Source organism: Gossypium hirsutum, chromosome A12 (genome assembly GCF_007990345.1).
Source record: "Gossypium hirsutum isolate 1008001.06 chromosome A12, Gossypium_hirsutum_v2.1, whole genome shotgun sequence".
In the NCBI taxonomy this organism is placed as follows: Eukaryota; Viridiplantae; Streptophyta; class Magnoliopsida; order Malvales; family Malvaceae; genus Gossypium; species Gossypium hirsutum.
In genome coordinates, this window is record NC_053435.1 from 83,589,787 (window position 1) to 83,661,875 (window position 72,089).

At 36.2% G+C, this 72,089-nt stretch overlaps 1 protein-coding gene and 3 non-coding genes across 5 annotated transcripts; 3 read left to right on the top strand and 1 right to left on the bottom strand.

The window, feature by feature from the left end:
• The first annotated feature begins 15,188 nt into the window (after nt 1-15,188).
• Nucleotides 15,189-23,937, top strand: LOC107922937 (protein S-acyltransferase 18). 2 transcript variants are annotated; one of them, XM_016853142.2, is made up of 8 exons: nt 15,189-15,734; nt 15,826-15,939; nt 16,039-16,368; nt 16,608-16,675; nt 16,810-16,862; nt 16,960-17,088; nt 17,833-17,997; nt 23,486-23,937. In XM_016853142.2, exons 1-6 carry the CDS (start codon nt 15,681-15,683, stop codon nt 16,998-17,000), a joined length of 660 nt encoding a protein of 219 aa, XP_016708631.1. In that variant the 5' UTR covers nt 15,189-15,680; the 3' UTR covers nt 17,001-17,088; nt 17,833-17,997; nt 23,486-23,937. The 2 variants fall into 2 exon arrangements, with proteins under 2 accessions (XP_016708631.1, XP_016708639.1); XM_016853150.2 differs by lacking the exon at nt 23,486-23,937 and adding an exon at nt 18,867-20,361 and having other exon boundaries at nt 15,400-15,734.
• Nucleotides 23,938-39,994: 16,057 nt separating this feature from the next.
• Nucleotides 39,995-40,101, top strand: LOC121211986 (small nucleolar RNA R71). Its single transcript, XR_005907199.1, has one exon. It is a non-coding gene; the product is annotated as a small nucleolar RNA R71 (small nucleolar RNA).
• Nucleotides 40,102-45,778: 5,677 nt separating this feature from the next.
• On the top strand, nt 45,779-45,885 carry LOC121211806 (small nucleolar RNA R71). The gene has a single exon (XR_005907024.1). It is a non-coding gene; the product is annotated as a small nucleolar RNA R71 (small nucleolar RNA).
• A 7,691-nt stretch (nt 45,886-53,576) lies between these two features.
• LOC121211976 (small nucleolar RNA R71) lies at nt 53,577-53,682 on the bottom strand. The gene has a single exon (XR_005907190.1). It is a non-coding gene; the product is annotated as a small nucleolar RNA R71 (small nucleolar RNA).
• Nucleotides 53,683-72,089: the final 18,407 nt, after the last annotated feature.

The following is a 72,089-nucleotide window of genomic DNA, read 5'->3' on the forward strand; positions in this document are numbered from 1 at the left end:
AATCCCAAAAAAAGACTTCAAATACATTTCTCGGTGGTTTTCAATTAACAATCGCTGAAATTTGTTTGGATCAACTCTGATGCCTTCAGCCGATACTATATGTCCCAGAAAACTCACTTTCCGAAGCCAAAATTCACATTTGCTAAATTTAGCAAACAATTATTTATCACGCGGAGTTTGCAAAACAATTCTCAAATGCTCAGCATGTTCAATTTCATCTTGAGAATATACCAGAATATCATCAATAAATACCACAACAAATCTATCCAAATACGGTCTGAAATTTCTATTCATCAAATCCATAAATACTGTAGGTGCATTAGTTAAACCAAATGACATCACAAGGAATTCATAATGTATGTACCTAGTTCTGAATGCTGTTTTTGGCACATCCTAGTCCTTCACTCGTAACTGATAATAACCAAAACGAAGATCAATATTTGAAAATACTGTGGCACCTTTCAACTGATCAAACAAATCATCTATACGGGGCAATAGATATTTATTCTTGATTGTAACTTTGTTGAGCTGTCGGTAATCAATGCATAATCTCAATGATTCGTCTTTTTTCTTAACAAACAGAACCGGTGCACCCCAAGGTGACAAACTTGGTCGAGCAAAACCCCTATCAATCAATTCTTGCAACTGTGCTTTCAATTCTTTTAACTCTGTAGGAGCCATTCTGTATGGTGCTATTGATATCGGTGTTGTTCTTGGTATAAGATCTATAGCAAATTCAACTTCTCTGACCGGCAGTAATCTAGGTAACTCCTCTAGAAACATATTAGGATATTCACAAGTTACTGGCACTGATTTAATCTTCGACTCAGACACTTTAGTATCCGGTACATAAGCAAGATAAGAACTACAACATTTTCTTACATATTTCTATACTGACATAGCTGATATCACATTAGACAGCTCATTCAATTTATCTGATTCAATATGAAGCATTTCAACATTCTGACATTTCAATACAATATGCTTTTGTTTACAATTTACCACGGCATCATGCAAAGTTAACCAATCCATACCCAATATCACATCAAATTCATCGAAAACATCAAATCAGTTAGGAAATAATAACCTCGTATCATTTACGGACAATTCTTGTAAATTTTATTAACCATCACATACTAGCCTAGAAGGTTTGATACTTTAACCACGAATTTAATGGACTCGATAGGTAAATTTTTACTAAACACTAAATTCGTGCAAATATATGAATGAGTTGAACCGAGATCAATTAAAGCAGTTACATCAGTATCAATAAGAGAGAAAGTACCAGTAATAACATCTAGTGCAGAAGCATCTTTACGTGCACAAATAACATAAGTCCTAGCTGGTGCTCATGCTTTAGATCTTATAGTGGAGTCTTTTGTCACACAACAACTACCACTTGTATTTTTGAGATCACAGACTCGTGGTTGTATTGCTCGGCCTTGAAGTTTGAATATTATCTTTTTCAAGTTTTTTCGGGCAATCTCTAAGATAGTGGTCAACAGAACCACATCTAAACTAGCACCACTCTTCATTCTACACTCACCAAAATGTAGCTTATTACAGTGCTTGCACTTGGGTTTGGTGTTTCTAACATTACTCGTACTCGCTACAGATGTAGCCTAAGATCTATGACTAGAGCGTCGGGAACCTCTATCTCTACTAGAGTATCCAACAGAAGTAGTAAAATAGTCATGATATTTCTTTGATTTCTTTGATGCTAACTGGTATTGACTTTCCTTTCAATTTTTTACTTGAAGTTCTGGCTTCAATCTCAGCTTGTCTTTTCTCTTTGTTCAGTTCTTCAGCTTTATATGCCTGATCAACCAATACAACAAGTTCTTTCAACTCAAGAATCCAGACTAATAATTTTATATCTTCGTTTAAGCCATCTTCAAACCGCTTACACATTGTAATTTCAGTTGGAATACATTCTCTAGCATATTTGCTCAATCGGACAAATTCCCGTTCATATTCAGACACTGTTATATGACCTTGTTTAAGCTCTAAGAATTCTTTACGTTTCTGATAAAAAAACTCTGGCTGATGTATTTCTTTTGGAACTTGGTTTGGAAAAATTCCCAAGTAACCCTTTCTTTTGGCACAACAGAAATTAATGTATTCCACCACTGATAAGCTGAATCTTTTAACAGAGATACTGCACATTTAAGACATTTAACCGGGGAACGAGATAACTCATTAAGAACCCTGATAGTATTTTCTAACCAGAACTCAACTCTTTTAAGACCATCTTCAGCTATAACTCGAAATTCTTTAGCACCACATTTACAAATTTTATCAACAGGAGGCTTATCAGTTTTAATAAGTTCTGTACTTTGAGGAATATCGGGAACTGGTTGAGAAACATGAGGAGATGGAGGTCGTTGCACAGCCGGGTTTGTTCGTAAAAATTTAGTAAACCATTTATTCATCATTTGGAAGAAGGCTTCTTTAGCCTTTCCTCCTTGGCCCTCAGATACGAGCCTCCTACTACTCGAAGCTGCTCTTTGCACAGAGGCTTGACCATTACTTTCAATTTCTTCTGAATTAGCTCGGTTGGATGACATTGCTATATGAAAACATGTTTAAAATGGTCAGGAGATATCACACTATCATAAGTTACATAATGGCATGTATAGCTAAACTCGTATACACTACGTTAGTCTAGGAATCGACTAAATCATAACTCTGATATCAATAAATGTAACACCCTAACCTGGATCTGTCACCGAAACAGGGTTAAAGAGTATTACCAAAATTTACAAAATAAATAAACATATATTTTGTATTATATAGCATTCATATAAGAAACCAGTCATAATCAAGCATAATGTCCCTTATGTGAGCCCTCGAGGCCCAAAATACATATTATAAATAAGTTGGGACTAAATCGGGTACTTAAAATTTTTTCGAAAAAGATTAGAATTTTTCAAATGTGTAGGGGACACACGCCTGTGTGGCTAGGTCGTGTGACTCACACGGTAAAGAGACACTCCCATGTTTCAGACTGTGTGGGTTTTTGAAATAAGGGCACACGGCCGTGTCTCAGCTCGTGTCCATACCCGTGTAACTTTCTTACTTAGGTCATACGCCCATGTGTTAGGCTGTATAGAGTATACTGACTTGCGCAATTTAAAAGATATAGGAGACACACGGCCGTGTCACCTAGCTGTGTCTCTGCCCGTGTGGACAAAAATAGGTCATTTCCAAGCCACATTTCTCACCCCATTTATCATCAACCTAATACAACACTTTAGCACAATATCAAGCCATAACAAGGCATTCAAATCAAGCTAAAACCAAGTTTTGTACATAACATATCGCCACATATATCCAAGTATTCAAACTTACCAAATTGACCAAATACACATATATGCATATATTTTACCAAATATACTATATCATACCAATCATCAATATACTAATAAATTATCCCTCATTCAACCACTTTAAGCACACATCAAACATGATAAGGCCACAAGTATATATACATCAAAATATACCAAATACAAGCCATACAAATGGCTAATCTCAATAAAATATTTGTATGGCATCATTGGTCAAATTAACCTATACATGCCATTATAACCAAAAATAGTTTACTTTATGTACAGAAAAGGTCGATGGATAGTGTGAAGTAGCTCCAACCAACTTCTGACCAACGTCCAACCAAATCGAGCTTCAAAATTACTATAAAACATAGAAAATAAAACAGAGTAAGCATTTAAGCTTAGTAAGTTCGTATAACATGGAATTTAACTTACCATTTATTCACATTTAAGGTAAGCATTCATAACATATCCAAACCAATTTGGCCAAAAGCCTGTACACATATCCTCAACATGTTAGCCATGTGAATGTCATGTAATATTCCATAAACATGGGTGAACATAATCACCAAGCAAGTTCCATATACATGTATCATCCCATTTCATGTTTCAATTTATCACGTAAGATCATTTCCATGTATTTCACATAAATTCTAGTAACAGTTCTTGTCATTCTCATATAATCTTGTAACAGAATTGTGCCCGTTGAACCGTTTAAACTATTGTTGGATACACGGGAAGTATACACAAAGTGTACAAAACTATAATCCGTCAATTCATATTCAGGAATGCTCATATGAGCATGTAAACGGAAAGCTCTTTCGATCCATATAATGGGAAGCTCATGTGAGCTGTATAACTGGAAGCTCTTGCGAGCCATTTATTGAGAAGCTCAAGAGAGCCAAATATTGAGAAACTCGTGAGAGCCAAAATCGGATGCTCATAAAAGGTAAATAACGAGAAGCTCGTGAGAGCTGTGGTGCATCTGCAACACATGCTGGACAACAACCAATCGGGTACCCTTAATGGCATGTCATTTGTATCCATCTAATTTCTAAGGTTTAACCGGGACTCGGTACTTGTCGGATATGTGATCAGTATTTTACATGGCAATTACACATTTCACACATATAACAATATTCAGTTCAAAACATACACATATACAATTTAGTTACACGAACTCACCTTAACAAGTATACGTATATTTGTAAGCTACTAATTCGATACTTTTTCTTTTCCTTGATCCAATTCCATACTAGATTTATGCGGATCTATACAAATGAATTTAACTCAATTTAATACAATTCATATTCAATTCAATCCAATACATATCTTTCGAAAAATTACTATTTTTCCCTATACATTTAATTAATTTAGTCCCTATGCTCAGAAAATGAAATTCATACAATTTAATACTTATTTTAAGCCTAATTGATTTTCATGCATATCAATAGCAACCCATATTTTTCACAAAATGCAAAATTTTCGAAAAAATTTTCATCTTTTCAATGTAGTTCCCAAATCATAATTTCATCAAAATTCTGTTTACAAAGTTGTTTATCTAACAACAACCTTTCATTTTCTACCATAAAACTTAAAAATTCAACTATAATCATCCATGGCAAAACCCTAATACTTTAATGATTTTGTAAATTAATCCCCGAGATAGCTAGATTAAGTTATTACGATCTCAAAAACATAAAAATCATTAAAAACGAGACAATAATACTCACTTAATTAAGCAAAATAAGCTTGTCTATCTTCAAGCTTTCATGGCTAGGGTTTCCATGTTTTATTTTAGGAAAGATGATGAAAATGATGAAAATTTGTTTTGTTTTATTTATTTATCATCAGTTTATCATTTACTTTCCAAAATTACCTTAATAATTTACTAAATTCCAATGATGAATAATCATCTTTATCTATTAACTCCTATAAATAGTTTATTTTCGATGTAAGGACCTCCAATTTTAAATTCCATAGCTATTTGATACCTTTAGCCACTAGAATTTAACTTTTTTACTTTATGCAATTTGGTCCTTTTTTATCAAGCTAGGCATGTAAACGGTAAAATTTCTTAACAAAATTTTCATAATATATTTCTATCATACTGTAGACCTGAAAATAATATTAAAATAAAATTTCTTCTAACCTCGAATTTGTGGTCCCAAAACTACTGTTCCGATTTCACTGAAAACGGGCTATTACAAAGTCAACTATTGACATTGCAAGCATACATTTCTAGCATAAGTTCAGTTAAACTTAGTGAGATTTCATTTTGTAATGACATTCAAATTCTCTAACTCAGGAGACAAGAGACGAAATGCAAAATTTTAAACTCCATGTGTATCGTTAGGGCACCACGGATTTCCTGGCATAACTAGTGCCTAGCATTCCTAGTACTATAGTTGTGGTGTATCAGATGGTGGATCCTTACCGCATCACCCTTACTATGTCCTTCTTACGATTTGGCACGTGTTTGAACCTTCCCTCAGGGTAAAACTATTGGGGAATGTGCCCATATTGTAGTAAACATATAATTATTTTCTATGTATTTGAATGATGAATAAATAAATTTCACATTTCACTGTTATGTCTTTTGTATTTTTGTCTTTCTTATTTTTCATGCATAGTGAAATTGTGATAAGCAAATATTAGCTCATTGATTGTCTAAGTTCAAACTAATGATAAGTGGCATTATAAGAATGTTTACATTATGAGAAAGACAACTTACTTCAGTACATAATCTCAACGAGTCCGTAATTTCATAAAAGAATCAAAGTGAACATTTTATTCAAAGATTGAAAAGGATTATTATGTCGTCTACAATTCTAATTAAAGAGATGGCTAATCTTGGCTATCAGAGTAGTTAACAGTCCCTATGCTGATAGCATAGTTTTTGGCAACAAATATTTCTTATGCATGTTAAAGAATAACCTGCAAACTACGAAGTCTTCTGTAAATATATTTTGATTCAACCATCATGATACTTTGTGGGCCATCTATGCTTATCATTAACCCTCCTATTATAATGATTTTCTTTTAAGTTTAATTAATCTCCCTTTTTAAAATTTAACATTTGCAGGATTTAATTTTTAAACTTTATATGGAAATTATTGATCAGCTTTATAAAATATGTTTATTCAAATTCTCTTTTGTTTTTCCTTCTCCTATTAGTTTTCAATGATTTCACCTAGGTAATATCTTGTTACCTTCCCTTGTTTATTTTCTTTAGTGTCGTCTGGACCTTGATTCCACATAGTGACATTGGCAATTCTTTTTTTCATCGCTGGTCATATGTGCTTCGGAACTTCGGTGAAAATCGCGAGATACTTAATCGCTGGCAGTCTAGTTGCTGTTTAACTGCTAATTTTTTGGAGAATTGGTATTATTGCTGCTGTATCAGCATCGCGTTTCAATCAAGTGTGTGACTCGATCTCATAAAAATAGCAAACGGCGCGAAGCCAAAAAATTCACTATCAACGCCATACGATCGTATGTCAGGCCGTGTGGGCCATACATGCTGGGTTATTTGAGCTGTGTGACCACATGGGTGTGTGCTAGGCTGTGTGGGCCACATGGGCTAGGCTAATTGGGTCGTGTGGGCCCATTTTCTGTAAATTTATCTAGGGCCATGTTTTGAAGTGTGTTTCGAGGTCAGTGATTTTGTAGGTTTGTTAAATGATATGTATTATGTATGTTTAAAGAAAACTGTTGTATTGATGTGATTGTGTTATTTCTTAAGGTATGTTGCCTTACAATATGGTTCTAATATGTAAATTTATGAGTAAAATTGATATGTTCTGATTAGTTTAGTATATATGGGTATTGATAAGGTATTTTTAATTCAAATTCCTATAGCATGTGAAATTGTGGGTTTTTTTTACTATAGTGATTTGTAAATATTGAAATATGTTATATTTATTTTGATAAAGCATGAAATTACATACTTACTATTCTAATTCTGTATATACGTACCATGTCACATTGCATGGGGTTGGGTTAATATGGTAAGGAGGAAATTCTGGCAGTTTAATGATCTACACTATCTAGTGGTTTAACCACATATTTGTCCTGGAAGCTTGGCTACAATTATAGTGGCCCAACCACACATATCTGTTCTAACAGCTTGGCTGCAACATGGTGGCTTGACCACATATATCTGATCTAGCAGTTTAATTGCAACTATGGTGGCAATGTCTACAATTGTCTGTTGGTGTGCTTTTGGATGGATGAGTTTTGGCAAAATCTTTTTGGTGTGTAGTGGAGTTGGGTAGGGAGTTTTCTGAAAAATCTGCATTATGTTTTTCGAAAATACTGCATTGTCGTAGCCATTCACGCACAATTTTCCATTTGAATTTGATGAACTACTCTGCAATATTTTGATCTGTTTATTATGTTATTTGTGATTCTATTTGAGTTTAGTTACACACTGAGCTTTATAGCTCACCCCTTTTCATTTCACCATTTTAGGTAATCGATAGAATTAGGGTTGAGTGGCGTCTAGGAACTCGGATTGATTTCTCGCATAAAATGATTTGTTTTGTTAATAAATGAATTTTCTAGACTTTTGGTTTTTGGACTAATTTCTCGAATTTAATTTTGGCTAAAGGTTTTTGTTACTTAGTTAAAGTTTTTCTGCATAATTTCTGTTAATTAAAAATGAATGTTGGGCTTTCAAAATCAAACAAACTAATATTTCTTTTTCCGCTGTAAAAATTTAAATTAGGCTTTACGAAAGTTAATAACGTAAGTTTTAGAATATGCACAATCGCATAATTATACGTTTTCACATGTCAAAATCATGGTTTACAAATATTAACTTTGAAATTTCTGCTGGAAAGTTTTATTAAAAATTGCAAGTTTTATGAAGTAATTGAGTTAAGTGTTTAATTTCATAACGTTCTGTTTTTAAAGTTAATAATTAATAAATTTACATAAACGTTTTAAGAATTACAAATTTTCCTATCATGAAATTGTGACTAGTTTTTATAAACTTTAATTTTTGATTTTGTAATGATACCCGTACCAAAATGTAAAATTTCAATGTATTGATGTAACCTTCCAGATTTGGTCATAACGTTGAGGCCGGATTTGAGATGTTACATCTGCAATATGTAGCATTATTCACAATGGTGGAATTCATAGCCCAAGAAATGGGTAAATGATATCCTCTCATTGGCATTACATGATAGATGAAAAGTAAACGTGACCACGAGTCGTTTGTCTTTGTGATGAATGACTATATGATAGTAATTGACTTTACATGAAAGAAGATGTAATGGTTACCATGAGATAAAATAGAATCATATTGGGAGAACATATTTATACCAAAGATATTAAGGATATCATATGAGGGTAACACACTTATGATAAAGTCATTGGACGAGCATTGATTGAGTAGCTTTCATAATGATATGTAATTGGGGAGAGTTCAGTCACAATTCTATAGTGGAATAACTTCGTGACTAAATGGGTTTATAATTAATAGGTGAAAAGTTGGAACTTAATTATAAATCATTTTTATAAATTATTCGAACCCTAATTACATATGTCCAATCAATCACTCTGCTAGCTCGTTGAAACCAAAAATGAATTGCATGTAGAATCAAATGAAAAAAAATGGACAAAATTAATAAAGTTAGAGAAATGGGTTATATTTAGAAATGAATGTGGTTTCTCACTTAGTATGTAAATGAACTGAGAATTAATTTAAGTTTTTCGAATTATTATTTAAAGAAATAATTGAAGTTCAAAAATGGAATAAAATTAATTGGTTTGATGTATTGTTGGTGCAGAAGTCCTACGTACTGTTGTTGAATAATAACATGACACATCATCATTAAATAAAATAAAAAATAATGGAAGGCTTATAAATAAATACTAGTAACTTTATTTAAACATAATTAATTATAAACAAACACTAAAATCCTAAAATCTAAACTTAAGACCCTAGGCCTTAAACCTAAGATCTTAAATCCAGTGTTATTAATATTTATTTATAATAGTTACGATTAATGTTTAATTATATTTAAATAAAATTATTAGTATTTATTTACAAATCTTCTATATTTTTGTATGTTTTATTAAGATTTTTTTAGTTTTTCATGTTTGTTTTACGTTCATGTTCGAAGTTCGTGGGTACCATGTCCAATAATATCGTCTGCAAAGTTCGAACTTGAATCTCCCTTTAATAATATCTTATCCATTATCATTGCACCCAACACTTATAAGTATACTTTTTAATTAAGATCTTAAAATTAATTTAATTAAAAAATTTATGAATAGTATATTGCTAGAGTAAGAAAGTTTGATACGTAGAAGTTTGCTTTAGTTTTGGTAAAGACCGTGCATTGTAATAAATTCTTTTGTTAATAAAAAACATAATGATAAATTTAGCTCTCAATATTTATATATATATTTTTTAATTTGGTCTCTTTTAGCTAAATTTGACTATTAATCTATCAAAAAAGAGTCAATTTGTTTTTTCCTACGAAAATGCTGACTAAAACACTATCTTTTTAATGATGTTGTCATGGCAACTCGAATAACAGTTTACATGTACTTCATACTAATGCAATACTATTTGTCTTATATGTCACATCAATAAATAATTTAAAAATTATAAAAAATTAAAAATTTCAAATTTCAAAAAAATAAAAAAAAACCATAAAAAACTCAAAAAGATTAGTATGAAGTACAAGTGAATTGCCATGTAGACTACTGTATTTAAAATTTTAATGTTTTAGTTAGTATTTCTGCTAAAAAAAGTAATTCAACCTTCTTTGAAATGTTGATGGTCAAATTTAACTTAAAAAAAAGATTAAGGCCAAATTTAACTAAAAAAATTAAATTAACAAAAGATGTAAATGTTAATGACTAAATTTATCATTATCCCTAAAAATATAACTTTTTGACCTAAAATTTATTCACCTTTTAAAAGACTATTTTTTAGAAGAAAAAAATCTATTTTAGTAAGTAATATAATTTGATTAATTAATTACATACATATTGTGCCAAATAATAATTAAAATTTACACCAAAAAATAATAATTAAAATTTATTTACGCTCAATTTTTTGTTTTATATATCTTTTCTAAGCATTTTGAACTATTCCATGTTCTGGTTTCATCCCTCCTATAATTTCTCAAGTTTATACTTAAATGTATGGGTTAATTGCATCAAATGTTGTTAAATTATGATTCATTTTTTAAATTAATCCTCATACTTCTAAATAGTCTAACCAAGTCCTCAAAGTATTGATATTATATCAATTAAGCTCTTTTGTTGGCCTTGGATATTAAATGTTAGTTTAGGGTTTAGAGTTAAATTTTAAACATATATATACTTAATGCATAGATAACTTGTATTTGACATTTAAAAAAGGGCAAATGTAAATTTTGACCCCTGGACTTGATAATTAGGTTCGCTCTAGTACATGAACTATTGGCTCCAGTTTGATACTTGAACTTGGATTTTACAACAATGTGATGATATAATACTTTAAAATTGTGTCATGTCATCACTTGAAAATTAAAAAAAATTATATTTTCATACGAAATCCAAAGTTAAGGACCAAAATAATAAGGTTGTCAAATTTAGATAGTAAAATGGTTAAAAATATATATTTATGAAAGTAAACTTAATTACCAAATTCAAAAATTAAAAATTATATTAACACTTTTTTTTATAAAAAAAATCCTAAATTTTAATGTCACGTCTATTTTTTTCAACAGTTCATAATTAAGATGCCAATAATTACTATACACATATGCTTAAAATTTTATCCATTTATTTTAACTTTGATCCGCATCAAACCTAAGCTTTAGAGACGAAGCCAACAGCTACAGGTAAGGGCCTTAACCCTCTTGACCTTATGTTTTAGTATATTTTAAAAATTTATCTCGATTAAATTAAATAAAATTTTTAAAATCATTTATATCAAACTCATATTAAATACCCAAACTAACAACTAAACTGATAAAATAATTTTAATTAATATAATAATAATATTTAAATTACTCTATTAAAATATTTTAAAATTTGCGAAACCACTTAAAATTGATTGATGTATAGACGCAACAGCCCTCCTACTGCCAACGAATTTCTGACAAGAATCGTGTCGGCTTTAAAAAATTCTCTATTCTCTGACTTCCATCTAAAACAAAGCCTAATACAAAAACCATGGTTACTCGGGGGAAGCATGTTCTTCCATGCCCACGTTTTCTTCATCAGCTTTTAACGAAACAAAGAATTGTTCCGTACTCGACAATTTAAGCCTTATGGCAGCAGCAAACAGTTGTCACCTGTGAGTGTGAAGAAGATAAGAATATTCCATCTCCATTCAACAAGTTCCAGCCATTACAAAGGAGAATGAAGCACCACATCATTGCCTATCATGTCCAAGTTCAATGAATCTCTTTTGGGTTATTAACGAATTTGACCTGAAAACATACCCAGGTTCATTTCAAGTTCAACTTTAAAAAAAAAAAAACACACACACATTCGCTTGGTTGTACCTTTGATGTGACTCCGAGATATCATCGGATTCTAGTTGATTGGGAAAAGTGCAATATCTATAATCTATATATAAGAACCCATGATTTTCAACCAGATTAACCCAACAGCCAACGCGGCTGTGGTTTTAATAGCCGGAAACTACTTTCATGTTCGGTTCCGTCCTTGAGTTCCTTCAAATTCTTCAACTATCATTTGGTTTGTTGAAGAGTTTGGAGGAACTCATGGATGCTGCCAAACTTTTCTGCTCCTTCTTTTTCACCATAGATCCTCCAACTATGGTTTAGGTTTTAAGTTAGTATTAAACTTTAGGAAATTTATGTTTTTCATCAAGGGTGATGTGAAGATGTTGTTCAGGTTCGAATTCTATACTTGATGTCATTGATAATGATTTAAGTAACCAGTTTGTTATTACATCGATAACTAGTTAACTAAATTGTAAAATGTGTTAAAAGCATCGTTATTTTAGGAGGTAAAACTAAAAATTTGATGTTGGGAGTTGACATAAAATTACGTTTATTTAGGCGCAAAGATAAAAAGTTTATATCAAAAAGAGTTTAAAAATTATTAATTCTTAGGAGGAATCAAAAAGTGTGTTTTTATTTTAATTAAGGTGATCAAGGTTTTTGTCATGATCTACTTGTGAGTAAAGATATTCAAAGCACTAGATTAAGTTTGGAATGATGTGAGCACGAGAAAACCGCGGGTTCGAAGAAGAGACTGAATTCTTGTAGAATTGTGTATAATATCCAAAAGCTCTAGAACTCTCCATAGTTATATAATATTTAATAGGATAGTTGGGAAAGTTCTAAAAGATAGATCTAGCCCATCTATTAAAATGAATTATAACCTTTGGATCAAAAGGGCTTGCTAAGTAGAGGCTTTCCTTTTTCATTTATACACTTAAGCTAACTTTTCTTGAGCAATATACTTCCACATTCTCTCCAACTCTCTCATTCTTTAAAGTGCTCTCTATGTGCTTATTTAGGCTAAGTGTGCGAAAACTTTTCTAAGCAAGAATTGAATGATGACTTTGGCTTGTTGTCATAGGAACCAGCTTAAGGCCGCACATGACCAGAACTTTAGTCTCGACCCATGACACTTGCTTGCGCCTGTAGATTCACATGCATCAATCAAGTTCTTCTATTAGCCTGGTTATTAACTTGTACATTAAATTATAGGTTAGGTCTGATATGGAGCATGTTCAAAATATGTGGATATCAAATTTGAAACACATTTATATTAACTACATGAATAACTTGTATACCTAATATGTTCAAAAACACACATTATTATTAAACTTTACGTTTTTTTCTTTAAGACTAAATCAACTTTGTCTATGTAACAAGTGTGCATGTACTTAAAATTTGATCTACATGTTTTAAATAGGACAAAGCTAGAGGGTAATCGGAGCATTTCCCCTTAGTTAAACGATAAATGATGAGTGAAAATTTGTAATGCAAATGCACATGTCGTTTAAGTAATAAAGTGATAAGAAGATATCGTTCCCAAAATGATCAAATTCTAAGCTGCTAAGTACCAACTATTCAATTTTTATCTAATCCATATCAATAAAATAAATTCTAATTACTATTAAATTAAACTAAGCTAATTAAGGAGATTTTATTAAACTAAAACAATGAAAATTTCTAAATTTCTCAATCAATTTTAAAGACTTGTAACTCTAACTTTACCTAACTCAGTTAATCAATTATCTCTTGTTCAATTGTTCAATCTATGTAATTATTATTCCAGGATTCAATGACATTGTTGGACCCTTCCGATATCTAGCTAAGTTAATCACCCTTCCCCACTAGCTATATTCCTATGCTAAGCAAGTTAGGTGAAGTCACTAAGAATAAACCTATTAGGTTGATTAGGACATCATGTATATTCTTATCCTAGCCGCAAATTAATTTATTCATTAGCACTACTGAAGTTAATCCTAATTTATTTTGTCTAGATCTAAACCTTAATTTTCTCTTCCAAGACAAATCAAGATTATCAAATTAATGCAACTTGGTGATCATGTAAGTAGATTAAATAAGCACAAACTTGAATAAATAATTAGTAAAGATCAAACAATCAAAAAGAAAATAAATTAATTAAATAAGAAATAGGATCCATCTTTATTCCAAGAAAATAGAGTTTGATTCATATTGAGTTGAGAAAACCACACAAAAAGAGATTCAAAACAAACTTGCATAAAAAAGTAAAAAGAAATAATCTAGAGAAAAAATAGTTGAAGAATTTATGTTGAGCGCTTCAGATCTCTTTTTTCTTCTTGTCTTTGCAAGTTTGAAGTTACTCTTATGAAAGAGTTGTTCTTTCCTACTCTTTTCCTCCTTTTTTTCCTCTTAACTCTCATCACCCTTATTTTTAGGGTTTTAATCGTGCCACTCCACCGAACGCAAAAATTGCAGTAGAGCAAAACACTCACTGTCAAATTCTAAATTAGAGAGCATGCTCCACCACACTGAATCAAATCCAGTGGAGCGAAAGACTTCTCTTCACTACTTTTTACTATATGCTCCTAGTCTTCCATTCTTCATCTAAGACCTATAATGGGAAAAAGGAAAATAACCAATAAATCTAAACTAAATCTAAAAATGATAAAAGGAATGAACAAAATTTAAATAAAATCTAATTAATCCAATAAAAACTATAAAATGCAATAAAAACTAATCTAAATGCTATAATTACCTCCTAAGATACTATGGAAACTAAATTAAAAGAACTCTAAATATGCAAGTTATCAAGAAACTACACTATTCACATACAATCCTATTCATGTTTGCTTGGCACTTTCTATGTTTGTTTTACAATCCATGTTTGAGGTTTGTGTATACAACCCTATTCACATACAACCTTACATTGTCAATAACCAAGAGGAAACTCATTGAAATGATTTCCCTTATCAATAAATAATCCTACAACTTTGCTCAGAGGAGTTAGCTTACTGATAACATTAAGAAAGAGAGGTCCAATTCTAACCAACAAACACACACAAGTGGGGTTTACTTAGATGAGATTGCATGTTCACACAATATAAATTGCATACATAGCTTATATCAAACTACGTTGTTTCTTACAAGCATTAGAATCAATTAAATAATTATAGATTTAATTATTTTAATTAACAACACAAATATTCTAAGCAACTAAATTTTGAACCTAATTTTCAATAAAACTGAATATTTATAATTACATAAAACACATGCAAATGCTAAATAAAAGAACAAAAACAATAAAAATTACAATAAGCTAAAAACTCTACAAAAGTAAAAGTTGTTTCTAACCCTCTAAAAAATCCTATTTATGAAGTCTATTTTACCTAAAAAAGGGTTACAATAATAGCTAGGACTTTAAGCCTTGAAAAAGGTTGAAAATAGCCTCAAATTTGGAGTCAAAACGGCACGGAAAGCCTTCACGTGAAAGCTTTGGTGTTACGGCCTAGAGGAATCGAACCGGGGTGCCAAGTCCATTCGCGTCGAGGGACTAAATTTTAACCAAAAAGAAATTATGATGATGGCGGTGATGAATTTACAGCCGTTAGATGATGGGCCAGATTTTACATCCACAATCGCCATTCAAATTTCAAATCGCCTTTCCAAAAATCGAACGTTTGAGGGGATTCAAGAGCCAACATATATTCACTAAAGCAAAACAAAAGGAAATTTCATAGTTTCAACTTTGAAACCATATACCATGGATTTTGGCATTGTTTCATAAGTAGCTTGAATTTATTTAAGTTACTTTAATACCCCAAAAAAATCTGCTGTTGTTTTAGTTTTGTATTCAAAAAATTGAAAAACAAAATAAAGTTTTAAGAGCATGATGAGGATCATGAGACGCCATGGTTGGCAGCGACCTCTCCATCCTTTACAGGTAAATAAAAGTTAAAAACCCGTCTTTTGCTTTGGAACTCTTTACGGTTTTTTTTTGGCTGAAATCAAAATTGTTGGGTTTTTTTTTTCAGATGGTGGGAATGGCAGTCTTTAGTTTCCTAGTTGTGGCATTTTATACATTTTTAGGGCTTTTGCTTGGGAACAGAATAGCTGAAATCACTACCACAACGGTCTTTTCCTTTGTGGTAATGATCTTCACAAACCAAAAATGTGAACCCCTTTTTTGTGTTTTCTTATTGCTAACTTTCAATGGGGTTGATTTGTTTTTTTTTTTTCATTTACAGGCATTCTCAGTTATATTCCTGTTTGTTAGGTGTACTGCTATTGATCCTACTGATAAAACCAGCTTTAAGAAGAAGATAAAAGGGAAATCTAAAGGGATTTTGAAGCCAAATTATGGATTCATATTGACCCAGATTGTTGTAAGGTTTTTTAGGAGGCTGGAGAAGAAGATTCTAAGGACTTTTATAAGGAGGAAGTATTTGGATCCATGGAAAACCAATTTCCAAATGGAACCATTGTTACCATTTCCCCTTGTCATGAAAAATGATGCAGTTTCACCTGATGTTAAAGAGGATGATAATATCTCTTATTGTTCTCTATGTGATTTTGAGGTTTGCACTCTTTTTCTAGCTTTCCAAACAAAAACAAAATCACTACTTGCATTTATCATTTACACTAATGAGGCTTTGTCTCTATGGCAAGATTGAGGCCCTAGAGACTTTGAGATTTGAGTCTCACCTTATGTAAATGCATGGGTTCTTTTAGTTATAATTAGTTATTTAGTTTAGTGCTTATAATGATTGATTGCATCGGAAAAAAACCTTTTACATTCTTCTATGCTTTATCTTAGGTGAAAAACATAGCAAGCATTGTAGGACTTGCAACTAGTGTGTTGAAGGTTTTGATCATCATTTCAGGGTAAGAACCAATTTTGGTCTGTCAGTTTTTGTTTCCTTTTTAAGTTTTTAGTGTAATTTTAGAACCAATTTATGTTTATTGATATAGATTTGCTTGTTTTTATGTTATATATCGGTGGTTGAACAATTGTGTAGGCAAAAGAAACTATACACCAGTCATTCTTCTAACGATTTTTGTCTTGCTAATGGTAAGTGGCTTTTCTATGTCCTTCAAATGCTCCAAAAAGGCTTCAAATTCTAAGTTTATTATGGTGTCCTAACAATTAATTGTTACTGTTACAATAGCTGATTCTAGAAGGAGGCACTGCAATTGCTATATTTATTAGGTGCTTTGTGGACAAGAAGGGAATAGAGCAAGAACTGGAGAAAAGGCTTTACATAAAGTTCCCTAAAGAATTTCTTGCCACTATAACAGTAAATATTATTATCTCTTTTCCACATTGGAAAATCTCTCTTATTGGAGTTCATTTTGAATGCAAAAAATCTGGTTTGGGTTTGTCTCAACTCTTGTAAAAGTTATAGGTTTTGTTGGCTTTGTTTACTGTTTATGGATCAACTGCAATGGGACAACTTTTCTTCTTTCATGTAGTTCTGATAAGAAAGGTAAGTAAAATAAGGAAGGGGTAGGGGTTATCCAGGGATCAAATTCGAGATTGGTGTCAATTGAAGACTTGATATCAAATCTTTTTTGTTAGTTCACCTGTGTTCAATCGATGCTTCCTTCTTTGATTAGTTTCTAACACATAATGTAGTAGACTAAAATAAGATTCCCCATCACATTCTTCAACATCTCCATTGTAAGTTTTGCACATGAAATGAGGTAATTTCCATGTGGTCAGTTTGCAGTATAGAGTTTTGGTGGGAGATAATCATTATATGACCACTCCATTGAAATATCTTTGCATCATATGGCTATTTTAACACTTACAATATGAAGTTGTGAAATTAAGGAAATTTTGTCTCTATTTCATGGTGTACCACATTGGTAATTATAACAAGTATGAGCATGTCACATCACCATGCCCTATGATCTCAAATCCTCATTCTTTTAGCCTGTGCTAGGAAATTTGACCATTTGGTTCCTTGTTAATTTGTGCTCTCAATTTCATATTTTGTTGTACAATTGCTCTCAATTGAATGTGTTGATTCTTGTTACAGGGAATGGGAACATATGATTATATATTGGCAATGAAAGAAAAGAACCAATTTACAGTGGACCTTTTCTACGACTCCGATGTCTCGTCGGACGACAGCTCTGATTTTGATTCACCCGAAAAAGCAACATTCTTGTCGAGGTTCATATGCAAAGGACTGAGAACTCAGGTATATACAAGATATCCAAAACTTGATTTTATCCAAAGAATTTCAGCAGTGTCATCATCTTACAGGGCATGGTACCAAAAAAAAGCCCATTTTCGAAATTATTTACGGAAATGGGCTTCTCCAAAAAATAATCACTAGAATGGACTGAAAACATTAAAATGTACTACGTGAATGCGTTTTTAGGGGAAACCGCAGGAAAGCGTGTTGATAAAGACGTGTTTTTTTTCGTGTCAGCAAAAGGGCGCTAATGTGGACGCACCTTAGGAAAAAGTATTAACGGGGATGTAATTTTTCCCTGTGTTTGATTAGGTTTTTGGGTTATTTTCAAATTAGGGATTAGGTTTAGGGTTTACGGTTTGTTTATTATTTTTATAACACCTCGAAATTTGGAGTTAGAAGTTTTGAGGTTTGTAGTTAGGGTCAGTGAGTAGGTTAAACAGTTGAGTTAGTTTTTGCATTTTAAAGTCAGAATGAATCTGCTGGTTCAATAGTAGTGTGTGTTTAAGAGGAATTAATTTTATTCTAGTTTTGTTTTTAAGTTTTAAATACTTATTTATTTTGATTTTATTTTTAATTTGAAAGGGGAGGTTATCCTAAAATCTTTCTCACTTTCTTACTCTTTCATTTTCTTCTGTTTTCCCTAGTTTTTAGTTTTTTGCTTGTTTTCTCTTTGCATCTTCAGTTTTTGCATTTTTTTTTCTTTTTTTGTTATTGTCCGGTGGTCAAAAGTTGATTGCTTTTGTGTGTTTCGTTTAATCGAATATGAATCAATTAGGTTGTGTTTATTGGGGTTAATGACAGATTTGTTTCCATTTCTTTTATGTCGATTAATTTAAGTTCTTATAGTTTGGTTATATGTGAAATTGAAGGTTCAGAACAGTCTTGTGGAGGCAAATCGGTCAATTCTTGGTGCTTGTGATCCCATTTTAAGGTGTTTTTTTGAACTATTAGTGATTAAGGGTTGTGTTGCTATCGCAAAATCATAACTTACAGCCTATTTCGTTGTGGCTTCGTGACTACACGGATGACCACACGGGAGTGTGCCACACATAGGCGGTCCACTCGGCTGTGTAATGCTGTGAAATTAGGGTTTTTGACGTTTTTCAGTGCCATATTTGGGGATATTTTTTATTTTTACACTGGCATGTGTGTAAGAGTTTTCCACACGGTCGTTTCCACTCTGCTCCTTAATTTTGTTACATTTTACACTTTTGCACAATGAGTTACACAACTACTCACATGGCCATGTAACTCGTTACATGGGTGTGTGCCTCTTTCACACTGGCGTGTGCCTTTGTTACATGGCCATGTCGACCTTTACACAACCTAGACCCTCCTACACGACCGGGGCACACGACCGTGCAACCCTATTTGCAAATTTTTGTGTTGTGTTATAAACTAACTCGTTTTATGTTTCTGTGTAATTTGACACTCGGTTAAGCTTTGGTAGTTGTGTTTTGGTCTTTGTTTTAGCTTAGACTCGTGTGTGTATTTGTAATTATAGAATTAATTTAATGGCGCCTGATAAGCGTTAATGTGATGTGATTTATAGAATTGAGACAATACTTAATAATGGAATACAAGTTAATTTGAGACTGAGTCTGGGCAACTGAATATGTGTAGTCTTATTCTGTATGATTGCCTGCATGTAGTTTGCATTTTGCAGATGCATTAAATTTTGGGATTTGGTAATGAAGAGAAGGAAGATTGATTTAGCAGTTTAACTGCAAATTTTTTATATAACGGTTTACCGCACTATGCTATATGTATACCAGCTCAGTTGTATAATTTTGCTCAAGTGGCTTAGTTCCACATTTGTAGTGTGTAGGGCAGATATGCCCTATTAAGGTCCTATGTGGTGTGTAAGGTGGTTGGGTCTAACATGGCCCTATTATAGTGTGCAGGGTGATCGGAGTGGTGTTTGGCTGGATGGGTGAGATTTTTAATCTGTTGCATTCATTTCACATTTAGGTATATAAGTTTGTTTGTATGGTTGTGGGGTTAATTGCGAAATAATTTGAATAGTCTAACGTGTCTTATGTGACTGGTGAGTTTGTGATGCAACTCCTCTACAAGTATACTCAAAGTAGAAATCTAAGGCACGTGGAAAAAATATGGAAGAAGCCAGATTTAGTCAGTTAGCCCAAATCATGGAACCACCTTGGATACACTAATTTGAAAATTAGAAACCACTTTGGCTGTATATTATGTTCTTTTATTTAAGCTTGTAAGTTGAGGTTATTACCTGAGATTGTTAGTATAAATAACTTAGGAAACTCTTTAGTAGGATAGGAGTTTTTTTTTATTGAAAAGTATTATTTGGGAGAGTGGTTCATCTCGAATCGGACTAATCCTACAAGTAAATTTTTAGTTTTTTTTTATTTTCTATTTTATCATTCTAGTATTTCTCTTTATCTCCTTGCTCCTATCATATTTGGTTCTGTTTCCGGGAAATAAAGATGGTAGTCACCACCTAAAGTACTTGTAATCCTTCCAATAAAACACAAGAAAATTGTTAGTATCATCCAATCAAACTTCTGACCCTATAGCCACTCAATTAGCTGCCATGGTATCCAAATTGGAAGTCGCGAAAACACTTAAAGTAGAGGTAGTAGCCTTAAAAATTCAATCCCAAACTTATCAACATTCTGCTTCCAATACAATCAACCCTCGAGACAAAGAAAGACGAAAAAGAAACCAGAAAAGCCGTGAGAACAACGCAACAACTAGCTTTTAGATAATGATGATGCTGCTCAACCCTAGTGGAAAAGAAATCCAGTACCCCGTCCCCATACAAAAATTAAATTTCCCAATTTTGATGGTGGCGACCCACTAGGTGGATTCTCAAAGCGAAAAAATATTTTTGCTATTATCAAACTCTAAAAAGAGCTTAAAGTAGACATAACAATAATGTACCTTGAAGGTGATGCTCTTGATTTATTTTCATGGCTTAACTCTGAACAAGACATCCTTTATTGGGATTAGTTGGTCTGGGCATTACATGAAAATTAAGGGCCAGCAGAATTTCAAAATCTTGATGAGTATCTTTGAAACATCACGTAGACTGGTACTGTCCAATAATATAGCCAAGAGATTGCAAAAAGGTTAGCTTGAGTAACAAATTGGTCTGATCATTTTCTATCATAGTTTTTCTCAATGGATTGGGAGAAGGTTTAAAGGTTGATGTGCGCATCCATAAACCATGGGCAATCTACAAAGCAATGAGTCTGGCGCTCAAATATGAGTCCAAAGTAGGCTCAACACGTGGTTCAAAAGAAACCCTTTGGTCCAATTCAAGTAAGCCTAACCCCGTTCTATGACAATCTCGTCTTCCTATCTCTTGATAAGGACAAGGTAACATACCCCAACTAGTCGCGAATACGCGCTTTAACAACCGCGGTCGAAATTGGGATATTGAGATACAAGTAAGAAGCCAAGGGGCTTTGTTTTAGATGCAACGAAAAATACGATCTTGGCCATCATTGCAAAATAGTGTTTTTCTCACTTTTAGAGGTTACCGAAGAAGATGATAAGCAAGACACTTGCCCGACTGAGGAAGTTGATAATCTTTAGCAAAATGACTTGGTAATGCTTAGTTTTCATGCCATATTGGGGAAACAAATACCACCACCATGAAGCTTAGAGGGGACATTGAGACCAAAGAAGTTTTAATTCTTATTGACAGTGGCTCTATATACAATTTCATAGCTGATACCATTGTCAAGGAATTGAATCTGAAGACACAAATTCTGCCATCTTTTGAGGTCTAGATCGGCAATGGGGACATCATATATTGTAATTATGTTTGTCGCAATGTAAAGATCCAGCTTCTTAGGTTGAAGATTATACAAGATTTTTACCGTTTTAATATTAGAGGAGTCGATGTGGTTTTAGACATCTAGTGGTTTGCTACCCTCAACACGGTGCAAGTAAACAAGAATAAAATGTTCCTTATCTTCTCGATTGACGGGAAAAAGTATAAACTATAAGGAGAGCCATCAAAAACTACAGCTACTGCCACATTTCAGTATTTTTTTTACTGAAGTATAAGCTATAAAATGCTCTTTTAGCCCCCTGCAATTGTTATTTTCTATATACCAAACTATTTTCCAAGAGCTGAGTACTTTACCACCCTTTCCTCTTATACCCAATACCCAACCTCCAAACATTCAACCATACTGTTATACTTATAACCAAAAAACTGAAATAGAAAAACAAGTAGCTGAACTTTTAACCACTGGATTTATTCGACCCAACACTAGCCCCTTTGTTAGCCCAATATTTTTAGTAAAAAAAAACCATACTTGAAGGATGTGTGTCGATTACCATGCCCTTAAGAATTGTTAAATGAATTATAATGGGCTACGATCTTTTCCAAGATCGACTTCTGTTCTGGCTACCATCATATCAGACTCAAACTAGAAGACATAGCCAATACAACATTCAGAATGCACTTAGAGCATTACGAATTTGTAGTCATACCATTTGGTTTCACAAACGCTATTAACATTTCAAGTTGCTATGATGATCTGTTTAGGCCTTATTTGCGGAAATTTGTTCTAGTATTATTCGATGTTATCTTTATTTACAGCAAGTATATGAACCAACACTTACAACACCTTCGTATAGCTCTTGATCTACTCTGTAACAACATATATCATGCCAAAGCTTCCAAGTGCCATTTCGACCAACCACATATATTTTCTTAGACATATAGTAAATTCTCAAGGAATATATGTTGATCAGGCCAAAATCTAAGCAGTCCAGTTCTAGCATGTACCTACCAACCTAAAGGAGTTACGTGGATTTCTAGGCCTGACGGGATATTAACGCAAATTCATTAGGAACTATGGGCTAATGGCACGTCCTCTTATCAACTCTCTAAGAAAGATGACTTCCAATGGTCTCCAATTGCGAAAGAAGCATTCAATAACCTTAAGCACGCATTGACGACAGTTCTAGTATTACGCCTTCTAGATTTTTCACAACCATTCATTGAAGAATGTGATGTATCATCTGAATGAATAGGCAAAATCTTATTGCAGACTGAGCATTCAATAGCCTATTTTAGTAAAAGGCTTTCCTTTACGAATAGCATAAAATTAGCATATGACTGAGAATTACTTGCTTTGGTATTGGCATTACAGAAATGGAAACATTATCTATTGGGGAGGCATTTTTTTGTCAAAATAGACCACTATACGCTTGAATTCTTGTTGGAACAGATTATTACAACAACCGAACTGTAGTGATTCTTGATGAAACTAATGCTATTTGACTTTTCCATTATCTACAAGGAAGGAAAAGAAAAGATAGCTGATGTGCTTTTCCGCAAACCATATTCTGCTAATTTTTTTATCTCTAGCACTTTCATTTAGCTTGGATTTGTTGGATTTACTGTAGGCACTCAAAGTGGATCCTTATACTAGTCATATTATGCTGTCACTAATGTTTAATCCTACTTATTTCTCAGATTTTGTTATTGCAGGGCAAATGCTCTATTATAAAAACAGGTTGGTTATTCTTGACACTGCAGCCCTCAAGCAGAAGATTCTTTTTGAGTTTTACAATACTCTTACCGTAAGCCATGGAGGATATTTGAAGACTGTTAAACAGCTGTCAGCATAGTTCTTTTGGCCTCAATTAAAACAAAATGTTCGTCACTATGTCCAAAACTGTTTGTAATGCCAACAAAATAAATATCAAGCTTTGGCGTCAGCTGGTCTCCTCCAACTTTGGTCGATTCCGGATCGTATCTTGGAAGACATCTCTCTTGATTTTATTATGGGCCTTCCTAAGACACACTATTTTGAGACGATTCTTGTAGTGGTAGACCGTTTGAGTAAATATACTCACTTTATTCCCTTGGCTCATCCTTTTACAGCCAAGATAGTTGTTGTGAATTTTTGCAATGAAATTTTTAGACTCTATGGTTTTCCACGTTCGATTGTATCTGACCGAGATGTTATTTTCCTCAGCAATTTTTAGCAAGAACTTTTCAAACAAAGTAAAACAAAATTACGGATGAGCACAAGTTACCACCTTTAAATTGATGGCCAAACAGAAGTGGTCAATCGATGTTTAGAAGCCTACTTTCACTGTTTTGCACAAGAACATCTTACCAAATGGAGTAGATTTTTTCCGTGGGTTGAATTGTCTTTTAATACTAGTTTTCACATAACAGTAAATATTACTCCTTTTAAGATAATTTATGGTTGTGATCCGTCACCGCTTTATGTTCTTGGCGAGACGCAGTGGCAGAGTTGGAGCAACAACTAATCCAACGAAATGACATGTTGAAGCTTTTGAAGGATAACTTGCTTAAAGCTCAATCTCGTATGAAATCCCAAGTTGATTCTAAGAGTCGAAACCTCGAGGTTAGGGATTTTGTTTCCCTACATTTTCAACTTTATCGACAAAAATCACTTCCAAGAAACAGTATGAAAAGCTTTTTCCATATTTTTTTAACCTTTACAAAATCTTACGACGCATTGGTAAGGAGGCGTATGAACTTAGTTTGCCGCTTTCTTCTTAAGTTCATCCTATATTCCACGTATCACTACTACGACCAGCCACGGGCTAATTGCCCTGTTCACCATATGTTCCTTTGCCCATTTTGGTAGATTGGGAAATAATTCTTTCTCCTACCAAAGTATTATCTCATCGGTGGGTTTAAGAAGCTGGGGTTCCTATATTAGAGTTGTTGATTGAATGGAAAGAGAGGCTTTTGGAAGAAGCTTCATAGGAAAATTATGATTTCCTTGTCAAACAATTTACATCCTTTCGCCTTGAGGACAAGTCATCTTAGAAGGGGGAAGTATTGATGCAACTCCTCTACAAGTATACTCAAGGCAAAAATCTAAGGCACGTGAAAAAATATGGAAGAAGTCAGATTTAATCAGTTAGCTGAAAACATGGAACTACCTTTATTACACTAATCTAAAAATTAGGAACCACTTTGGCTATTACAGATTATGTTCCTTTATTTAAGCTTGTTAGTTGAGGTTATTACCTAGGATTGTTAATATAAATAACCTAGGAAACTCTTTAGTAGGATAGGAGTCTTTTTTATTGAAAAGTATCATTTGAGAGAGTAGTCTATCTTGAATTGAACTAATCTTACAAGTAAATTTTCAGTTCTTTATTTTCTATTTTATCACTCTAGTATTTCTTTTTTATCTCCCTGCCCCTATCAGTTTGAAATAATATCTCTATGTTATGGTTGCTCACCCTATCTTAGTTTTCTTTCCTTTCAGGTAATTCTCATGTTTGGTGTCGGATTCAGTGTTTCGGTGATTTCAAAATTCCTCGCAGGTTTTCTCAATTCGGTTTAGACTTATTAAAGTTCTAAGTAATTTTGTTAAATTATTTTCATTTGGACTATTAGTACATTTTTATGGACTGTGGTATAATTTGATTTGGATCCACAGAGTTGTTAAGTTGATTTGAAGTTTTGATTATAGTTTTCAGATTCAAATTTGGTATAACATTTTCGTAGATGGTTTTGATTTACTGAAATCATTGGTTTAAACTTTAAAACAATGTAAGTTTTAAGCAAAGAATACTAGTTTATGTTTTGCATTTGAACGGTAAATATTATATTATCCGCTGCAAATAATTTTTCATAACGCCAGTCTTTACAATTTCTAAATCTGATTTGATTACAAGTTCGGCGTATAAATTGTTAAATTATTTAGCTCAATTTAAGTAAACCGTATTAGATTAAGTTTTAAACAATTCTTTTGTAACTTGTTCTAGGATCATTTCGGTGGTCAATGTTACCTCTGAGATTTGGTCAAAATTTTTGGGCTGAGTTTTAGGGTGTTACAATTTTAGAAAAATAAATTAGGGTTTAGGATCTAGGGTTTAAGGTTTTGGGTTTAATTTTTTTTAATTACTAAGTATTTTTCTAAAAGAAATAAATTTGACAAGATGGGATATGAAAAAATAAATTTGATGTTGATGTGTTCTAAAAAAATTATTTTGACGAGATGGATTTTGCTTTTTTTTTGTACAGTCAGTAATAGTATAAAAAAAGCTTCCAACTAGATTTTTTTTATATTGTTGATTCTGAAAAAATAATTTTGAAATGGTTCTGAAAAAATGTCCTGAGATTCTCGAAAAATTTGATAGTTGGGGTTGAAAAACGCTTCAAGCAGGATGCGCTGTTAGCAAAAACACTAAAAAAGCTCCCAGCTGGATGCTCTTTTTAATAGTGTTTGTGGTAGTGCATCCCGCTATTCCGTAGGTTTAATGACCCAAATTTCATTTTCTTATTGTATAAGTATAGTAAGAGAAATTGAAAAAGTTCAGAAGAAAAGAAATTGAAGAAGTTGAAGAAGTTGATGTATAAGTTGATTTATTGTAACACCTCGAATTTGGGCCTAGAAGTATTGGGCCTTGAGTGCGGGTCTGTAAGGAGGTTGTATATAGGTATTTAATTGTGCAATGAAATAACACAATTAAATGTCCGCTTTGGTGGTTAATGGCCCTGAGAAGTGTTAGAGAAATCTTGGGTTCAAACTTGGGCTTTAGCAAAAATTTTGGTATTAAGAGGAAAAAAAAACCTGGATGCTTGGATGAGGGCTTTTAAATTATTGTGTTAAATAAATGACACAAGAAAGCTTGTAGTCTAGTGGTTGTGGCGTCATTAAGGTTGTATGGGAGCCTAGTTTCAAGCCTTGGCTCTTGCAATTTATTTTGGTTTTTTTAAGGGAACCTGGACTTTGGCCTTTAGACCTTATAATTAATTAGGGATAAAATATGACACAAAAAGCCTTGTGGCTTAGTGGCAAGTAGCGTGTGGAGCATCTGAGGGGAGGCATGGGTTCGAATCCCATGGTAAGTAAGGAGCATTTATTTTGCTAACAGGGGGTGGCAAGAGTTGGTGTTGAATTTAAACTCTGATGTTGGAAGGATCCCACATCGGGAAGCTAACATAAGAGGGGATGCGAAGCTGGCTTTAAATAGAGAGAACCATGAGGAGAGTAGAGGTACCTGTCTTGGCTAATCCCTTTCGTTGTATGGCGTGCTCGTTTGGGTTGGGCGTCGGCTAAGAGTGCTCGGAGCGTGGATTAACTCCAGTCTCCTATCAGGTGTGTATTTCTTACTACTCTAGCTGTAGGATGGCTACTTCGGGCCGCGATGGGCCGAAAGGGGTCATGTGGGCCTAATGGGCCTACGGGCCCAATTGGATAAGTTGTTTGATTGTGTAGTAAATATTGGGCTAGGCTAGGTGAATCTAATATTTGTGGCTAGATTTGGGCTAAAAGGGCCACACGAGCGTGTGGGCCCATTTAGGCCGAGAATGGGCTTTAGGGCCATTAGTATTGTTATCCATGTTTAGAATACTTTACTTTACTAATTATTAAAATATCCTCGACTTGTAAAATTACCAAAGTACCCCCGATTTACATAATTACCATTTTACCCTCAATTTATAGAATTACCGTTTTACCCTCGATTTATAGAATTACTATTTTACTATTGATTTACAGAATTACTGTTTTACCCTCGATTTACAAAATTACTAAAATACCCTTGGTTTACAAAATTACCAAAATACCCTCGATCAGTAAAATTACCAAAATATCCTGGTCTATAAAATTGCTAAAATACCCCTGGTTTGTAAAATTACCAAAATACCCCTAATTTGTAAAATTACCAAAATACCACTGGTTTGTGAAATTACTAAAATATCCTCAATTTGTAAAATTACCAAAATACCCCTGATTTACAAAATTACAGAAATACCCTTAACTTTCTAAAAATTATAGAAATACCATTAGTTTACAAAATTACTGAAATACCCTTGGTTTGTAGATTTACCAAAACACCCTTGTAGGGTGAAATGACTAAAATACCTCTATCAGGTAAAAAGATCGTAAAGCCCCTGTAGGGTAAAGTGACCCTAAAGCCCCTATAGGGTAAAGTGACCGTAATACCCCTGTATGGTAAAATGATGAATATGCCCTTATGTTTCGTATGACTGATGTGCTTAGGATTTACATATATTGATATTGGATTAGTTAAGTTTGAGTGACAGGTGGTGGTTATCATAGGCGATTGATTTTGAAACGTTTCAACTTCAACCCGTAACAGGTGTGTACTAACCCTCGTAATAGCTTAGATTAATATTTGCTGAGAAGCCGAAATGCTAAAATACCGGTATTTCGGGAACTTGTAATGTTGCGTTTGGGTATAGATGCGATAAATACGATAAGATCGGTGTTTGGATCGATGGAACATGTAAGAACTCAATTTTGTGCACGATGGTAAGTTGGGCCTTAATGGGCTGGAATCGGGCCCATTTGGGTAAAATTGATAGAAAATAGAATCTGGAAAAGTTGCATGTTAACACTGTTAGTACTGTTGTAAAATTTGGATTATGTGGGCTTAATAGGCTAAATCGGCATTCGTAGGGCCCATTAGAGGTTTTGGGCCCAAAAGCCCGAGTTTGATAAAGTGGGTTAAAGATCATTGTTTAAACACTCAGAAATATTGATAATTGTTGATGAACATGGAAAACCCTGATATTTGGTAAAATTACGAAATTACCCTTATAATGTGAAAAATAACTGTTTTGCCCTTGTGGGCAAGTGACTGACTTGGACTGTGTGGTTGACGGATTTGATTGTGAATACATGTTGGTGATATGAATGACTTGACTGTGATTGTTTGATTTAAACATGGGCATGACATTCTGCATACATGACATGTTGCATGGGTTGGGTTTTATAAATGGAGGAAGTGCTAAAAGGGCTATCCCCCAGTTTACCGAAAAGGGCTTTGCCCCAGTTTATCAAAAGGGCTTTGCCCCAGTTATTAAAAGAGGCTAGGTCTCCAGATATATGATAAAGCAGCTATGCTGCCAGTGGTGTGTTGGTTGGGTGGGTTGAATCATTCCCCACATGGTGTGTTGGTTGGTACGGGTGGAGAGTAGCGGATGATGGGTCGAGTAGTCTCCCCAAATGGGTAGTCTCCCCAAATGGGCTTTCATACATCCATTGACATTACATGTGATATTGAAATGGGCCTAAGGGCCATACCGTTTACAGTAAAGGCTTCAGCCCAATGATATGATTTATGAAAAGGCTTCGGCCTAGAGATAAGATTTATGATAAGGCTTCGGCCTAGTGATATGATTTATGAAAAGGCTTCTGCCCAGAGATATGATTTATGATAAGGCTTCTGCCCAGTGATATGATTTATGATAAGGCTTCGGCCCAGTATATGTCAAGACTAAATAGGGCTTTGGCCCAGATTGTACTGATACTGTGTTTTCACTGTTTGTTTGTTATTGGGATTACACACTGAGTTTTCGTAAACTCATCCTGTTTCTAACTGTACAGGTAATCCCTAAGCTTAGATGGTTTGGAGCTGCGAGGGACTCGGAGATGGCCACACTACTATTTTTGGTTCTTTAAATTGCAATAATTAGCCGATTTATTTCTTTATAAGTTTTATCTTATTAATATTATTATTTGGTTTTGGGTTGTAATAAGGCCATTTTAATTATTTTTCTGGGATTATTTTATTTTATACCCTATATTTTTCTGATAACAATATGAGTTAGACCTAGGGCGCATTTCCAAAATGATAATTATTTTCAAAATAAACGCAATGATACAACTAATCGGTTTATAAAAAATATCGACTTAAATGAATTGCAACTCGTTTTTTTCAAAACTAACCTAGCACCAAAGTGTGGCAATGGTTGTGGCATGTCTAGGATTGGATCCAATCAAGAGCATTGGTACTTAAGCAGCCTTCATGGCTCACCTCCTCTGTTTCGGATACTACCTGGTGCACAACTTCCATTCACTTTATTAACTTAGCAAAGACTATCTTTTAAAACACTAAGAATGATGTTGAAAGAGGCATTGGTTTTCTTAAAAACTTCAATGTAACACGTCGGATCCAGCCATAACGTCTGGGCTGGATTTGGGGTGTTACATTTATCATGTTAATTACGAATCATTATATTTTTACATAATATTTTTTTTGTTTTGAATTTCTTTCGACAAATAATTTGGTTGAAAATGAATGGACGTATTAGTGTTATTATTTACTATGACGGTGAGGTCCATAACATCGAGAATGGTGTTTTCTTATAGGAGAACACAAAGCAACTGGTTTTTAACCAGAACATAGAATTGACAGAATTTCGTAAAAGAATTAAGCGCAAAATCTTCGGAATAGCGCCAATGAGAGTTTCGTCTATTTAGTATGGATTTTGTATTTCAGCTGATCCCGTGACATATAACTCATTTGATATCAAATCTGCTCGTGGCTTGGAGGCGATGGTGCAGCTGCACCAACTAGTGGATCACCTTATCTTTAGTTATATGTGGAATTTTCAACACCAAATGAAGCATTTGCGACTTCAACATCTACTATTGTTTGAGAGGAATACACAACCCTTGTCTGACACTCTGTTAGTGTGAGGCAAACACAGAATAATCTGTTTTTATGGCAGGATAGAATACACAACCTCTGCACAACACTTCGTTAGTGAATGGGACATGCACCTCGGTGGTTTGATGTTAAATGCTGGAAATGCTTGGGAATGACATCAACTTCTAGTGGTTGGCAGTCCACATATGATTGGAGACATTCTAAAATGTACATGAGAAGGGATAATGTACTCTCTACTATGTCCACCGGCGAGGGGACCCCCGACATTGTAGATGTTGGTGAGTCAGATGATGACTCCGATGTGGATCCACTCTGGAAGCTTAATGCCAATAGTGCAAAAGTTGTATTATTTTCTAAACCAGTGCCTATTCAAACAGAACCTGAAGACAGTGAAGAGGGTTGAGATGAAGGAGTAGAATATCCGAGATTCACAGCGTACTCGCCTTCAGCCCACATGCATAATGTTGATCTATTGATAGATGATGCGTTAGAGTTTCTAGATCTACCATATAGGAGGCGTGACCATACAAGTTCATCGTTGGATTTGGGCGAATTGGAAGTTGGTAAGAAGTTTTCTTGTAAGGATGGTTTTCTTAGTGCATTGAAGCAATATAGCATCATGAACAGGGTTAACTACCACGTGGTTAAATCCAATTCCAATAAGTTCGAGGCCAAGTGTGCAGTGTAAGATGGTACATGTTCATGAAAACACATGACTTTGGTTAAGAAGATGACAGGGTTGTGGGAGATAAAGAAGTTCACCAGTTCGCATACATGTGTTGCCTCTGGTATAGTATCACTAGTTGTTTAAGGTTTTTAAGTATTACTATTATTATTTAATGTTGCATTATTTAACGTACTCATGGGTTGATAGGTGTTTCACAAGATCATCCTAAGTTGGATTCAGAGATGATAGCGAGCTTAATACTACTGATGGTGAAAGTGGATCCCAAGACTGTTGTGTCGGTCTTAATTGCCAATATTCATAGCAAATTCAAGTACATGCCTTTTTATCGCAAGGTTTAGATAGCTAAGTAGGAGACATTGGAGAAGATGCACAATGAATAGGACGCTTTATACAATAAAGTGTGGTAGTTGGCAATTTTACAATCAAGTAACGATCAAGGCGCAAACTACCTCTATAACATACCTTTCGATCAGTGGACATAATCATACGACGGTGGCCTACGATATGGCCATAACGTTTAGGATGGGTTTTGGGTGTTACATTTAGTGGTATCAAAGCCAGGTTGCAAAACTCGACTGTGGATTTTATATTTTTAAACTTGGTCTTTAAGAACTGATTTTCAAATGATTTGAAATGATTTGACTGAGAATGTGGTACACCGAGTCTCCGGCACCGATCCTGTAAGTATTCTGATAAACTGCTATGATAATATAGGTAGTTTGTTTGAAAAAAACTTTAGTTAGTGTATACTGAAACTGTACTGAAATTGAAACTGATAGAGATTGTATTTGTGAAAAACAAACTCTGAATTTATGATACTGCTTTACATAAAACATTTGTTAATAAATATTGGAACAGTAACAGATTCATAAAATTCGTAATACAGACAAATCCGAATAGATATGACTACACGAGGTATCCGAGGATGTAGTATTGAAGGCTGAGGTAGAGGCTGTAGGGGGCCTCGAGCATGCCGAACCTGGATACGAGTAAGACACCAATGTCACCTGCTACTGAGACTGGGTCTCAAGATCGCATGGCTGGGGACGACGCAGTCTCAGGCTAGGTTAAGGATATTGGAGAGGGTTGTTGGGCCCAATACTAGATCTGCGGGCCAAGGGTCGGTTACATAACGACTCTGGTCCAATGGAGCTGAACTTTTAGGGGTGTTACTAGAGTCGCCCTTAGTGTGTCTGAGTACTAAAAAGAGGCTATTGAGAAGATAATGGATAATTTAGACTGTACCCCTAAGTAGAAATTGAAGGGTGCAATCTCGTTGCTTCGCGATGAGGCCTATCATTGGTGGCTGACTGTTAAGGAAGACACATAGCCCAATCGTCTGCCTTAGGAGTTCTTTAAGTCTGCCTTCCAAAGGAAGTATGTGGGAGCCAATTACATCGATTCTCGTAGGTGTGAGTTTCTGAAACTCACTCAAGGGGACTAACCAGTGGCCGAGTATGAGGCTGAATTTATGAGACTGAGCCTCTATGCGTGAGGTATGGTGGCGTCTGAGTATGAGAGATGCGTCCGTTTTGAGGATGGCCTTATGAGAGATGCGTCCGTTTTGAGGACGGCCTTAGGGATAAGCTGAGGGTGCTGATGGCTTCGCAGAAGGAGCGAGAGTTCTCTGTTATGGTAGAGAAGGCGAATATCATCGAAAAGGTTAAGCGCGCTGAGCGCCAAAATAGATCGTGAGAGGGGCAAGAACAAAAAGGATTTTTACCCCTCGAGTTCGGTACAGAGGCTTAAGAAAAAGGCCATGACTGATGGGTCGGTTAGAGTTGGGCCCTTGGTGCTCCTACCGAGTTGCAACCGTGCGGAGATTGTGGTAGACGCCATTAGGACGAGTGTTAGAAGAGGACTGGGACGTGTTTGAGGTGTGAGTCTTTAGAGCATTGCATTTGAGAGTGTCTAGTAAGGGCCGATCAGATTCAAGCTTCAAGATCTGGTACTGCACAGCCACAGAGGGTAGTTCAGCAACACCGAGAGGTCGTGGTCAGGCTAGGGGTGGTAACGGTATGGGCTAGGGGCAGATAGCCCCAGGCAGAGGTGTTGGACAGACTGAGGTGAGGTAGTCTGCTCTTGTTTATGCTGCTCGTCGCTGAGAGGACGGAGATGTTCCAGATGTCATTACCGGTACATTCTTAATTTATGATGTACCTTATTTTACTTTGATAGACATAGGTTCCACATATTTCTATGTAGCTAGCTCTGTGTTTGGAAACTTGGCGACTTTGATTGAGAATACTTCTAGTGAGGTGACGGTACTGAGTCCACTTGGGCAATCGGTTCGGGTTAGCAAACTGTATAGAGATGTTCTACTAAAGATTCAAGGGTTGATATTTCTGGCTAATTTAATGGAGCTACCGTTTGGAGAGTTCGACTTGATTCTAGTTATGGACTGGTTGGTCAAGCACCATGTTTTTCTAGACTGTGCGACTGAGATGGTCGTCTTGAGACTTGAGGAGGATAATAAGGTAGTCATGATTGGGGAACGTCGAAATTATTTGACTAAAGTGATCTCTGTACTGGTGGCTGAGAAACTGGTTCGTAAGGGATGTGAGGCGTTCTTGGCCTATATTAGTGTTTCCATTTCTGGGGACTCTACTGTAAAGGATATCAGAACTATAAGGGATTTTCCAAACGTCTTTTGATAAATCATAATTTATACATATTTTTACCCTATGCTTAGTATATTTTTGGGATAAATTATCCTTAGATTTGGTGAATTTGATGCTCCTAATCCTTTAATTTCATGTTTTATACTTAGTGAGCATAGGAGAGTAAAAAGAGCAAGAAAAAGGCCGAAAACAGAGAAAATAGACCAACATGGGAAATTAACACGGCCTGGACTTTCTCACACGGGGAAGCCACCTAGTCGTGTCCATTTGTCAGAATCGAAGCACAACTTACACTGGCAGACCACACGCCCGTGCCTATGTAACAGCCTTGAACACAAATTGAAAAAATCGCACAAGGGCGTGTCACACGGGCGTGTCCCTGTTGAGCCCAAGTTTAGTTCTATTCAGAAAAGGCCACTGTTTATGTTTTGTTATCTTTATTCTAAAGCCTATTTAAACACCTGATGAAGCAATTAGAAGAGACACATAGATTAGGAGGTAGGGAATTACTCGAAGGAAGCTGATTGATCCGTCTCAGGAGCCGGATTCATCGTCAAGACTGAAGATCTCCCTTCAATTTCCTTCAAGAGTTGTGGGTTTTCTTTATGTTTTGTTATCTTTATTCTTTTGAGATGTTTTCTTTCATAGTTATGAACTAAACCCCTGATACGTGATATTCGTGACAGGTTTTAAATATTTATAATGAATCGTTCTTGAAACTAACTATTATCACGATGAAGGCAAGTATACCTATCGAACAGTAGTATAGCTTTAGCAAGACTGGATTGTCGAACCTAAAGGAACTAAAAGTACTAGTAATGACTATCTTTTTATTATCTAGCCTAAGAATAATGGGGTTTTTTTTAACTAACTAATTAACTAAACTAAGAATTCATAGAAAATAGAATTGGGGAATTACTTTTGGAAAAACGATTGAATTAAGACAATACCTAAAGAAAAATCACCTAGACTTCACTTGTTATTTGACTCTGAATCGGACGATTTATTCATTTTACTTGATCCGTAGAAATCCCTAAGTTATATTATTATCCCTCTCGAGACTAACAATGTCTAACCTTAGGTTGAATAATTGAAATCTCTTTCTAATTAACTCTCCAGGGTTGCATTAACTTGATCTATGGATCCCATTATTAGGTTTCACCCTAATCCGGTAAAATCTTGTTACCCTATCTCTAGGCGCGCAATCAACTCCGCTTAATTATGACAAATGTACTCTTAGACAGGGTCTATTCCTCTTTTGAATAAGAGCTTAACTTGAATCAATATCCTAGAATATTAAAACAAGAATTAAGAACACATAATTAAGAACAAGTCAAATATTTATCATGCAATTCAGATAATAATAACAAGATCTGTCTTAGGTTTCATTCCCCTTAGGTATTGAGGGATTTTAGTTCATAACTAAAAAGGTAAACATCTCAAAAGAATAATGAATACAAAACATAAAGAAAAACCCAAAACTCTTGAAGGGAAATTGAGGGGAGATCTTCAGTTTTGATGATGAATCCGGCTTCTGAGATGGATCAATCAGCTTTCCTTGAGCAGTTCCCTGCTTCTTCCTCTGTGACCCCCTTTTCCTTCTCATCTAGGGTATATTTATAGGCTTTATAATGCCTAAGAACCCTCAAAATTGGCCTTTTTCGAATTGGACTCAATTTGGGCTGACAGGGACGCGCCCGTGTGCGATTACTTCAGGCCGTGGTTAAGACTGTTAAATAGGCACGGGTGTGTGGTCCACCTGTGTAAGTCGTGCTTCGATTATGCCAAATTGACACGGCTGTGTGGTCTGCCCGTGTGAGGAGGTCCAGGCCATGTTGATTTCGTATGTTGGCCAATTTTCTCTATTTTTGGCCCGTTTCTCATTCTTTTCACTCTCCTATGCTCACCTAAGTATAAAAAATGAAATTAAGGCATTAGGAGCATCGAATTCACCAAATCTAAGGAAAAATCATCCATAAAATGTGCTAAGCATGGGATAGAAATATGTATAAATTACGCTTTATCAAATACCCCCACACTTAAGCATTTGCTTGTCCTCAAGCAAAATGCTCAACTCATAATCAAAATAAATTCTTCTCAACTTATAATTTCTATCGGTAATATCTCAAAATAATCCATAGGTAATCATACATTGAAAATTCAACCAAAAAAAACATCAAAGTTTCAAACATTGCAAGTTGAGTATTTGATCATGAAATCATAGGTGTCTCTGCACATCTAAATAATTACCTTTGATTCAAAATATCACAGAGTTTCACATCCTCACTAAAGATTCACTCAAATCACTCGAGGTGTTTAAGGACAATAAATGAAACACTCAATAGTCAATAATGAAAAGTAATTACCATAGGCTTACATGAAAATCAAATCTCCACCACTATAAGTTGAGATGAAACATCAATCAAAAGGTATTTAGAGGGTTGTAACGTGGCTTGGTTAGAGGGTGTGGTCACAAGCTGAAAGAAAGGGTTAGAATCGAGATTGAATTGACAAATTGCTTAGCTAGAAAAATGACTAGTCATTAATTGCGTACAACAGAGCTTTTTCTCAAAATATGGAATTTGACTTCTTTAGCTCAGAAGATCACTACTACTAATATGTATACATGTATGTATATATATATTTTTAAGAACAAGTCAAATTACAAAATAGAATAAAACATAGCTAAACAACTATTCCAACTCAAATCTCGACAAAAATAGGGATCAAATTAATTTAGGGGATTTCAACAATAATGAGTTATGGGTTAATATTGAGGGTAAATCAATGAATGGGTTGTTAGGCTCAAGGGGGTTCACTAAGGGTTAATTGTGAAGGTGGGCTTTTATGAAGTGAGTAGGTTAAACCTAAGTACCTTTCTCATTTTGACATATTAAATAAATGGTGTGGTCTTGACATGCATAATCAAGCAAGTTCTAGAATAACAATTCAATACTGACGCACTCATAATGAAAGTGAGCATGAAAGAAATAATAGATGCTTTAAAGGCTCAAGATCTCACAAAAATTATGGCTTTTGATGTTTAAACTTGTGAATTCCAACTCAAACTAATACCTAAACTTGGGGAAGCAGCCTAAAAGTTTTTAATTCTTCAAAAATCAACCTATCATGCCTGATTCCCTAATGTCTTAAAGTTTAAACAATCAATGTATAAATGCCTATGTTTTAATTCAAGATATATCAATAAACATTATAGTCTAATTGGAATTTCTTCTAATAATGATATGAGAAGATCGCATGAGAATAAAACAAAATTCAGGGATTTTTCTGATATAAAAGACCCCTCACACTTAAGATGTACATTGCCCTCAATGTACAAAGGTAGATATATTGAAAAAGATAGATTTATAATCATAAGATAGGGAGAGAAGTGCAACTTCCTGAATGATGAATGAACTCCTTAAATTGGTGTTTTGGAGAATATCGGCGTGAGAGTGGAGGAGGATACTCCGGTGGTGGTAGAGGTTGGGTTCCACAAATGCTGTGCCAAAAGAATATTATATCTCAAGTTGGCTACGGTCATGGTCGAGCAGGACATGGCAGTCGTGGAGAACCTTTCCCGGTGGAGTTTGTTAGTTCCTATGCGAGGATGAGCTTTGGAGCTCTTTCTGACTGTGATAAAACCAGGAACTCTTTAAGAGGTATACTGAAGCATAATTACTCGTAATGAAACAGCCGAAGAATAAAAATTGTAGAAAGTCAGGATAAAATAGTATTAAAAGGAAAGAAAAAACAATTTCAAAATATAGAGTTAAAAATAAAATAAAATAAAATAAATAATAGGTGTTTATAGAGAAATTGGGGCACACGACCGTGGGACATGCCTGTGTGCTTTAAGCTCAGCCCGTGCATTTTGTAATTTTCAAAATTAGCGCATTAATGTACCCGGCCCTACTGCATAGCCATCTCAATCTCCGTTCACTTCTCCCACGCCTATGTATGCAAGCGCACACCCGTGTTAAATTGACAGGTTTATAGTTTCAACCATGGCAATGTCGCATGGCCGTGGCTACTTATCGCATCCCGTGTTTTGGAAAAAAATTTTGCCCTGTTTTCACACGGCTGTATCGCACGGCCGTGTTGCATCTGTGGTATGTGCACGGCTTACGGCACGCCCGTGTGCCTAGCCGTGTGGTTTTGAAAAGTATGTGTTCAATGACTTGGTTAATATGTTAGATTTTAAAAACTAAAATTTAAAGAAAGTAATATTGTTAGTGCTCGGGTTGCCTCCCGAGAAGCGCTTATTTATAGTCTAATCTCGACTTACCTCTCTGGTGAATGGTCATGGTGGTTCGAGGAGTGTATACTCCTCATTCCTACTATGAATCCTATCAAAATAAGGTTTTAGGCGGGTATTGTTTACCTTAAAGGTGCTGAATTTGGGATGATTTACCTCGACTGTACTGAATGGGAAAATGCTAAGTACCGTAAGAGGAATTTCTTCATTCGGTTTGGTAGTGACAACGTGAGGATTTGCAGTATCTAATAAAACTTTATCTTCAACCTTAAGTTGATTTGGAAAGGCTTTGAGCTCGTTCTGGCGTAGTTTTGGTTTATCGTGTTGTCTCGGTTTAATTGTTAGTCATTCATCTAACTCCTCGATTTGTAACACTCGTTTTTCATGTGTAGATCCTCTACTATTGCTTAAAATGGCTCATGTACTTCCTTCAAACTCATTTCCTACAAAGTAGGTTGCTCCATATTGTCAGTTTTAGTAGAATGGTTTAGACAATCACCTTCAATTTTCGATGTGTTGTTTGGGTTTCGAGCTTAAAAGGTGATTGTTTCGTCTCCTACACGAAGTGTGAGTTCACTTGTGCCAACGTCAATAATTGTTTTAACAGTTGCTAAAAAGGGCCTTCCCAAAATTAAGGGCGCGTTACTATCATCTTCCATGTCTAGAACAACAAAGTCTACTGGGTATATAAATTTATCGATCTTAACAAGAATATCTTCAATGATAACCCTAGGAAATCTAATGGTTTTATCAGCCAATTGAATGCTCATCCTAGTTTGTTTGGGTTTCCCTAGACCTAGTTGCTTAAACAACTTGTAAGGCATAACATTGATACTAGCCCCTAAATTAGCCAACGCATTATTAACATCTAAGCTACCAATTAAACAAGGGATTGTAAAACTCCCTAGATATTTTAGTTTGTTGGGTAGCTTATTCTATAGAATGGCTAAGCAGACCGCGTTCAGCTTCACATGCGATGCTTCATCTAACTTCCGTTTATTTGCTAGAAGCTCTTTTAAAAACTTGACTGCATTGGGCATCTGCAAAAGGGCTTCAATAAATGGTAAGTTAATATGTAGTTTCTTTAAAAGTTAAAGGAATTTACCAAATTGTTCGTCTTAGCGGTCTTTCCTTATCGCATTAGGGTATAGCACACGAGGTTTATATTCTGGACTTACCGATTTTTGTTCGTTTTTGCCTACCTCATTCTTACATTCGCTTACCACCGGTTCTGGCCTCGGTTTTGCCACTAACCCATCCTCATCTTGAAGGGCAATTGCGTTGAGTTGCTTCATTGGGTTAGAGTCAGTGTTTCTTGGCAGACTACCTTGTGGTTGTTCGAAAATCAACTTGGCAAGCTGTCCAATCCGAGTTTCAAGCCCCTGGATTGATGCTTGTTGATTTTTGAGTGCCGTCTTGGTATTCTAAAAACGAGTCTTTGACACAGAGATGAATTTGGTTAGCATCTCCTCAAGGTTCGACTTTTTCTCCTGCTGGTATGGTGGTTGTTGAAAACCCGGAGGATGTTGTGGCCTTTGATTTCCTTGACCGCCCCACGAGAAATTGGGATGGTTCCTCCAACCTATATTATAAGTGTTACTATATGGGTTATTTTAGGATCTAGAGTTATTGTAACCCATATATTGGACTTGTTCCTCCTCAATACTAGGGTTGAAGGGTTGATATTCTGTGCATGCTCCTCCTCCATTCGAATCGCACCTCATCACTGGATGTACCTAAGTAGAACCACACAAACTGTCAATCTTTTTATTTAAGAGTTATACTTGGTTAGATAGCATAGTAACCGCGTCGAGGTTGAAAACACCAGCTGCTTTCGTCGCCTTTGTTCTCATAACTTGCCACTGATAGTTATTCAGTGACATTTCCTCAATAAATTCGTAAGTTGTCTCATGTGTCTTATTATTGATAGTTCCTCCAGTAGCTGCATCAATCATCTGCCGAGTAGAAGGATTCAAGCCATTATGGAACGTTTGAACCTGTAGCCAAAGCGGTAACCCATGGTGAAGGCACCTTCTCAAAAGGTCCTTGTATCTCTCCCATGCATCGTAAAGTGTTTCTAAATCCATCTGCACAAAAAAAGAGATATCATTACATAATTTGGCTGTTTTAGTCGGTGGAAAATATTTTAATAAAAAATTTTCGGTCATTTGTTCCCAAGTAGTGACTGACCATCATGGTAACGAGTTTAACCATTGTTTAGCCTTATTCCTTAACAAAAAGGGAAACAATCGAAGGCGAATAGAGTCATAAAAAGCGTTGGGATCCTCGTCCTGCCAACCATCAAACTGAACAAACTGTTGTATCATTTGAATTGTGTTAGGTTTCAGTTCAAAAATATTTGCAGCAATAGTAGGTCTAACTATACATGACTCAATTCCTGTTAAATTAGGTTTAGCATAATCATACATAGTGCGCGGAGTAGTATTTTGATTAACAGCAATTGCAGGAGCAGCAGATTTTCTTGGTTTTCAGCCATCTCCTCAGTTGTAGTTTGAATATTGTCCTCTTGCTCATTCTTTGTGTATCTTAAGCTTCGCCTTATTTCCCTTTGGTTTCTGCGAACTGTGCGATCGATCTCACTATCAAAAAGTAATGGTCCTGATGGGTTTCTTCTAGTCATAAACTATAAGACCCTGCCAGAAAAAGGGAAAAAGAAGAATTAGTAATAAAAACTAGAATAAAATTTAAATTGCAGTAAAAGTAAATGGCTAAAGTAATAAAAATCGAGTGTTCCTAATATCTTAGTTCCCCGACAACGACGCCAAAAACTTGATACGTGATATTCGTGATAGGTTTTAAATATTTATAATGAATCATTCTTGAAACTAACTATTATCACGATGAAGGCAAGTGTACCTATCGAACAGTAGTATAGCTTTAGCAAGATCGGATTGTCGAACCCAAAGGAACTAAAAGTATTAGTAATGACTGTCTTTTTATTATCTAGCCTAAGAATAATGGGGTTTGCTTTAACTAACTAATTAACTAGATTAAGAGTTTACAGAAAATAGAATTAGGGAATTACTTTTGGAAAAACGATTGAATTAAGACAATACCTAAGGAAAAATCCACCTAGACTTTACTTGTAATTTGTCTTTGAATCAGACGATTTATTCGTTTGACTTGATCCGTAGAAATCCCTAAGTTATATTATTATCCCCCTCCAGACTAACAACGTCTAACCCTAAGTTGAATAATTGAAATCTCTTTCCAATTAACTCCCTAAGGTTGCATTAACTTGATCTATGGATCCCCTTATTAGGTTTCACCCTAATCCGGAAAAATCTTGTCACCCTATCTCTAAGTGTGCAATCAACTCTGATTAATTATGACAAATGTACTCTTAGACAGGGTCTATTCCTCCTCTAAATAAGAGCTTAACTTGAATCAATATCCTGGAATATCAAAACAAGAATTAAGAACACATAATTAAGAACAAGTCAAATAATTATCATACAATTCAGATAATAATAACAAGATTTGTCTTAGGTTTCATTCCCCTTAATTATTTAGGGGTTTTAGTTCATAACTAAAAAGGTAAACATCTCAGAAGAATAATTAATACAAAACATAAAGAAAAACCCAAAACTCCTAAAGGGAAATTGAGGGGAGATCTTCAGTCTTGATGATGAATCTGGCTTCTGAGATGGAACAATTGGCTTTCCTTGAGCATTCATTGCTTCCTCTTCTAGGGCCCCCTTTTCCTCCTCCTGTAGGGTGTATTTATAGGCTTTAGAATGCCTAAGAACCCTCAAAATTGGCCTTTTTCCGAATTGGACTCAATTTGGGCTTGACAGGGACACGCCCGTATGACACGCCCGTGTGCGATTACTTCAGGCCGTGGTCAAGCCTGTTAACTAGGCATGGGCGTGTGGTCCACTCGTGTGAGTCGTGCTTCGATTCTGCCAAATTGACACGGCCGTGTGGTCTGCCCGTGTGAGGAGGTCCAGGCCGGGTTGATTTCGTACGTTGGCCCATTTTCTCCATTTTTGGCCCGTTTCTCGTTCCTTTCACTCTCTTATGCTCACCTAAGTATAAAATATGAAATTAAGGCATTAGGAGCATCGAATGAGCCAAATCTAAGAAAAAATCATCCATAAAATGTGCTAAGCATGGGATAGAAATATGTATAAATTACGGTTTATCAACCCTTTAAATACCTAAGGGGAATGAAACCTAAGACGGATCTTGTTATTATTATCTGAATTGTATGATAAATATTTGACTTGTTCTTAATTATGTGTTCTTAATTCTTGTTTTAATATTCCAGGATATTGATTCAAGTTAATGCGCTTATTCAGAGGAGCAAAAGTCCCTGTCTAAGAGTAAATTTGTCGTAATTAAGCAGAGTTGATTGCACGCCTAGAGATAAGGTGACAAGATTTTGTCGAATTAGGGTGAAACCTAATAAGGGAGTCCATAGATCGAGTTAATGAAACACTAGGGTGTTAATTAGAAAGATATATCAATTAATCAACCTAAGGTTAGATGTTATTAGTCTCGAAAGAGATAATAATATAATTTAGGGATTTCTACGGATCAGGTCAAATGGATAAATTGTCTGATTCAGAGTCAAATAACAAGTGAAGTCTAGGTGGATTTTTCCTTGGGTATTGTCTTAATCAATCGAGTTTTCCCAAAAAAATTCCCCAAATTTCTCTCTGTGCATCCTTAGTTTAGTTAATTAATTTAGATAAAAAATCCCTTAATTTTTAGGCTAGATACTAAAAAAAAAAGTAATTACCAGTACTCTTGGTTCCTTTGGGTTCGACAATTACTAAGTTATATTATTATCTCTCTCGAGACTAACAACGTCTAACCCTAGGTTGAATAATTGAAATCTCTTTCTAATTAACTTCCTAGGGTTGCATTAACTCGATCTATGGATCCCCTTATTAGGTTTCACCCTAATCCGGTAAAGTCTTGTCACCCTATGTCTAGGCGTGCAATCAACTCCGCTTAATTATGACAAATGTACTCTTAAACAAGGTCTATTCCTCATTTGAATAAGAGCTTATCTTAAATCGGTATCCTGGGATATCAAAACCAGAATTAAGAACACATAATTAAGAAAAAGTCAAATATTTATCATACAATTCAGAAAATAATAACAAGATTCGTCTTAGGTTACATTCCCCTTAGTGTAAAAAATGAAATTAAAGCATTAGGAGCATCGAATTCACCAACTCTAATGGAAAATCATCCATAAAATGCGTTAAACATGGGGTAAAAATATGTATAAATTACGGTTTATCACTGACCAACAAATTGATAGATCCAAGGAGTTTTACGATTCCTTGTTTAATTGGTACCTTAAATGTTAAAAATGCTTTGGCTGATTTAGGGGCTAGTATTAATGTCATGCCCACAAAATGTTTAAACAACAAGGTCTTGGGAAACCCAAACAATCTAGGATGAGTATTCAGTTAGCCGATAAAACCATCAGATTTCCTAGAGGTATTATTGAATATGTACTTGTAAAAATTGATGAATTTATATTCCCAATCGATTTTGTTGTTCTAGACATAGAAGGGGGTAGTGACGCACGGCCATGTCGTACGGCCGTGGCGTTTTATCGCAGCTCGTGTTTAGGGGAATCTTTGCCTTGTTTTCACACGACCCTAAGCACGCCCGTGCTCGTGGCCGTGTTCCTGTGGAAAACCTGTATTCAAGAGCTCCGTTAGTAAGTTAGATGTTGAAGACTAAATTTTTAAAGAAGTTAATCCAGTTAGTGCTCGATTTGCCTCCTGAAAAGCGGTTATTTATAGTCTAAGCTTGACTTACCTCTCCGTTGAATAATCATGGTGGTTTGAGGAGTTTATACTCCTCATTCCTGTCATCATTCTCATCAAAATAAGGTTTTAAACGAGTGTTGTTTACCTTAAAAGTGCTGAACTTGGGGTGCCTTACCTCGACCATATCGAATGGAAAGATACTAAGTACCGTAAGAGGGATTTCTTCATTCGGTGTGGTAGTGACAATGTGGGGATCTGCGGCATCTAATAAGACTCTATCTCCAATCTTAAGTTGATTGGGAAAGGTATTGAGCTCGTTCTGTTGTAGATTCAGTTTGTCGGGTGTTCTTGGGTTATGCGTCCGCCATTCATCGAGTTCCTCGATTTGTAATCTTCGATCTTCATGATCAGGTCCTCTATTATTGCTTGAGAATGACTCGTGTGCTTCTTTCAAACTCATTTCCTGTAAAGTAGGTTGTACCATATTGTCAGTTCTAGGAGAATGGGTTAAACGATCACCTTCAATTCCCGATGTGTTACCAGAATTGCGAGCTTGAAGGGTGATTGTTTCCTCTCCCACACGGAGTGTGAGTTCACCTATGCCAACATCAATAATTGTTTTAGTAGTTGCGAAAAAGGGTTTTCGCAGAATTAAAGAAGTGTTGCTATCCTCCTCTATATCTAGAATAATAAAGTCAACGGGAAATATAAATTTATCGATTTTAACTAGTACATCTTCAATAATACCCCTAGGGAACCTTATAGTTTTATCTGCTAATTGAATGCTCATCCTATTTTGTTTGGGTTTCCCGAGACCTAATTGCTTAAATATTTTGTAGGGCATGACGTTAATACTAGCCTCTAAATCAGCTAATGCATTATTAACATCTAAACTACCAATTAAGCAAGGAATTGTAAAACTCTCTGGATCTTTTAGTTTGTTCGGTAGTCTATTTTGGAGAATAGCTGAGCAAACTGCGTTTAGCTCCACGTACGACGTCTCGTCCAACTTCCGTTTATTTTATAAAATTTCCTTTAAAAATTTCATTGCGTTTGGCATCTGCTATAGGGCTTTAATAAACGGTAAGTTAATATGTAATTTTTTTAAGAGTTTAAGGAATTTACCAAATTGTTCATCTGAGCGGTCTTTCCTTGTTGCGTTGGCGTATGGCACACGAGGTTTATATTTGACATTCATTGATTTGTTTTTATTATGACCTACCTCACCTTGACCTTTGCTCACCACAGTTTCTTGCCTTGGTTCTGCCTCGGGCTCAATGAATCATTCTTTATCTTGACATTAATTGCGTTGAGCTGTTCCCTTGGGTTGGGTTCAGTATTACTTGGCAAGCTACCTTGTGGTCGTTCGGAGATTAGTTTGGACAACTGGCCTATCTGAGTTTCGAGCCCTTGGATCTACGCTTGTTGATTTTTAAGTGTTGTCTCGGTGCTCTGAAAACGAGTTTTTGACACCGAAATAAACTTTGAGAGCATCTTTTCAAGGTTTGATTTATTTTCCTATTGGTAGGGTGGTTGTTGGTAGCCTAGAGGTGGCTGTGGTCTTTGATTTCCTTGACCGCTCCACGAGAAATTGGGGTGGTTCCTCCAACCTGCATTGTAAGTGTTACTATATGGATTGTTTTGAGGTTGAGGATTATTACCCATGTAGTTTAATTGCTCGTTATCCATGTTGTGGCCATAGGGTTGGTATTCCGAATGGCTTGTTCCACCTCCACTTACTTCGTACTGTATCACTGGGTGAACCTGTGAAGAACTCAGAAAACCATCAATCCTTTTATTTAAGAGTTCTACCTGATTAGAGAGCATGGTGACCGAATCGACGTTATAAACATCGGCTGTTTTCGTTGGCTTTGTCCTCATGACTTGCCACTGATAGTTATTCAGTGACATCTCCTCTATAAACTCATAGACATCTTCAGGTGTTTTATTATTGATGGTTCCACCAGAAGCTACGTCAACCATTTGTCGAGTCGAAGGATTCCGACCATTATGGAACGTTTGAACCTGTAGCCAAAACGGTAACCCATGGTGAGGGCACCTTCTCAAAAGGTCCTTGTATCTCTCCCATGCATCGTAGAGTGTTTCTAAATCCATCTGCACAAAAGAAGAGATATCATTACGCAATTTAGCCGTTTTAGCTGGTGGAAAATATTTTAGTAAAAATTTTTCGGTCATTTGTTCCCAAGTAGTAATTGACCCTCGTGGTAACGAGTTCAACCACTGTTTAGCTTTGTTCCTCAATGAAAAAGGTAATAACCAAAGACGAATGGCATCATCAGAGACACCATTAATTTTAAATGTATCGCATAGTTCTAAGAAGTTGGCTAAATGAGTATTGGGATCCTCATCCTGCAAACCATCAAACCGAACAAATCGTTGTATCATTTGAATAGTATTAGGTTTTAATTCAAAAGTATTTGCAGCTACAGCAGGTCTAATTACACTCGATTCAATTTCTGTTAAAGAAGGTTTAGCATAATCATACGTAGTGCGTGGTGCAGGATTTTGATTAACCGCAATTGAAGGAGGTACCTGATTGCCTTGGTTTTCAGCCATCTCTAAGGTTGGGGGTTGAGTATCGTCTTCTTGCTTGTTCTCTGTGTATCTAAAGCTTCGCATTATTTTTCTTTGATTTCTGTGAACTGTACAATCAATTTCTTCGTCAAAAAGTAATGGTCCTGACGGATTTCTTCTAGTCATAAACTATAAAAAACCTGCCAAGAGAAGGAAAAAGTAAATTAATAAATAATAATAAATTAAAGTGCACGAAAAATAAATGGCTAAAGTAATAAAAATTGAGTGTTCCTAATATTTCAGTTCCCTGGTAACGGCGCCAAAAACTTGATCGCGTGATTTCGTGATAGCTTTTAAATATTTATAATTACTCGTTCTTGAATTAACAATTATCGCGATGTAGGCAAGTGTACCTATCGAACAGTAGTATAGTTTTAGCAAGACCGGATTGTCGAACCCAAAGGAACTAAAAGTACTAGTAATGACTGTCTTTTTATTATCTAGCCTAAAAATAAAGAGGCTTTTGTTTTAACTAACTAATAATCTAAACTAAGAACGCACAGAGAATGGAATTGTGGAATGGCTTTTAGAAAAATCAATTGAATGAAGACAATACCTAAGGAAAAATCCACCTAGACTATACTTGTTATTCTGGCTCCGAATCAGACGATTTATTCATTTAACTTGTTCCGTAGAGATCCCTAAGTTATGTTATTATCCCTAATCAAGACTAATAACGTTTAATCCTTAGATTGAATAACCGAGACTTTTCTCTAATTAACACTCTAGGGTTGCATTAACTCGATCTATGGATCCCCTTATTAGGTTTCACCCTAATCCGGTAAAATCTTGTCACCCTATGTCTAGGCGCGCAATCAACTCCGCTTAATTATGACAAATGTACTCTTAAACAGGGTCTATTCCTCATCTGAATAAGAGCTTATCTTGAATCGGTATCCTGGGATATCAAAACAAGAATCAAGAACACATAATTAAGAACAAGTCAAATATTTATCATACAATTCAGAAAATAATAACAAGATTCGTCTTAGGTTACATTCCCTTAGGTATTTAGAGGATTTAGTTCATAACTAAATAAGAAAACATCTCAGAATAATAAAGAATACAAAACATAAAGAAAACCCAAAACTCCTGAAGGGAAATTAAGGAGAGATATTCAGTCTTGATGATGAATCCGACTTCTGAGATGAATCAATCAGCTTTCTTGGAGTAATTCCTTACCCCCTACTCTGTCCTCCATTTTTTTCCTTCTCGAGGGTGTATTTATAAGCTTTGGAATGCCTAAAAGCCCTCAAAATTAGCCTTTTCCGAATTGGACTCAACTTGGACTTGGCAGGGACACGCCCGTATGACATGCCCGTGTGCGATTACTTCAGGCCGTGCTCGAGCCTGCCAAATTGACACGGCCGTGTGTTCTGCTCGTGTGAGGAGGTCCAGGCCATGTTGATTTGGTACTTTGGCCTATTTTCCCCGTTTTTGGCCCGTTTCTAGTTCCTTTTGCTCTCCTATGCTCTCCTAAGGGTAAAACATGAAATTAAAGCATTAGGAGCATCGAATTCACCAATTCTAATAGAAAATCATCCATAAAATGCGTTAAACATTGGGTAAAAATATGTATAAATTATGGTTTATCACTGACCAACAAATTGAAAGATCCAAGGAGTTTTACAATTCCTTTTTTAATTGGTAGCTTAAATGTTTAAAATGCTTTGGCTGATTTAGGGGCTAGTATTAATGTCATGCCCTACAAAATGTTTAAACAACTAGGTCTTGAAAAACCCAAACAAACTAGGATGAGTATTCAGTTAGCTGATAAAACTATCAGATTTCCTACAGGTATCATTGAAGATGTACTTGTAAAAATTGATGAATTTATATTCCTAATCGATTTTGTTGTTCTAGACATAGAAGATGGTAGTGACGCACCTCTAACTCTAGGAAGGCCCTTTTTATCAACTGTTAGAACCATTATTGATGTTGGTATAGGTGAACTCATACTTCGTGTGGGTGATGACTCAATTACTCTTCAAGCTCGTAATCCTTTTAATACTGACCATGTAGTGCAACCTTCTTTACAGGAAACACGTTCGAAGAGCACACATGAGCCTTGTTCAAGTAACAACAAAGAACCCATCTATGAAGAACGAAGGCTGCAAATCGAGGAACTAGATGAATGGTGAACACATAAACCAAGGACATACAATAAACCAAAGCCACGCCATGACGACCTCAATATTTCACCAAATCAACTTAAGGTTGGAGACAAAGTACTACTAGATGTAGTAGACCCTCGTATTGCCACTCTTGAACCTAACGGAGCAATCCATCATACGGTACTCAGCATTTTTCCATACGGTACAGTCAAGGTAATTCATCCCAAATTCAACACTTTTAAGGTAAATAGTACCTTTCTAAAACCTTACTTTGATGAAATTGATAGCAAGAACGAGGAGTGTAAACTCCTCGCACCACCACGACCATGCAAAAAGGAGGTAAGTCGAGCTTAGACTCTAAATAAGCACTTCTCGAGAGGCAACCCAAGCACTAACAGTATGGATTTCTTTAAAATTTTAGTTTTTAACATCTAATCACTAACTGAGTCCTTGAAACACAGGTTTAATAATCCACACGGCCAGGCAAATGGACGTACCCTATGCTGTGCTCACACCATGTGTGGAGACACGACCGTGTGAAAATAGGGCAAAATTTTTCCCCAACACGAGATGCGGTAAGTTGCCACGGCCGTGCAACATGGCCGTGGGCGAGTTTGTCAAAACAAAACGGGCGTGCGACACGCCCGTGTCTAGAGCCGTGCAACACGGCCGTGTGCACAGACATGTCCAAAAGACACGGGTATGGGACAAGTTTTAGACGGGCCCGAATTTGAAAATCACAATAAACACGAGCTGAAATAAGGGCACACAGGTGTGCCCCACGACCGTGTGCCCAAAATCTATATAAACCCCTCACTATTCATCATCGCCTTCCCCAAAATCCCTAACCCTAGCTGCGCAACTCTTGCCTACGCCTTCCTGCCACGCTCGTGCGCCAACCACAACACCATCATCGACGACCTAAGCTCCTTCATCTACCAAGCTCTTACGTTTGTTCATTCTTTTCTCTTCATTTTGTTTACTAATTTGTTTTTTTTCTTATTTTATTTGACTGTTTTCATAGTTATAATGATAGTTCTTTGCCATTTTTTATGATACATTCATTCATTATCATTCCCATATGCATTCATCCACTAGTTATTTCCTTCAACATCATTCTCGTCTTTGTATTCATAATAATGATTTGATATATCTATTAGGACTTGGATTGTTTTTCAGTAGATTTTTCATTTAGTCAAAAAACCCCTATGAAGTAGTGTTATTTAGTTTTAACATACTTGCATGCCTTTCCATTCGTGGGGATTATTCTTATAACTTCATGTTTTCATAGCATATACCATGTCAAACCCACAGGGTAAGAAAACCGTTGTCCTTACCTTGAAGAAGAGGAAAGGAGCAGCGTCATCCTCGGGCTCTACAAAAGAGATCAAGCACCCCTATATTCAGTTTCCCTTAGGACCCCAGGAAGAACTCTTTTAGATACTTTGGGCCCGACCTTTAGTTGTGGGCCACTGTATTGACTGGGCCTCACTTGAACAAGTCTAACTGGTTGACGCGGTCAGAGCCCTTCTGTCGACTGATCCATGGGAGCTCTTCTTTGGGATCATCGAGCTGACGTACCTCGAGCTTACCCTGGAACTCTGTTCGACCTTTCACTTCCAAACCGTTATGACAGATTTTGATGATCCAGGAACCGTCTAGTTCTGCCTTGGTGTTTTGGTTCACCAATTGAGCGTACCTGTGGAATCGCACTGGGACTGTACACGGAGGAGTTCATGGACGACAACGAACTCCACACCTTCCATCGACATGTCCACTATTCTCCTTCGAAGCGTTGGAGTGCCTTAATCCCTGACTCGGCCATCTATGATCCTAGCCGCTCTAAGGTATCAGCTCTTTCCCCATCTCTACGGTACCTACACGCCATCTTGGCCCACACTCTGACAGGACTGTGAGAGAGCACCGGCATCCTCAACACTCACAACGCCTATTTCTTGTGGAGCATGGTGAACGGGCATGTCTTCGACCTTGCCTATTTTATTGCCCTCGCCATTCGCCATTAGACGGAGTAGAATAGGAGACGACTCGTCTTCATTAGCCCCTATGTGACTAGACTGTCACGGTACTTTGGGCTCCTCAACATAGCAGCACAATCATCCTCCCTCACCCTCATCGGCCGGATGTCCCCACAGGGCATCTTGAGTATGCTACATATGAGGATGATTGAGAAATGACGTGGAACCTACCCTCCTCAGTACCGCCTCGTCTAGTCCACCGAAGAGGAGGACCCAGAGGACATTACTGATGATGTCCCTCCACGTCATGAGGATCAACCGTCTCAGCCACCACCCATCCATCGTCTAGTTCATGCGGCAGCTTCATACTTTGACATTTCTGAGTTCCTTACTCAATTTGAGTAGCGGTGTTTTTAGCGCTTTGATCACATTGATGCTACTCTTCATCAGATTTGTTAGCACCTTCACATCTTATCGCCACCACCACCTCGCGAACCATCCAATGATGACGATGTTTAAAGACTTTTTATTTTTTATATTTATTTTCACTTTTATCTTTATTTATCTTCTTAAAGTACTTTTTATTTTATTTTCCTTTACTACTATTTCATTTTAGGTTTTATAATTTTTATTGAACAATTTATAGTTCCGGCTATTTCATTACGAGTAATTATGCTTCTCTATATTTCCTAAAGAGTTCTTGATGTTATCACAGTTATAAAGAGCTCCAAAGCTCATCATCACTTAAAAACTCGAAACTTCACTGGAAAAGGTTCTCCACGACTGCCATGTCCTGGCCGACCACCACGATAACCTCTTCGCTGGACACTGTGGTTGTGGAACCCAACCTCTACCCCCACCGGAGTATCCTCATCCAATCTTATCATTGCCTTGGCCGATTATTCTCCATACCTCCAATTCAAGGAGCCCATTCATCATTCAGGAAGTTTCACTTCTCTCCCTATCTTATGATCTTATATCTATATTGTTGTAGACCTATTTTGGTACATTGAGGACAACGTACATCTTAAGTGTAGAGGGATTGATAAACCGTAATTTATACATATTTTTACCCCATGCTTAATACATTTTATGGATGATTTTTCCTTAGAATTGGTGAATTCGATGCCCCTAATGCCTTAATTTCATGTTTTATACTTAGGTGAGCATAGGAGAGCGAAAGAAACGAGAAACGGGCCAAAAACGGAGAAAATGGGCCAACGTATGAAATCAATACGGCCTGGACTTCCTCACACGGGCAGACCACACGACCGTGTCAATTTGGCAGAATCGAAGCAAGACTCACACGGGTAGAACACACGCTCGTGCCATTGTAACAGGCTCGAGCATGGCCTGAAGTAATCGCACACGGGCGTGTCACACAAGCGTGTCCCTGTCGAGCCCAAGTTGAGTCCAATTCGAAAAAGGCCAATTTTGAGGGTTCTTAGGCATTTCAAAACCTATAAATACACCCTAAAGGAGGAGAAAAAGAGGGGGCACAGGGAAGAAGGAAGGAATTACTCGAAGAAAGCCGATTGATCCATCTCAGAAGTCAGATTCATCATCAAGACTGAAGATCTCCCCTCAATTTCCCTTCAGGAGTTTTGGGTTTTCTTTATGTTTTGTATTCATTACTCTTCTGAGATGTTTTCCTTTTTAGTTATGAACTAAATCCCCTAAATACCTAAAGGGAATCAAACCTAAGACAAATCTTGTTATTATTTCCTGAATTGTATGACAAATATTTGACTTGTTCTTAATTATGTGTTCTTAATTCTTGTTTTGATATTCCAAGATATTGATTCAAGTTAAGCTCTTATTCAGATGAGGAATAGACCCTGTCTAAGAGTACAATTGTCATAATTAAGTGGAGTTGATTGCACGTCTAGAGATAAGGTGACAAGATTTTGTCGGATTAGGGTGAAACCTAATAAGGGGATCCATAGGTCGAGTTAATGCAACCCTAGGAAGTTAATTAGAAAGAGATTTCAATTATTCAACCTAGGGTTAGATGTTGTTAGTCTCGAGAGAGATAATAATATAACTTAGTGATTTCTACGGATCAAGTCAAATGAATAAATCGTCTGATTCAGAGTCAGAATAACAAGTGAAGTCTAGGTGGATTTTTCCTTAGGTATTGTCTTACTTCAATCGTTTTCCAAAAGTAATTCTCCAATTCTCTTTCCTGTGAATTCTTAGTTTTGTTAATTAGTTAGTTAAAACAAACCCCATTATTCTTAAGCTAAATAATAAAAAGACAGTCATTACTAGTACTTTAGTTCCTTTGGGTTTGACAATCCAGTCTTGCTAAAACTATACTACTGTTTGATAGGTACACTTGCCTACATCATGATAATAGTTAGTTTTAAGAATGATTAATTATAAATTTATAAAACTTTTCACACAAAATCACGATCAAGTTTTTGGTGTCGTTGCCAGGGAACTAAGATATTAGGAACACTCAATTTTTATTACTTTAGCCATTTATTTTTCTTGCAAGTTAATTTTATTTTATTTTTATTATTATTTACTAATTTACTGTTTCTTTCTCTTGGCAGGTTTTTATAGTTTATGACTAGAATAAACCCGTCAGGACCACTACTTTTTAACGAAAAAATCGATCACACAGCTCGCAGAAACCAAAGAGAAATAAGGTGAAGCCTAAGATACATAGAGGAAGAGCAAGAGGATGATATCTCAACTACGACCGAGGAGATGACTAAAAATCAAGACAATCAGCTACCTCTTGCGATACCCGCTGAACTAGCAAATCAGAAGCCTGTTCCTCGTACTATGTCTGATTATGCTAAACCTACTTTGATAGGAACTGAGTCAAGTATAGTAAGGCCTGCTATTGCTGCGAATAATTTTGAACTCAAACCTAACACTATTCAAATGATACAGCAATTTGTTCAGTTTGATGGTTTGCAGGATGAGGATCCAAACACTCACTTGGCAAATTTCTTAGAATTCTGCGATACATTTAAAATTAATGGCATTTCTGACGATGCCATTCATCTTCGGTTATTCCCTTTTTCATTGAGGAACAAAGATAAATAGTGGTTGAACTCGTTACCACGAGGGTCGATTACTACTTGGGAACAAATGACCAAAAATTATTTATTAAAATATTTCCCGCCGGCTAAAACGGCCAAATTACGTAATGATATCCCTTCGTTTGTGCAGATGAACTTAGAAACTTTTTACGATGCATGGGAGAGATACAAGGACCTACTGCAAAGGTGTCCTCACCATGGATTACCTCTATGGTTGCAAGTTCAAAAATTCTACAATGGTGTGAACCCCTCGACAAGACAGATGATTGATGCAGCAGCCGGGGGAACCATCAACAACAAAACACCTGAAGAGGCTTACTAATTTATTGAAGATATGTCACTGAATAACTATCAGTGGCAAGTCATGAGGACTAAGCCAACTAAAACAACAGGTGTTTATAACATCGATTTGGTTACTATGCTATCAGACCAGGTAGAACTTCTAAATAAAAAGATTGATGGTTTACTTGGTTCTTCGCAGGTTCATCGAGTAATACACTGTGAAGTCAGTGGAGATGGATCAAGCAATTCACAATATCAATTCTATGGCCACAACATGGAGAACGAACAATTAAATTACATGGGTAATAATCCTTGATCTCAAAATAATCCTTATAGCAATACTTATAATGCAAGTTGGACGAACTATCCAAATTTCCCCTGGGGTGGTCAAGGGAATCAAAGACCATAGAATCATCCGGGTTTTCAACAACCACCTTATCAACAGGAAAAGAAACCTAACCTTTAAGAGATGCTATCTAAATTTATCTCGGTGTCAGAAACTTGTTTCCACAACACCGAGACAGCACTTAAAAATCAACAAGCGTCGATCCAAGGGCTCGAAACTCAGATAGGCCAGTTGTCAAAACTAATCTCCGAACGACCACAAGGTACCTTGCCAAGTAATACTGAACCCAAGGGAACAGCTCAACTCAATTAATGTTCAAGATAAATAATGATTCATTGAGCCTGAGCCAGAACCGAGGCAAAAAACTGTGGCGAGCAGAGGTCAAAGTGAGGTAGGTCATAATAAAAACAAATCAGTGAATGTCGAATATAAACCTCGTGTGTCATACCCCAGCGCGACAAGGAAAGACTGCTCAGATGAACAATTTGGTAAATTCCTTAAACTCTTAAAAAAATACACATTAACTTACCGTTTATTGAAGCTCTATCACAGATGCCAAACGCAATGAAATTTTTAAAGGAGCTTTTAGCAAAGAAGCGGAAGTTGGACGAGGCGTCGCATGTGGAGCTAAACGTAGTTTGTTCAGCTATTCTGTAGAATAAGCTACCCAACAAACTAAAAGATCTAGGGAGTTTTAAAATTCCTTGCTTAATTGGTAGTTTAGATGTTACTAATGCATTAGCTGATTTAGGGGCTAGTATTAACGTCATACCCTACAAAATGTTCAAACAATTAGGTCTTGGGAAACCCAAACAGACTAGGATGAGCATTCAATTAGCAGATAAAACTATAAGATTTCCTAGGGGTATTATTGAATATGTGCCAGTTAAAATCGATAAATTTATAGTTCCAGTTGACTTCATTGTTCTAGACATAGAGGAGGATAGCAACACTCCTTTGATTTTAGCAAGGCCCTTTTTAGCAACTGCAAAAATGATTATTGATGTTGGCACGGTGAGCTCACACTTCGTGTGGGAGACGAAACAATCACCCTTCAAGCTCGCAATTCTGACAACACATCAGAAATTGAAGGTGATCGCTAAACCATTCTATTGAAACTGACAATATGGTGCAACCTACTTTGCAGGAAATGAGTCTGAAGGAAGTACATGAGCCATTCTCACACAATAGTAGAGGACCTATTCATGAAGATCGAATGCTACAAATCGAGAAGCTAGATGAATGGCAGACGCATAGAGAACCAACGATAAACCAAAACTACGCCAGAATGAGCTCAATACCTTCCCAAATCAACTTAAGGTTGGAGATAAAGTTTCATTAGATGCCGCAGATCCTCATATTATCACTACCAAACCGAATAAAAAAATCCCTCTTACGGTACTTGGCATTTTCTCATTCGGTACAATCGAGGTAAGTCATCCCAAGTTCGACACTTTTAAGGTAAACAACACTCGTCTAAAACCTTATTTTGATGAGAATGATTGTAGGAATGAGGAGTATAAACTCCTCGAACCACCATGACCATTCAATGGAGAGGTAAGTCGAGCTTAGACTATAAATAAGCGCTTCTTGGAAGGCAACCCTAGCACTAACTATATTTACTTCTTTAAATTTTAGTATTTAACACCTAACTTACTAACAAAGCTCTTGAATACAGGTTTACCACACAGACACGGCCAAGCACACGGGCGTCCCTTAGGCCATGTGGAAACAGGGCAAAGATTTTCCCCAGCAAGGGCTACGATAAATAGCCATGGCCGTGCGACATGGCTATGGGCGAACTCGCCAAAACAACATGGTCGTGCGACACACCCATGTTTTGAAATTATGGGAGAACCTGTCAATTTAACACGGGCGTACAGATTCATACACGGGCATTGAAGAAGTAACGGGAAATGACACGGCCGTGCAACATGGCCGTGTACACCAATGCGCCTAATTTCAAACATTACGAAACGCACAAGCTGAGCTTAGAGCACACGGGTGTGCCCTACGGCCGTGTGCCCCCATTTCTGTATAAACACCTATTATTTATTTTATTTTATTTTTATCTCTATATTTTGAAATTATTTTTTTATTTTATTTTATTTCTTTTTAATACTATTTTATTCTAAGTTTTTGCAACTTTTATTCTTCGGTTATTTTATTACGCGTAATTATGCTTCAGTATAGCGCCTAAAAAGTTCCTGATTTTATCACAGTTATAAATAGCTTTTCAGCTCATCATCACATGGGAACTAAAAACTCCACCGGGAAAGTTTCTTCACGACTGCCATGTCCTGCTCGACCAAGACCATAGCCAACTTCAGATATAATATTCTTTTGGCGTATGACTTATGGACTAATGAACCTCTACCACCGCCGGAGTATCCTCCTCCACCCTCACGCCGATTATTCTCCAAAAAATCCAGTTCAAGGAAATTCATTCATCCCTCAGGAAGTTTAACTTCTCCCCCTATCTTATTTTCTTTTATATATATATATATCTTTGTACATTGAGGGCAATGTACATCTTTAGTGTGGGGGGTATTCATTTCACTATCAGAAAAATCCCTGAATGATTGCCTTGTTCTCTTGAAAGCTCTCATATCATGTTTAGGATAAATTTTGATTGATTTATGACTTTTATTGATATATCTTGAACTAAAACAAAGGCATTTATGAATTGATTGTTTAAACTTTAAGACATCAGGGAATTAAGCATGATAAGTTGATTTTTGAAGAAAAAACTTTTTGGTTGTTTCCCTAAGTTTAGGTATTATCTTGAGTTGGAATTCACAAGTTTAAACATCAAAAAGTCATAGTTTTTGTGAGATCTTGAGCCTTCAGAGCATCTATTATTTCTTTCATGCTCACTTTCATTATGAGTGCATTAGTATTGAATTGTTATTCTAGAACTTGCTTGATTATGCATGTCAAGACCACACCATTTGATTTGATATGTCAAAATGAAAAAGGCACTGAGGTTTAACCCACTCACTCCACAAAAGCATACCTTCACAATTAACCCTTAGTGAACCCCATTGAGCCTAACAACCCATTCATTGATGTACCCTCAATATTAACCCATAACTCATTATTGTTGAAATCCGATAAATTAATTTGATCCCTATTTTTGTCGAGATTTGAGTTGGAATAGTTGCTTAGCTATGTTTTATTCTATTTTGTAAAAAAAAGAATACATGTATACATCTTAGTAGTAGTGATCTTCTGAGCTAAAGAGTTAAATTTCATATTCTGGAAAAAAAGCTCTGTTGTACGCAATTGATGACTAGCCATTTCTCTAGCTAGGAAATTCTTCAATTTAATCTCGATTCTAACATTTTCTTTTAGCTTGTGACCACACCCTCTAACTAAAGCCACATTACAACCCTCTAAAGACCTTTTGACTGATGTTTCATCTCAATTTATAGTGGTGGAGATTTGATTTTCATGCAAGCCTATGGTAATGACTTTTCATTATTAACTATTGAGTGATTCATTTATTATCCTTAAACACCTCGAGTGATTTAAGTGAATCCTTAATGAGGATGTGAAACTCTGTGACATTTTGAATCAAAGGTAATTACTTAGACGAGAGGAAGGCACCTATGTTTTCATGATAAAATACTCAATTTGGAATGTTTGAAACTTTGATGTTCTTTCAGTTGAATTTTCAATGTATGATTACCTATAGATTATTTTGAGATATTAACGATAGAAATTATAAGTTAAGAAGAATTTATTTTGATTATGAGTTGAGAATTTTGCTTGAGGACAAGCAAATACTTAAGTGTGGGGGTATTTGATAAACCATAATTTATACATATTTTTACCCCATGCTTAATATATTTTATGGATGATTTTTCCTTAGAATTGGTGAATTTGATGCTCCTAATGCCTTAATTTCATGTTTTATACTTACGTGAGCATAGAAGAGCGAAAGGAACGAGAAACGGGCCAAAAACAGAGAAAATGGGCTAACGTACGAAATCAACACGGCCTGGCCTTCCTCACACGGGAAGACCACACGGCCGTGTCAATTTGGCAGAATCGAAGCACGACTCACACGGGTAGAACACACACCCGTGGCATTCTAACAGGCTCGAGCACGGCCTGAAGTAATCGCACACGAGCGTGTCACACGGGGCATGTCCCTGTCGAGCCCAAATTGAGTCCAATTCGGAAAAGGCCAATTTTGAGGGTTCTTAGGCATTCCAAAGCCTATAAATACACCCTAAAGGAGGAGAAAAAGAGGGGGCACAGGGAAGAAGGAAGGAATTACTCGAAGAAAGCCGATTGATCCATCTCAGAAGTCAGATTCATCATCAAGACTGAAGATCTCCCCTCAATTTCCCTTCAGGAGTTTTGGGTTTTCTTTATGTTTTGTATTCATTATTCTTCTGAGATGTTTTCCTTTTTAGTTATGAAATAAATCCCTTAAATACCTAAGGGGAATGGAACCTAAGACAAATCTTGTTATTATTTTCTGAATTGTATGATAAATATTTGACTTGTTCTTAATTATGTGTTCTTAATTCTTTTTTTGATATTCCAGGATATTGATTCAAGTTAAGCTCTTATTCAGATGAGGAATAGACCCTGTCTAAGAGCACAATTGTCATAATTAAGTGGAGTTGATTGCGCGCCTAGAGACAGGGTGACAAGATTTTGTCGGATTAGGGTGAAACCTAATAAGGCGATTCATAGATCGAGTTAATGCAACCCTAGGATGTTAATTAGAAAGAGATTTCAATTATTCAACCTAGGGTTAGACGTTATTAGTCTCGAGAGAGATAATAATATAACTTAGGGATTTCTATGGATCAAGTCAAATGAATAAAAATCGTCCGATTCGGAGTCAGAATAACAAGTGAAGTCTAGATGGATTTTTCCTTAGGTATTGTCTTAATTCAATCATTTTCCAAAAGTAATTCCCCAATTCTATTTCCTGTAAATTCTTAGTTTAGTTAATTAGTTAGTTAAAACAAATCCCATTATTCTTAGGCTAAATAATAAAAAGACAGTCATTACTAGTACTTTTAGTTCCTTTGGGTTCGACAATCCGGTCTTGCTAAAACTATACTACTGTTCGATAGGTACACTTGCCTACATTGTGATAATAGTTAGTTTCAAGAACGATTAATTATAAATTTATAAAACTTATCACCCAAAATCACGATCAGTGATATTTATATCAGTATCAGAAAAATCCTTAAATTTTGTCTTATTCTCATGTGATCTTCTCATATCATTATTAGAATGAATTTGATTAATTTATGATTTTTATTGATATGCCTTGAATTAAAACATAGGCATTCATGCATTGACTATTTAAACTTTAAGGGAATTAGAGAATCAAGCATGATAAGTTGATTTTTTTTTAGAATTAAAAAATTTTTAGGTTGTTTCCCCAAGTATAGGTATTATCTTGAGTTGAAATTCACAGGTTTAACATCAAAAAGCCATAATTTTTTGTGAGATCTTGAGCCTTTAGAGCATATATTATTTCTTTCATGCTCACTTTTAGTGTTGCTTTGAGTGTGTCAATACCGAATCGTTATTCTAGAACTTGCTTGATTATGCAAGTCAAAACCACACCATTGATTTGTTATGTCGAGATGATAAAGGCACTTAGGTTTAACTCACTTACTCCATAAAAGCCTACCCTTACAATTAACCCTTAGTGAACCCCTTTGAGCCTAACAAGCCATTCATTGATTTACCCTCAATATTAACCCATAACCCATTATTGTTGAAATCCCCTAATTTGATCCCTATTTTTGTCGAGATTTGATTTAAATTAATTGCTTAACTATGTTTTATTTTTCGTTGTAATAATTAGCAAAATTCTATATTATTTTACTCATTCTAAAAAAAATGCATTCATATTAGTAGTAATTCTTTGTTTTTGAGCCTAAGTTTTTAAACTTCTTATCTCATGAAGAAAAGCTCAATTCTAGGATTTTTCTAATTAAAAATATAATTTCTCAAGTTGTTGTATTTTTCTAGTTAGGTAATTTTTCAATTCAATCTCGATTCTAACCTTCTCTTTCAACTTGTGACTACACCCCCTAACCAAAGCCATGTTACAACACTCTAAAGACCTTTTGATTGATGTATCATCTCAATACATAGTGGTGGAGATGTGATTTTCATGCAAGCCTATGGTAATAACTTTTCATATTGACTAATGAGTGCTTCATTTATTGTCCTTAAACACCTCGAGTGATTTGAGTGAATCTTTAGTGAGGAGGTTAAACTTTGTGATATTTTGAATCAAAGGTAATCACTTAGATGAGGAGAGACACTTATGTTTTCGTGAGAAAATGCTCAACTTGGAATGTTTGAAACTTTGATTTTCTTTTAGTTGAATTCTCAATGTGTTATTACTTATGTTTTATTTTGAGAGACTATTGATGAGAATTATAAGTTAAGAAGCATTTATTTTGATTGTGAGTTGAGGATTTTGCTTGAGGACAAGCAAACGCTTAAGTGTGGGGGTATTTGATAAATCATAATTTATACAAATTTTTACCTCATGCTTAGCATATTTTTTGGATGAATTATCCTTAATTTGGTGAATTTGATGCTCCTAATCCTTTAATTTCATGTTTTCTACTTAGGTGAGCATAGGAGAGTAAAAAGAGCGAGAAACGAGCTAAAAAACGGAGAGAATGGACCAACATGGGAAATCAACATGGCCTGGACTTCCTCACACGGGGAAGCCACATGGTTGTGTCCTTTTGGCAAAATCGAAGCACGACTTACATGGGTAGACCACACACCCATGCCTATGTAACAGCCTTGAACACAGATTGAAGAAATAGCACACGGGCGTGTCCCTGTCGAGCCCAAGTTTAGTTCTATTTGGAAAAGGCCACTTTTGAGAGCTTTTAGGCATTCTAAAGTCTATTTAAACACCTGAGGAGGCAATTAGAAGGGACACACGGAGTAGGAGGCAGGGAATTACTCGAAGGAAGCCGATTGATCCATCTTAGGAGCCGGATTCATCGTCAAGACTGAAGATCTCCCTTCAATTTCCTTCAGGAGTTTTGGGTTTTCTTTATGTTTTGTTATCTTTATTCTTTTCAGATGTTTTCTTTCATAATTATGAACTAAACCCCCTAAATACCTAAGGGGAATGAAACCTAAGACGGATCTTGTTATTATTATCTGAATTGTATGATAAATATTTAACTTGTTCTTAATTAAGTGTTCTTAATTCTAGTTTTAATATTTCAGGATATTGATTCAAGTTAATGCGCTTATTCAGAGGAGCAAAAGTCCCTGTCTAAGAGTAAATTTATCGTAATTAAGCGGAGTTGATTACACGCCTAGAGATAGGGTGACAAGATTTTACCAGATTAGGGTGAAACCTAATAAGTGAGTCCATAGATCGAGTTAATACAACACTAGAGTGTTAATTAGAAAGAGATTTCAACTAATCAACCTATGTTTAGATGTTATTAGTCTCGAGAGAGATAATAATATAACTTAGGGATTTCTACGGATCAGGTCAAATAAATCAAAGTCAAATAACAAGTGAAGTCTAGGTAGATTTTTTCTTGGGTATTGTCTTAATCAATCGAGATTTCCCAAAAACTTTTCCCCAATTTTCTCTCTGTGCACCCTTAGTTTAGTTAATTAATTTAGATAAACAAATCCCTTAATTTTTAGGCTAGATAATAAAATGAAAGTAATTACTAGTACTCTTAGTTCCTTTGGGTTCGACAATCCGATCTTGCTAAAGCTATACTACTGTTCGATAGGTATACTTGCCTTCATCGTGATAATAGTTAGTTTCAAGAACGATTAATTATAAATTTTTAAAACTTGTCGCGAATATCTTGTATCATCTTTCCTGAGGAACTACTGGGTTTACTTCTGAATCGGGAAGTGAAATTTGGGATTAAGCTTCTTCTTGGCATAGCTCTAGTGTCTATCGCCCCTTATCGAATGGCACCAAATGAGCTTATGGAGCCTAAGGCCCAACTTCAGGAGTTGTTGGACCGTGGCTTCATTCGTCTGAGTGTGTCTCCGTGGGGAGCACCAGTTCTGTTTGTTAAGAAAAAAGATAGAACCATGAGGATGTGCATAGACTATCGGCAGTTGAACAAGTTGACCATTAAGAACAAGTATCCACTTCTGAGGATCGACAACTTATTTGATCAGTTCCAAGGGGCTTCTGTATTTTTTAAGATTGATCTCCGTTCAGGGTATCACCAGTTGAAGGTTAAGGAAGTGGATGTGTATAAGACTGTATTTAGGACTCGGTATGGGCATTACGAGTTCCTAGTTATGCCTTTTGGGTTGAAGAATGTACCGGTCGTATTCATAAATCTGATGAACCTAGTATTTCAGCCTTATCTGGATCAGTTCGTCGTGGTCTTCATCGACAACATATTGGTTTATTCTAAGACTGAGGATGAGCATGACGAGCACTTTAGGGTAGTTCTTCAGATTTTGAGGGAAAAACAGCTCTATTCTAAATTTAACAAGTGCGAATTTTGGTTATAAGAGGTAACATTTTTGGGACATGTGGTTTCTGCTGAGGGGATCCATGTCGATCTTCAAAAGATTAAGGTTGTACTGGATTGGAAACAGCTAGGAGTGTGTCTGAGATCCGCAATTTTCTAGGTCTTGCGGGTTATTATCGACGGTTTGTGAAAGGTTTCTCATTGATTGCAGCGCCCTTCACTAAGCTGCTACGTAAGGGTGTTCCATTTGTCTGGACTGATGTACAGCGAGAAAGTTTCGAGAAGCTCAAGACTGTTTTAACTGAGGCTCCTGTTCTAATACAGCCTGAACCTGGCAAAGAGTTTGTGGTTTACAGTGATATGTCACATGTGGGTTTGGGTTGTGTTTTGGTACAGGATGGTAAGGTTGTGGCATATGTGTCTCATCAGCTCAAGACGCATGAGGCAAACTATCAGAGGCAGGATTTGGAATTGTCCGTTGTAGTATTTGCTTTGAAAATCTGAAGACATTATCTATATCGTGAGAGGTGTATTATCTACACTAATCACAAAAGCCTTAAGTACCTCCTGACTTAGAAGAAGTTGAATCTTAGGCAGCATAAATGGATTGAACTGCTTAAGGACTATGACCATACTATTGAGTACCATCCTAGCAAGGCTAATGTAGCTGCCAATGCATTAAACTGTAAGGTGATGACTGATCTGAGAACAATGTTCACTTGACTTAGTTTCTTCGACGATAGAAGTCTGTTGGCTGAGCTGCAGGTTAAATTGACTTGGATAGAACAGATTCGAAATAAGCAGTTAGAGGATGAACTATTAGGTCTTCGATTCCTTCAGGTTGAGAGTGGCAGCACCACGGTCTTTGGGCTGAATAATGATGGGGTACTCTGTTTTCATGATCGGATTTGCGTACCAAATGATACTGATCTAAGGCAGTCTATTTTGAGAAAGGCGAATAGTAGCCCTTATATTATGCATCCCGGTGGGAACAAGACGTACCGAGATCTTCAAGAACTGTACTAGTGGTCAGGTTTAAAGCGTGAGGTTACTGATTTTGTGGTACACTGTCTGATGTGCCAGTAGGTTAAGGCTGAGCATCAGTTACCTTTGGGTTCGCTACAGCCGATTAAGATTCCACTAATCTTTGTCGGCTTGAATCCTTGGGTGATGAAACAAAGTTTTGTATTACTCCGCAGACTATTAGCCTTCTTTCGTTGTATCTACTTGGACCATATTCAGACAACCGTATTATAATCTACTTTATCAAGAAATCCATTTTCCCATGACAAGCTCTTCTATTTAGCAATCGAATATGAATCAACACCTCCTTTCTATGATGATGTAATGTAATGCAAAAAAAATAAAATACTTCAGTACAGAAGAAATAAACAATAAAATAGAACACCTATCTAAGTGACTACTAGGGTTTGGCGTGGCTCTACCTAAGGTGGGTTCCTAGGTCTCTCCATATGTGGTTCGGTTCTAAGGAAAGGGTACCTGAACTAGCAGATTCCTCAATCTTCACCCATTATAGGCTCATATAGATCGAGTTCAGTTCAGGGGAATACATTTCCCTATGGCCATGTGGAGATGAAAATCTCACGAAGGCATAGGTACAGATGTATCCTGGAAGTAGTCCACTAGCCTATGCGGAAGTGAAAACCTCACGAAGGCATAGCTTCTCACTCCCACTTAAAAGGGTAAGATCGACCAATCATGCAATGCAATATGAAGAAAGATGCCTAAACTCAAACCAACACAACAATTATAAACCGCAATGATAAGGATCGTAACAAGGACGAATAAAAATGCAACGAAAGGATCTCTTACGATGAAAATGCAATGTGATCAAATTAAAATCAATGCATCAGCACAGAAGAAATAAAAAGAAAATAGAGCACCTATCTGGGTGACCACTAGGATTTGGCGTGCCTCTACTTAGGGTAAGCTCCTAAGGCTCTCTATATGCGGTTCGGTTCTAAAGTAAAAGGTACCCGAACCTACAGATTCCTCGATCCTCACCCATTATAGGCTCATATGGACCGAGTTCAGTTCAGGGGAATACATTTCCCTACGGCTACACGGAGATGAAAATCTCACAAAGACATAGGTACAGATGTATCCCGAAAGCGATCCACTATCCTACACGGAGGTGAAGACCTCACGAAGGAATAGTTTCTCACTCCCACTTAAAAGGGTATAATCGCGCGGTCATGCAATGCAATGTACAAGGATATACAAAAAAGCTGGAAGCAAACAAAGAAAATATGAATAAAATAATAAAGATCGTAACACAAAAACGGATGAAATGCAATGAAAGGATCATATATCAAAACCAAATTTTCAATTTTTGACAAAAAGACAAAAGTTAATCAACTTGTGGCTTAACTCTCTTATTTGGTCCCCAGCGGAGTCGCCAAGCTGTTGTAACTATTTTTTTGAAAAAAAGTGGAGTCGACTTTGTTTGAAAATGCAAATTAAAATGGGAGTCGCCACCGATCTTTGTTAGCTGTGATCGGATTACCTTTGCTTTAATAAAATATTTTAGTTTATTAAAACGATGTTTTTGGTCCACAAAACTCGAGAGAACAGGTTCGGGATTCGGTTACGTGCGAGGAAGGATTAGCACCCTCGTTACGCCTAAAATTGGTACCAAATTGATTAATTTGTGTCTTAATGTCGAAAGTTGAAAATCGAGAATGGATTGAAATACGATCTTTTTTTATTAATGTTTGTTTAGAAAAATACTCGGATTAAGTCGAAGGAACATCAAAGGTCCACTCTTCTCGTGATAACGATATGCCACACCCTGTAAGTTAGGATGTGACATTTGAACCATCGAGAATAAGTTTGCCTTTGATTTTTTATTGAAATTCCATGTATTTTAAAACTCGAAAGGATATTTAGCTATTTAGGATCAACGAGGAAACCGCAACCCCGTAAGTTAGGGCACGATTCCTCGATGTTCCAAAACACGAAATATTGCCTGATTTCGAAAATTTTTGTTTTGGATAATAACAAGTGCAACACTTAGCAATGTGCATTATTCATTGGGGATAAAATGAAATGGTTTTTAGTTAGGATATGTGACAAATTTTAAACGCAACCTTTGAAGTGATGAAATGAGATGGAACGATAATATGGAGCATGGGATAACGATTTATGAATAGAATGTCACAATAATGAATGATAATAAGAAGAAAATACGGATAAACAAATTATAACACGTGATGGCAATAATCACACGACGAACATCATTTTTAATTTCAACATTAATAATCATAACAATGAAACAACATAATATTCATAAAATGAAATTAAAGTAAATAAAAACAAAGTTTAAAATAAATGATGAATAAAGCGACTTAAAGTAAATAATATAAAAAGTTTCAAACAAATAATATATAAAAACTTAAAATAAATAATACTAAAGTAGCTTAAAATAAATAAATATAAAAGAAATTTTAAAATGAATAACATGCAAAATAGTTTAAATTAAATGCTATATGTGAAAATTTGGAACAAATAATGTAAAAAATAATTTAAAATAAAGAGTATGTAAAAACATTTCCAAATGAATAATATATAGAAAGTTTAAAATAAAAAAATAGAATTTAAAATGACTAACATAAAAAATAGTATATCTAAGTAATCATATAAAAGATTTAAAATAGATAATATGTATATAAAATAGTTTAAAATAAAGAGGTATCTAAAAATTTTCAAAATAAGTAATATATATAATATTTTAAAACAAATAATGTATATGAAATTTAAAAAGGAATAGCCTAAAATATGTAAAAAAAAACTTAAAATGCCTAATAATAAAATGATTTAAAAAATAAGCAATATAAAATAAACAAACTTAAAATAAATAATAATAATAAAATTCCTAAAAAAACTGAAATAATAAACAAATAAATTAATTAAATAGATTAGGACTAGACTGAAATTAAATAGAAATTTAAGGGTAAAAATTGTAAATAATGAGAAAAAGGCAGTCAAGGACTGAGATGAAATGCGCTGAAACGATGAGGGACTGACTGGGAAATATTCCTGGCCCTTTCATGCGCAGCGTTTCAAGGGTTTCTCTTCAAATGATCGGAGGACCAAAATGAAACAAAGGTAAAATTATGTGGCCGAAATCAAAAATAAAAAAGGGACCCCATTGAGACGCGCAACAAAGGCGAAGGGACCTAATGTGCAAATAGCCCATTTGGCTTTAAAACGCGTGGACCCTCCCCCAATCGGGTCAAGTCGAACAGGCCCCCCAAAACGACGCCGTTTTGAGGCGTGTGGGGAGAGGAGTAAAACACTGCCATTTTACTCGGCTATTAAAGCCAAATTTTTTTTAAAAATTTTTATTTCTTCCCCCATTTTCCCATAAAATCTAAAAAAAGTAGCCTTAAACCATCTCATTTTCTCTCAACCATTTCTTTCTCCGGTCGATTGGGGCCACTGTCTGACCGCCGCACTGCCACTGTATCTGGTGGCCGGTGATGCGCAAAAATGGGCCTTTTAAACCCTTTTTGAATGGGTCTAAAGAAGAACCCCTCTAAGCCCGCAAAAATCGAAAGAAAAAGGCCCACTTTCACCTACTTTTTGTGTCCGATTCCGACCGCGGGGAGCAACCTTCGACGACGAGCCACGGGGTAACTCGGGTGAATCCTTTCCTCTTCTCTTTTTATTTAATATTTTTATTTAAAATTGATTTAAAATATAAATAAAAAAGGAAAGGAATCAAAAAAAGAAAAAAAAAAGAGAAGAAAATCGAAAATCAACCTTTTTCTTCTATTTTACTTTTAATTTCTGAAATATAGGTGTAATACAATGTTTTCTTGTATTCTCCAAAATTCTCCCATTACATTTTTTGTTCTTTGGCTATATAACCGAATATATCTGCATTTGTCTTTGTTGCCCTTACTTTTGTTGCTGTATTTTTGCTGTGTTCTTGCTCGTTTTTGGGTTGTTTTACAGGGCTGAGGAAGGTCAACGAGCAAAGGTTTTCATTTCGGTGCAAAGGGATAAGAGGAGCTGAGCCTCGGGCGTTGGGTGCACTGACGGAGGCATGTGGGGTACGGTGCTCGAGAGAAAGCTATAGTTAGGCTTGGCTGAAATTTGGTTTAGGCATTAGGTCTATTGGGCCATCAGGGTTTGGGCTTAGATGGGTTTAGGTTATTTGGGTTTGTAATTGGGTTTTAAAATTTGGGCTGTAATGGACTGTTTATTTATTTTTTGGATTTTGATTTTTTTGTTGATTTGGTCTAGGGCCAGGCAAAATAGGCCTGTTACAAAGTCAAACTCCCTAATCAGAAGTTCCATCAGATCAGCCAGAAATATCGTCCCATGGACTTTTAATGGAATGTCTCTAAACAGTTTCCTAACCCTAATAGACTGCCTCAATGGACTTACCACTGAAATCTCACTAGAAGTGCTCTCATACGGTATTCCCAAAGTCTCAGACACAGAACATGCAACGTAGGAATGTGTAAAGCCTATATCTATCGGTGCAACATAAGGTACATTAAGGATTAAGAACGTACCCGTGATGACATCCGGAGCATTTCTATCCTCACGACGACGTGCAGCATACACAAGCACAGTCTGCCTCGCCACAATTGGCCTAGCACCTCGGCCCGGTGATCTCTATCCTCAAGCCATACCATTACCACCCCTAGCCTGACTTCGGCCCCTAGGTGGCTGTTGAACTCCACTCAGCGGCTGTACAGTCTAAGTAGCCAGAGCTTGCATCTGATCAGTCCTCAATGGACAATCCTTAACACGATGCTCAGATGATCCACATCTAAGACAAGATCCAGTAAACCTCCAACACTCACCCGGATGGCGTCTATTACAAAGCTGACAAATTGCCAACCTAGTAGGTGTAATAGTAGGCCCAACTCTTAGGGGCCTATCAGATCTGGCACTTTTCCTAGGCCTCAACCCAGAATTCAAAGACTCTAAATCCCTCTTAACCTTCCCTCTGTCACAGTTTTGGCACTCAGCGAGCTTACCCTCCTCCGCAATTTTGGCCTTCTCAACCAACACGGCAGACTCACACTCTCTATATAGAGCTATCAGGACCCTCAAATTATCCCTAAAGCTGTCCTCAAAAAGAACACAGCGCTCATACTCAGTCCCCACCATGCCTCGTGCATGATGGCTCAGCCTCAGAAAGTCGGTCTCATACTCGGCCACTGAACGATCTCCTTGAGTAAGATTTATGAACTCACGCCTCCTAGCGCCGATGTAACTAGCCCCCACATACTTGCTCTGGAAAGCCGTCTTAAACAAATCTCATGTTAGACTGTCAGGCTAAGTGCTATCCCTAACTATCAGCCACCACTGATATGCTTCACCACGAAGCAACGAAACAGCCCCCTTGAGCTTCTGCTTGGCAGTAAAATCCAGATCATCCATAATACGCTCTGTGGCCTCCATCCAGTACTCAGCCACATTAGGAGAAACTCCAGTGATGCCTCTGAATACCTCAGCTCCATTGGACCAGAATCGTTTCGTAACCGACCCGCGGCCTCCAGATCCAGCATTAGCCTCAGCGACCCTCTCTAGGATTCACAGCATGGCCTAGGACAATGCATCGTTCCCAGCTGCACGGTCCTGAGACTCAGCACCAATCTCAGTAACAGTGACTCTGGCCTCTCGCTAGTGTCCAGATTAGGGATCATATCAGATGCAAATGACTTGGTTCGAATCCCTCTACGGCTTCTACCTCGGCCTCTAGTACCCTGTCCACGAGTACCCTGTGTGCTCATCGTAATTTCGAATTAATCTATATTAAAAATTTTATGCAAGTCAGTTTACAGTTTTGATAGTTGTTATCGGGTAATTTATGCAGAAGAGTTATCAGAGTATTCAGAGTTTGTTATCGCAAATCGTAGTTTACTATGATTTTCAATTTACACTACCTAAAGTGTTTCAATAAGCATACTACCTATAGTAGTTTCACAGCAAACATTAGTATTTTTAAACAGGAATTCAGTATATTCTGAGCATGCTTTCAAACAATTTCATACAAAGTTTCAGAAACTTACAGGATTGGCACCGGAGACTCGGTGAACCACATACTTAATCAGAGTATTTGAAAACATTCGAAAGTATTTCTCTAAAATCAATTTTGGAACCCAAAATTCACAGTCGAGTTTTGAACTTGGCTTTGATACCACTAAATGGAATACCCCAAACCCGGCCTAGACGCTATGGCCGAATCTGGCGGCATCACATGTGAATGCTTTTTAGAAAAACCTTAGCAAGTTAAAGTCGTCCAATTTTTTATCTTTACTTAAGTCGTGAAATTTCTATTCCAAATATTAAGTGAAAACATTTCATTAACGCGGAAGCTAAAACGTCATTAATTCATAAATCAATAATTTAACAATTTAAAATTCCCAAAATAAACCCAAAATAAATATTTAAATAAAGCAGACAAAATAAAGTGTTACTCAAAAATCCGTAAATATCTACCAGTGGTCACTATCGAGCCCTCCGTCACACTGATCCATCTACTGCTGGGGTTTACCTGAATAGACATATAAATAAAGGGGTGAGTTTTCGCAGCTCAGTGTATACATCCCTATAAACATCATGCATAAAAACAGATAACAGAATACAGTTATTCAGCCCCAGCCATACAGATATCGCATGCATAACAGATCAGATATAAAAAATATCATGCCTACCAACCCTGCACACTATCTCCGTCCAATCCAACACACCATGTGCGGATAAAATCGACCTACCCATCCTTGCACACCGTATATGGGGATATAATCGACCCATCCAACCCTACACACCATAAAGTACTGCATCGCAGCACATATCATAAGTATGCAGCTTAGCTGCCAGATAACGGGCTTATGAAGCCCTTCGGGTACTCCCTTCACTTCGTCAAACCCACCCGATGCAATGCATCATACAAGCATGACATGCTATAATACAGACAAACAGATCATACTTTTATTTACAGAACAGAACAGATCAGATAATCATGCTAAGTATATCATGCATACCCATACATCATAGAATTAAGAGTCTAGATAAGGCTTACCAACCCTACTACAAGTCACAGTCGACTTGGGCGACCCGTGCAACCTTACAGAACATTTTAGATTAAAGGGGCTCACACGCCCATGTGCCTTGCCCATGCAGGCCCACTGGGTCACACGGCCTAAATTAGCGTTGCCCGTATGGAACACACGGCCTGGCCCAGATTCCCACATGCCCATGTGGTTCACCCATGTGGGCCCACATGCCTATATAGCCCACACGGCCCATTTGCCTGAGCCCGTGCCTCACACATGGCCTACAAGCCATTACACGCCCGTGTGGCGAACGCACTGCCTGGCTTGTCAATGACATACCCGTGTCTCACGACATAGGCTACCACACGGGCAGACCACATGACCGTATAGTGTCGACAGGCCACTTTTCGGCTTTCACCAAAACTCATTTTCTGCGTAATCGGAGTACACACCTGGTTTGTTTTCACTGCTAATCCAACTACGAGGACTCCAAAGCCTAAAATCGACAATACCGAGCCCAAAATCAGTCTCTTAAGTCAGATTATTAAGAATAAGAAAATCTTAAAACGAGAGATCTACTTACTTTTAACGAATAACGGTGATTCCTCACTGTAAAGAGCTCAATTAATGATCCACAGACCCTAGAATATTCTCTAAACAGCAACCAAAATCCCTTTTAAACAATCTCCAAGGAAATCCCTTAACTTTTATTAAAAACCAAACTTACCGAACCGACGAAATCACTAGCAACACGCCACAACTAATTGAAAAAGAAGAAAATGAAGGAGAAGAAAAACGGAGAAAATGGGAAAGAGAAGAAGAGAAGTTTGGTAGCTAGGGTTTGGAATAGGAAGAATGCAGAGAAAATATTTTGCCAAAAAGAAGAAAATAAGAAAACCCCTAATTTTTTTCTAAAACCCTCAACTCAGAATTTTAATAAAACCCAACACTTTACTAAAACTTGCAGCAAAAATAATCCCATCGCTACTACAGGGAATCGAACTCCAGACTTCTAACACACCAACACATATTTTAACCACTAGACCAGCAGGCCCATTCTGTTAGGTTTTTACCATCAATTCCTTATAAACCCACTGACCTAAAGTCAGGCTTTACTCAAATAAAACCAAAATTTAGCCCAAGTTAAAACTTGAACTTGGGACCTCCTAAACACACCCAAAACACATAACCTCTTAAACCATATATATATACCAAAAAGAATCAAAACAAAAGTTTTGATATTTCCATGCTCAACAACCACAAAAGCCAAAATTACAGAAATTTGGGGCGTTACACAACTTACGTTAAATTCTTAAATGAACTATTAATAAGAAAACGGAAGTTAGATGATTCGTCGACTGTGGAGCTTAATGCAATTTGCTCGGACATTCTCCAAAATAAACTACCCAACAAACATAAAGATACAATGAGTTTTACTATTCCTTGTTTCATTGATAGTTT

Coding starts and splice junctions, on each gene's coding strand:
- LOC107922937 (XM_016853142.2), top strand. CDS start 15,681: ATGATGAGGATCATGAGACGCCATGGTTGGCAGCGACCTCTCCATCCT. Junction 15,735..15,825: donor GACCTCTCCATCCTTTACAG/GTAAATAAAAGT, acceptor TTTTTTTTTCAG/ATGGTGGGAATGGCAGTCTT. Junction 16,863..16,959: donor CGATTTTTGTCTTGCTAATG/GTAAGTGGCTTT, acceptor CTGTTACAATAG/CTGATTCTAGAAGGAGGCAC.